We start from the raw sequence: 72,089 nt of genomic DNA, 5'->3' as shown, positions 1-72,089 counted from the left end.
TTTTCTCTGTTCATAGTAAGCCAGAGCCTATGATTATTTTATTTGTCATTTCCTCTGCTTTCTGATTTCAGCAAACTGCATATACAAAGGAAGTGCAGGCATCGGCCTCACTCATGACTTTATCCCTAGTGCCAAGCAGAATACCTGCAACATGCCTGAGTAGGCGGTCAGTTAATATTTGTGGAATTAATTACATGGAGACGGCTCTTGGGGGCGGACATCAAAAGAATGTCTCCATAATATTGTTTGTAACTCTTGAAAGAGCAGAAATGGGAACTGACCAGACAGGCTCACCAACAAAGATTCAAATTTAAGTATCACACACTTACTGCAGTTGGACTATATAGGACCTGGGAGCAGAGGGGAGGCAGAAATTCTCTTATTGTATCTTTGGGGGGGGGTGTTGCACAAGTCCATGAAGAAATGAGAGGGCTACACTTAATTCCTGTGCTGTTGGCATGGAGTCATGCTAAACAGGGTCAATGGGAATGTTTGCAATGTGGTATCTTCTCTTTGACCAAGTGCTCCTTCCAAACAAGGAAAGGAGGGGTGGTCAGTGTTGGGTGTGAGATCTAAGCTCCAATGTCAAGAAAGGAGGAGGGCTGTAAGAGATGAAGAGTTTGGAGAGACTGTGAGCGTTGTGGGAAAATAAGACACAATTTATCCACTCCAAGTGAAGGCTGCTTGGCAGGCCAGATGCTTGCAGGCACCTAGAATTCACACGCAGTTACAGGTATGCATGTAGATGGTCTCATAACTTATATGGAGGGTAGGTACACAGGGATCCAGGCAGACACATACAGGCAAGCTGGTGAAGGCAAAAGTAAAAAACAAACAAACAAACAAACAAACGAAAAAGCCTCTCGTTTCAAGGTTGTAGTCATACAGAATCATATAAAACTGGCACTCTGCCAGGAACACTAATTCAACACTACATCTCTGCTTACTTTGGGGCTCCCCATGCATTCTGTGTAGGCATTTTGTTCCGACTCATGAAACCCCAGATGTCCAAGCCTTAGCCATCTTAGTCAGTGCCAGATACTGATACTGCTGTAGCATAAACTGGACCTTATGCTCCGTTGTTCCCTACCCAGGGATTATGACCAAGGGATCTGGCATGTGTCCCTAGGATCTCTCCCCATCCTAGAGTGCAGATGAGATAAGGCCAAGCAGCTTCAATTGGGGACCTTGCCAAGGTGGCCTAAGGAAAGGTCACTTCCTGGAGGTCATAGCATAAAACAGCTACAACAAAGGCAGAAAACCTTCCTGACTCCATTGAGCAATAGCTCTGTCTCCATTTCCCAAGGGAAGGAAGTGAAGTTTGGTACCACTGTTTAAGGCTGTCAAATGTCTCATGAAGGCTCTTTGACTCCAGAACCTGCTTTTGGGATGGAGATACAGGATTGGCTAGTAAGCCTCATTTCTGGGTGTTTGGGGAGGGGATTGATATCTTAGTGATTTCCTGGTGCTGCAACGAGATACCCTGACAAAACACCTTAAAGGAGAATGGATTTATTTGGGCTCATAGTTCAAGAGTACAGTCCATCGTGGTGTGAAAGTCTGGCTGACAGGAGCTTGAGTCAGCTGGTCAAGTTGTATCGCAGTCAGGAACAGAGAACAATGAATTCCAGTGCTCAGTTAGCTACTGCTTTTTATTCAGTACAAGACTCAAACCAAAGGAATGGTGCTATCCTCTATCAGGGCAAATCTCATCTAAGCAGGTCAAACACTCCCTCAGGCTTGTCCAGAAACAGACTTAACCCAAATAGTCAGGTGTACCGGGAAGTTTTTCCCTTAGGACATTCCAGATCCCACCAGGGTGAGAAGCAACACTGAGCATCATAGGAGGCATGTTTACAGGATGGCATCCTATTGGAGCATCAAGGCAGACTGTATCTCTGGTAGCATTCCCTTTGGTTTAAGGGGTTTTAATTTTTTCAATTCTAATAGCCTGTCTTCTATCTCCCATCCTGTTCCCAGCTCCATCAGCTCAGAAGTAACTTTGAACTTGCACAATAGAGAGTAGAGGGCTTAGGGCTTTAGGAAGTTAAGTGTAGTCCTCTCATTTTTCCATGACCTTTGCAACATCCCCCCCAAAAGATACAATAAGAGAATTTCTGCCTCCCCTCTGCTCCCAGGTCCTATATAGTCCAACTGCAGTAAGTGTGTGATACTTACTTGAATCCCTCTATTTTCTAAGATGTAAAAGTGACACAGCCATTCTTAATCCCTGGTATTCTGAGGAAGCTCCCAGTAAAAGTAAGAACAGCTAAGTCTGCTGGCAGAAGCCTGTAATCTCATGTCTGCAGAAGTTGAGGCAAGAGGATCTTGAATTCAAGGCCAGCCTGGACGATGGAGTCACATCCGGTCTCAGAAACACACACACACACACACACACACACACACACACACACACACACACACGCACACGTGCACATGCACACGCGCACACACACAAAAACAAAACAGGAGCTTGATGCTTTGAAAAGATCACAACTCACCTAATGGAAGATTATTTGTTTTTCTTCCTAAGAAAGGAATAATTAAGTTTCCCTGCCTGGTTCTTGCTGGTGATCAAAGGTTGCCTTCTAGAGTTTTAAACCTGTTAAGAGCCACGTACTCTCCTGCTGCCTTTCTCTAGCTCCTCAGGTCATCTGCTCTGCCCACATCAGTCATTCTTAGCCCTGGAACTGGGTGTCCCCCTTCTCTCAGCCTCTTCCAACTAACTGGGTTTGAGGGAAGAAATCAGAAGTTTGGAAACGTTTATTAGCCAGTACTCATTCTCCTTTTGCAAGTATGGTGTTCTCTTCCTCTCTTAAAACAAAGACAAACACAACAAAACCAAAAGCCCTTCACCAGAGCCCAGTCCGTAAGCATCCAAAGCGATCCCGGCTAATGGTGTGCACTTTTTCTCAGAGTTGCCCCACACCTTAAGCACTTAACTGGAGCCCGAATTCATTGTGGGTGGGAGCCTGTGGTTTCCAGGCAGAATAAGTGCACCTGACTCCTAGTGCCCAGTCTGCCAACGATAAGGCTGTCTGGAGTCTCCGCACTCCCCTAAGTGCTGGCTGTCAGGCGGGAGCTGGGCACCTCCTACAGAACAAAGAGTGTTGTTTTTAAACGACTACTCCATGTGAAGAGGTTTCCAAGTGCACTAATGCTAGGGGTGTTTAAACACAGTAATGGGCTATCTTTCAAATGCCTTTTTAGTTGGCAACTTAATAATCTCCCTCTTGTTCAAATATTATTTACACCGCAGCACATCTGATACCTTCCAAAAGTTAAACAAGTCATTCAGGGAAATGGGATGGAGCTGTGACAAGCTGAATGGATGCTCTAAATGGTCCCACTCATTTCTTCATGTCTGGCATGGTATCCCATTTCCATGTCCTTTATCTTTCCTACTTAGGAGACATTTTGCCTATAGATAAACAGGGGGGGGGTGGGGCAAAGATATGCAATAGCATTTAGCAGGAAAGGCCTTGACTATATAAGCAGTATTTTGTACATACAACATACCTTTTTCTTTTCTAGAGGAGGCCCTGGAAATCAGAGCTAGAGGAGATTAATGTATTGTGAATATTCTATTCAAGCAAAGCACAGACGTGAAAAGTTAAAATATGGAACAGAGAAGAAGTCAGAAAGACCATTGTTCCCAAGCTCTCCAAGATATTCAGGACAGGTTGTAGCCATCTGTGTGATGCCAAAGTCACTTCAACCATCCAAGAAATAGTTTCTCTTTCTTTCTCTCGCTACAGCTTTCCTAGCATGTAAGATGAGCTAAGTCTTCATCTCCCCTGCGTTTTGAAAATCTCCTTGGCTGTGGAAATAAATGGACATGAGGTAACAGAGGGAGGAAAGTGGTAACTATGGAGAAAGCCACATGAGCCGCCTCCAGCCTGGGATTTCCTAAAACTCACCCTCAGACTGTGAACAAGCCACAGGGTCCTTTGTTCTCTTAGCTGTCACATGAAGGTGATAGACAGAATACTGAAGCGACATTGCGGTGTGGGGCATCCTTCTGTGATGACCCATTGCAGCAGTCTGTTAGTGGCATCAGCTGCAAAGATGAACAGCCACCAGACATGACCAGGTGTATTGCCTTAGGGCTGGGCCATGGTGGGCATTGCTAAAGTTAGTCATTCTGCCCTTCAGGGATGGGGCAATGCAAACATGGTATCTCACTTGTGCGCCAAAGCATGACTCTCCAGCCAAAACAAACAAAAACCCCAAGACAAAAGCAAAACAAAATGGCAACCCCAGTATTTTGATGTGCTAGAGAGGTCCAGGCGGGCCACTATCATGAGTCCTCTCCTTCATTCTCCTCTAAGGCCAGTCACAGACTGCATACGACTCCAGCTGCCCCCAAGACTCTGGCTCCCCACAAGTCCTGACAAAGTAAAAGGACACTGTCACCATCCATGGACCAGGGTCAGAGTCTAGATTTCCTTCCTTTCTCCGTGTGGTATATAAGTGCACAGGAGCCTTTGCCGTGAGGCAAGAAGTCCTTACAGACCAATTCCATCATGGGGAAGTATTAGCACTGAATTGGCACGGGGAAGAAAAGGCAGTGTTCCGTTAGGAAAGAGGGCAATTTTCTAGTCCTTGGCACCTGGAAGGGGCCTCCAGCCCTGGCTGGAAGTTCTGACACTTCTTCACAGCTGCTGGCATGAGAATTTCCCTGGCCCGTGTGGATGCCATTTGATCCCAGAGCTGGGGGGTGGGGAGCAACCTTGAATGTAGCTTCAAAAGCTCTGCAGGTGCCACATCTGGTCTCCAGCTTGTAAGTCTGGTACATACGAGCCGTGGACATTGTCCTTCTCGTCCAGGAGCTGCTACTGAGATCTCAAGATGGCAGGTGGTCTACCCCTTCCATCCTGCCTAGGCACAGTGATGGTTCTGTCAGAGGCTGCTGGCTGGCTATGGTTGGGTCTGCTTATCTACACCTGGGCTCCACACCAACGCCCGCTTTGGGAGGCAACAGGTCAGGCTGGATTCTCTGGGCTGTTGCCCATGCTGTGTCATGTTTCCCAAAGTTCAGCTAAAGTTGTTCAGGTAATAAATTCCTCAGTCCACTCTGTTTGGGGCTCCCTGGCTCTCGACAGAAAATAGTACCTTCTTTCAGTCTCTCTCAGTCACAACTTGTCCTGTCCAAGCCAGCTTAGGCCGGCTGTGGTGCAGGCCAGCCCGGGGTTCTGAGCATGCTTATGAACTGCATGCCAGACCGTTATGGAGGGACCAAGGTCAGCATTTAAAGTTAGGTGAAGTTGCTAAGTGGCTGCCTAGACTGCGGAAGCACGTTTCTATGTAGAACACTGACCGGTGGGGGAAGTGTGGAGAGAATAATTGTCAGCATTAGGATTCAATGAGCATGGCTAAAATTCTCAGCCCTATTGATTCATAGCTCTGATGATTCTTCTTGGCCCTGAAAGCTGTTTTGCCCTCATTTGGGCAAACAACTCTAAGTCAAAGTCGGATAAGCGTCACTTTCCGTTCCCTCCATTTCCTTGGTCTCAGCGCATGCAGCAGAGAGGCACAATGTCTCTTTTATAATTTTCTCCAGCAGCCCAGTACTGCCAGCAAGAAAAATTATAGCCTCCACCGTCACTAAATCCAAAAGCCCAATCCAGTGACCTTTGCTTGGAGACAGAATTTCTCACTGCTGCACCAAAAACAATCCAGCAAAGGCTTTGATACTGAAAAGTATTAAAAGAAAACAACACACAAAACAAACAAACAGTCGGCCCGGCCCAGCCTAGGTTCAAGAGAGCTTCGTTTCATGTGGTTCCCTTCGTGCCTACATGCTGTGACAGGTTCAGAATGTCTCCGGCTGGAGAACACTGCCATTTGATGTTTGAAGAGAGTAAAGCTGACCGCCCAGCACAGACCTGTATTCAGCATCCACATGGGGCCTCGCCCCTGCCTGGAAACCTGCCCACCTTTTCAGTCAGGCTCACAACTCCCATCTCTTTGAGCTCATCCTTCAAAGCAATAGGAGGGCCAGGGCTAAGACAGGGGCCTATGGCGTGGGCCTGAGGGGTGGGCACTGTGGGTGTGTAGACATGTCTATTGGTTCTACATGCAGTGGTCTTGAATGTCTTTCAAAGATGCTTTTGCTGTGGATCCTTCCTCTTTAAATGACTATTCCCTGAAGGGACTGAGGCTAGATTGATTATGAGTTGCCATGGTCTGAGGAGAGGAATGGGAAAACCAAAACCAAAACCAAACAAAAACCCCAGGGTTCCATCAAGGTTGTGGAACTGTGGGCCTTATGGCTGTTCTCCCTCAGGTGTGCACTCTGGGTCCACTATAGCTCCGGGCAAATGTCCTGTATCTTAGCTTCACACTAGCAAAGCATGGTGCCAGCAGTAGACGAAGGTCACTCATCACCTCCTATTGTCATCTTGAAGTATCTCAGCTGCCTTAGGTATTTTGGGTGTGACACATCACAATGTTAAATGCCTGGGAAGGGCAGCAGGGCAGCTGTGGTGTCTTCAGGACTAGCCTTCTTCCCCAAGTCTGATCCACTGGGAATTCTTAGATAGCGAAGGAGCCTTCAGATGGGAAGGATCCCACCTGCCCAGTTAGAGGCACGTGTGCGTCACTGAAATGGGAGGCTTTGTGAACCACAGCTCTTTACATCTGGAAATACGCTGGGAATGATCACTCCTGACAGTCTCTGTGAAGTACTAGGTCCCACAGTCATGCCAGAAGGTTGTACTCAGGCCCACAGCACAGGGTTAGAGCCAACGGTTGTCACACAAAGTCTACTCTGCAAGCACAAAGGCTGCTGACAATGGTCTCAGTGTCCTCACATTCTAGGAGACTCTGTAAGCTTATATTGGGGAAATCCAAACTCTAAGTCTAATAAGACAAGGAATTAAAGAGGGAGAAAAGAGCAGGATGCTAACAAATATTCCTCAACACAGGGAAACATGACTTCTCAAACAAAAGCCTGAGGGAGTAGGGGACCCCCTCCTAGGCTGCATGAATAGCCCTTGGACTTCGTCAACTGGAATTTGATTCTTGCCATTAGCCACGAAGGACCACAGTGCCCATCAGTACCAGGATAACAGGTATTGTTGGATGCGTGTTTACTTCCATCCCAGCATGGCACATATGGGGTCAGTAGCTATGTGGAAAGGAGCTGGCTTAAAGTCTTCTCAGGAGAAAACTGCTTCAGAGAGACTTCTGTGGAGAGTCAGGAGAGGAGAGGAAATCTGGTGGCCAGGTGCAGGCCTAAGTGACACGAGTCAAAGTAGGAGGTTCACAGCCAGAGACTAGCATGAAGCCTGAGCACTGCCCCATTCCTTGCAGAGAACAAAACATGAAAGATTGCCCAAAACCTGATCTTCTCACCACCCCTGGAAAAGACCAGAAACAGGGCCTGGTGAGTAAAGATGAGGGAGAAAAATCAACTGTTGGAGTGACAGAAAGCCAGTCACACCTCTTGCCTCACAGTCATCCTCGGAAGGGAAGTACTCCAGCCTTCACTCAAATTCAGAGTGCAGATTATTGCGCGGAGCTCTTTTAGTTACTCAGACAAGATGAAATAAAAGGCCTTGGAAGAACTACAGGAACTGCTTGAGGTTTCACTCCAGGACACTTAATATCTAGTCCGGATGACTTCAGTGAGGGAGATGGGAGAACACACACACACACACACACACACACACACACACACACACACACACACACAGAGGGCCACACTATGAAAAGAGGTTCTCATCAGTCCTCATGGAGGCCACTGTGAGTAGAGAAAGAAAAGGGAGGTGACTTGAGTTGCTTTCCAATAAAGCACTGAAGACTGGAGTTGGGGGTTCTCTCGGCAGCTGAATTCCTCATAGTTTGGGGGTCTGAGATTATCCCCACTGAAGCTTGTAGATAGCTTTCTTCTCCCAGCCTCTTCATTTAATCTTACTTCTGTGTGCAAAGCTTCTCCCCTCATGAAGGAAAACAGCAGTCATGGGAACAGCCCTGTAAGTCCTCCTTTGGCTCCAAGAGCTGAATTTGCTGTTGAAGTCCAGTCACACACAAGGCAATGTTAAGAGTCAGGGATGAAGGGGATGGTTAAGTTAGTAGGGGTTTCGGCCCTTAGAAGAGCACTTAAAGGGCTTGATTTTCCCCTTTGTCTTTTCTTCCTTGTGAGGACACAGGGTTTATCTCTATCTCTTCTGCCCACCCTCATGTGGGGCCATATATCACCTTGAAAGTTGGGGACAACAGATGGCCGAGTCATAAACTCTCTGAATTTGACCTTGGATTTCCCATTCTCAAGATCAATGAGAAGTAAGTTAATGTTATGATAAATAACCTAGTCTTGGGTACTTTTGTTTGCTCGTTTTGTTTTTGTTTTTCGAGACAGGGTTTCTCTGTGTAGCTTTGGAACCTATCCTGGCACTCGCTCTGTAGACCAAGCTGGCCTCATACTCACAGAGATCCGCCTGACTCTGCCTCCAGAGTGCTGACATTAAAGGCATGTGCCACCAATGCCCGGCCATCAGGTACTTTACTATATATAACATCACAAAGGGACTGAGACAAAGACTATCTCCAAATTCAGTCACATCATGAAGTAGTGGATATCAAGGCTTCCATATATGATTTGGGGAGGTGGCCAATTTTAAAAGGTGAAAGATTTGTACACGTTCTCTAAAAGAAGGTGTGTGTGTGTGTGTGTGTGTGTGTGTGTGTGTGTGTGTGTGTGTGTGTGTTTGGAACCCTATAGTCTAGCACCTGCGGCATATACTATGTTCCCAAACTTTTCTATGAATGGCTCCTTTATCTTCTGCTATTTCTGAAACCTATGTATACCCTAAGGACACTGCTTCCTTTTCAAATGTTTGCCTACTCCATGTGGTCTTAAGGAGAGGATAGGCATCCCTTTGCTGTCTCATTATTGCTTGTCTGTTCTTATTCATGAGTCCTTAAAGCCTTACCACTGAGTCTACCCCACAATACACACCCTTTTCCGTTCTTAGATCTCCATTCATCTAGCAACACCACTACTCACCTCTCTCTTTAAAGACTTTAGGTATTGATTCACTGGTATTTCCACAGCTACTTTCATGAAAACTGTTGATGATCTTAATAACCTCCTGTTGTGGTTTCAGTATGACATGTTCCTCAGAGGCTCATGTGTCTGAACACTTGATCCCAGGCTGGTGGCATTGTTTGACGAGGTCATGGAACCCTTGAGAGGTGAAGTCCTGCTGGAGAAAGTAGGTCACTGGGAGGAGACTTTGCAGCCACTTCCTGTTCATGCTGTGCCTCCAGAATGCAGAAGCTTCCTGTTCCTGTCACCATGCTTTCCTTGCCTGCTGCCTTGTCTTCCTGCTGTGATAGACTGTATTCATCCATTTCTGTAAGCCAAAATAAACCATTTCTCCTTGGAGCTGTTTTTTCCAGGGTATTTTTTCACAGCAACAGAAAAATTAAGTAAAACATCCTCCAGTTGAGGTTTACTCTTTCAAAAGTTAAAAACATGACTCTCACAAAACACTGAGCAAACTCATATCAAAGATTAGCAATCTAAGCAAGGACTATGGGTTTGTGGTAGATTTTATATTGATCTTGTTTGAGACTTTGAATTCAATTCTCAGTACCTTCTTGCCAAAAAAGAGTATTCACTCATTAATGAAGAAATCATTAAGATGATGATGCTTATTCAAAATATACGAAGGAACTGGCTGCTTATATATAGTTTGAAGAAGTAGCATAGGATTGCTAGGTTAGCTGTGGTACCAGCAGGCCTTGTGGCATTATAATATTTGAGGTTACTTCTCTCCTGCACAGCATCTACAGGTTAACACCTAACACGTGGACTCTACTCGAACAATAAATAGCAAAAGAATTATCAGATACCTTCTTCTAGATTACTTAATGATTCATGAAGGGGCCTTTAGGACATGCTCAGTATGACACTAAAGGCATACGTCTTCTATGTTTTAACGTTCATGTTTGAACATTCCTCAGGGATATCTCCCTGTATACTTAGGTCTTTTAGTCCCCTGTCACAAACATGATTCTCTCGTTCCTCATTGTTCTGGGCACAGCCACTTCTTCCTGATTTTCCTTATATTATGTCACAACCAGTTTCCAAAACCATGCACTACTTACTGAATTACAAGCCTCCCTCTTAAGGAGAGGGAGGCACTACCTCCCAGCTCAGTCCCTCTAAGGCCAGCAGCTGTTCACCTCAGTAGGTGCTACTTGACCACACTACCATTTCTCTTTTGCTGTCTTCTTGTTTGCATGTCTTTCCACATCCCTTTTAAGTCCCATAAGCAACCACGTAATCTCTTCTATTTACTTATTTAAATTTGTTTGGCAATACAGGAGATTGAACCCAAGTAATCTACCACTGTGCCCCGTTCTTTTTGCTATATTTCTCTTTTTTTCTTCTTTTTCCTTTTTTGTTTTGAGAAAGGATCTAGTGAAGTGGCCCAGGATGACCTTGAACTCACTCTGAACTTGTAACCCCCCCTGCCTGAGCTTCCTGAGTAGGTATAAGGTTACAAGCCTTACCTACCTGGCTGGATGTCACTCTCTTTTAGAAACCAAGTTCCTGTCCAGCTTTTACTTTGCCCTACTCCGTTGCTTTAACCACTAGCATACCTCTTTCCTACTTATGCCTATCTCTGTGAAGCTAATTGCTGTGTATTATGGACACTAACCATGAGTGTAGCTTTACTGTGGCCTGGTAATCAAACCACGTGTCCTGTACCTATTTAGTCTCCAATCATGTGTTATGGATTGTATGCTTGAATCCCCCAAATTCACATGTTGGAGCTCTAAACTCCAACATGATATTTAGGAGTGATACTTTTGGGAAGGAGAAAGATTTATATGTGATCATAGGGCAGGGTTCCTTTTATCAGATATATTATGAGGAACAGACATTAGAACTACTCTGTGGGTATAAACAGAACTATTTAGAAGTGGTTTGATATCATGTCCATTCAGTAAACCAGCAGTGGATTCCTCTACTCCCTAGGGCTTGCAACCTCCCCAGCAAGGGACTTTTGAGCAGGTTTATTGTACTAGACATGAATTCTTTCCTGTGGAGTGGGTCTCAAATCCAATCATAAAGTTATTGCTTAACTCCATACCAGTAATACCACTAATGCGTCAGTGGGCACACACGGGGTTCACGACTAGTTAAGACCTCAGCCTTCTGCTTGCAGTAGGGGATGGTTAGTGCAGAGACTCAAAACTGGTCAAAGCGCTAAAGAATTAGTGACTGTTGAGGGTTCAGCCCTAAACAGACATCTGTATCAGTCCCTCCAAGGCTCATGAAATATAGTAAAAGAGGGGCAGGAAACAATGTAAAAGTCAAAGGAGGAGGAGGACCGCTGTAAAGCAGTGTCTGTGGACATGACCTGGCTGTTGCGCTCATGAACTCACGACAGCAGAAGTAGTTATCTGCTTCAGACCTGCAAAAGATGGAGCCATCAATATTCCAGCATGGATGAGGGAGAGCGGCTCAGGAGGCTCTCACCCCTCACTGAGGAGCTATTGGCAGTTCATGGCTGCTGGTAGGAGGAGTAATTATTTCAATGGTGTAGTCTGTGCTTATGTAAATGACCCTTCATGCTAATGCAGATTACAAACAAACGAACAAAAGAAAACAAATTAAAACAGGAGGGATACTCATTGAGAAGAAGGGATTCAGTGGGAATAGGGTAATAAGAGAGGGTGATGGTGTGTGAAGATGTACAGGATATATTACTTACATGTGTGAACTTGTCAAAGAATACAAAGGTTTTATTTAGTGTTTGAAAAAAAAAAAGGGGAAAAGAAACAGTCCCTACTCCCCCCACTTTGTTTTTACCCTCTAGAAATATGAGAAACAAATTAGTTCATCAATGGGAGCTTGATGATGCTGATGATGTGTGTGTGTCTGCGTGTGTATGTGTGTGTATGTGGGGGGGGTGTTGCATGTGTATCCTCAACTCTTGGGAATTCTGCCTCAGCCTACTGAGTGCTGAGATTTTAAGCATAAGCCCCCTCACCAGGCTAAAAATTTTAGTCTGTTTTGCTGTAGCAGTCATAACTGACTACGTTATCAAAGATCATGAGCCATTTCTATAAAGGGGAATATGATCACAAGATCTATTTAATTGATGCTCAACTCCTCAGTCCCCTTGCAAAATACCTGTGACCTTATGAGTCTGGCTCACAACACCTGTGCCTTGCGGTGGCAAGTCATTTCTCTCTGAAAATCTCTAGCTCCAATTCCCAGTTCGCCCCATTTCTCCACTGAAGTTCTGTCCCCTGGGATGTCATAAATCACAAAGACATGCTCAAATTCACATTACATCTATTCACTTTCATACCAAGGCTCATTTTCTCCACTCTCAGTGACAGAGCACTATACCTTGGCTGGCCCAGAGCACTGTCCCAGCTAGTGGATGGCTTTTCTCCCAATCAGCATCTCCCTGGCTATTAGGTGTCACTGCATATGTACAGAGATTATGATATCTCTCCCATTGCAAAACAGGTAGGACTCTTGCTTTCACCCCCACTTTGGTTAGTGTCTCATTTTTCTCCCTCCCTTTGTGGCAAAAATCCCAGTGGCACGCATTTTCTCATTTCGGATGTCTGTCCTGATCTCCCACCAAGCTATCACTGTCACATTCCTGCTCTGTCTCTCCACCAAAGTGACTCTGCTCCTGATCCTTGGTGGCCTCCATTCTGCTGCACTCATGCTCAGTTCTCAGTGCTACAATCTCCTAGCCCACTGATGTCACTGAGATGGTTGACATATGCCCCTTACATAAAATGTGTCCCGTTCCCCCCAACATCCCCCACCCCCGCTTCTTGAACATGGTACTATTGGTTTTCTTGACTTTCAGACTTGTTCATCTTCTTTGGTGAACATGTCAAGCCTATGTCTACATCACATGTTACCCATATGCCACCTTCTTAGTGAGGATTTCCACAGTTTTTCTACCCCACATTGCAACCCCTCCCCCTCCCTCTTTCTACTCTCCTCTCATAATTTACTTTCTGCTTAATATTCTGATTCATCTAGGACAGTATCTATTTATGTATACGTGTTTAACTAGTTTAGTGTCTGCCTCCAAGACTTTAAGATGGTTAACTCTCTTACCTGATTGGGGTGGGGGTCAAATTAAGGAGAACTGGTGCCAGGCTCGTTGCACTGTTATAGCTGAGGAGGTATCTGGAGGGGTCTAGAGAAGACAGTCAGATGACTCATCCTGTCCCTCCTTTCCTCCATGATCAGGTGACATCACAGCTGTAGTCTATACCCTTTTGTTTCTTAAGATGCTACAAGAGCCAGGCACAGTGGTGCAAACCTTTAATACCATGCTTGGGAGACTGAGGCAGGTGGATCTCTGTGAGACCAGCCTGGTCTGTATAGTGTGCTCCAGACTAGACAGGGTGACACAATGAGATCCTGTCTCTAAACAAACAACTCCCTCCCTCTCCAAAACAAAAACAAAAAACCCAAACCCTCTCAAAAAGTTAGAAGAAAACTTTATTTTCAAAAAAGTCTTTGGGGGAGCTGCAGCGCTTTGATTACAACTTCTGATTCTCTCAGGCTTAATTCCACTAAATAGCCAACTTTCTATTGAGATAATCCAAGGCCCCAAAGCTTAGTCTATAGTCTTTTCTTTTTCGAATCATATCCCAGACAAGAATTTGACTTCCATATTATTCCATGCAATTCTGGAATCATCTGCTAATGGCTTCAAAAACCTTATTGAGTGCACAGGACTCAGTCCACCAATACAGAAACCCGACAAAGAAAATTTGATTCAGCTGACTCTTCCTGTATATGTAGCCTGCCAGCCTAGAAGAGGTCTCTCTACCATCTGGGCTATGCAGCTGAGTTTCTGGCTCAGCTCTGTACATAAAGCATATTTTCCAGCCCACTTTTACTGGCAGGGGTGTTATTATGACAATCTAAGTGAACTAATGGCATCATTTTGAAAATAATCCTTAAAGGTAACCAGTAAGACAGGTATGACTTGGGGAAGATCACTTTTTCTTTCCATTTAGCCATCCAGCCTTTCAGTCACAACTTGAAAGAAATAGATGTTTGTATGTTAATGAGACAGGAGCCTGGGAAACACACAGAGGCCATAACCAGGAGGGACAAAAGGGGGAAGAGCATCTTGATGAAAGCTGAAAGCTCACCTTAGGAGTGTGACATCATCCCTCTGGGGATCAAGCCCTCCTCCCCAACCCAGGCTGTGAGTGATGTTCTTACTTGGGGATTTGCTCCTTTGTAGTGGCTTCTCTGGCAGGACTTGCATATGAGGTGAGAGTTGCGCCAACAACACAATTGAACTAGTAGCCAGAGAAAAAAAATCACCCAGTATGGTTATGTGAAATTTTGTTTCCAAGAAACCCTTGGGATTGACTGCAATTTCCCATTTTTAACTGATTGTCACAGCAGTGATTTTCCTGAGGGATTATTTTAACAGATTTCTGACAAGTAGATTGTTCTTCAGTTAATTCCTATTAGAATCCATAGAAAAATTGATAGATTTTGTGATAGGTTTTGTTTTATCTTATTGTATTATATTTTGCTATATTTTAATATTATCTTTTAGAAGCCTGTTCTTTGCTAGTGAGGGACAGAAAGGAAGTGGATCTGGGTAAGAGGGGAGGTGGGGAAGAGTTGGGAGAGTAGAGGAAGGAGAAACTGTAATAAGGATGTAATATGTGAGAAAAGAATCTATTTTTATTTATTTTTCTGTATTTGTTTGGATTCTAGCAACATTTTCTTTTCTTTTCTTTAAAGATTATAGATGGCTATGAGCCACCATGTAGTTGCTGGGAATTGAACTCAGGACCTCTGGAAATGCAGCCAGTGCTCTTAAGCTCTGAGCCATCTCTTCAGCCCCAAGAATCTATTTTTAGTAAAAGAAGAAAAAAAGAAAAGCTGTTTGAAATCTCCAACAGCACTTTTGCAACCTGCTATCAAACACAATATCGGACACACCTGAGAGTCACATGGTCTTCCAGGGTGTTCTGAGGATTGTACACAGGGATCCCACAGAAGGCTGTAGGAAGCAAGAATGTGTAACATGAATGAAGGACATTGATTTGGAAGGTTTTGATTGCTCAGTTTGGTGGGACTGAGGGCCAAGACCTTTGCTGTTACAGAAACCAAAGGAACTACAGACAGACATGATGGGAAGCAGAGACGCCAACTAATCCCCCAGCCTATGCTCTGGAGGCTGCTTAGGTCACCACGACAATAAATGGCCTCTCACCCTCTCTTTACTGTTTGGTCATCTTGAAAGTTTAAAGTCCTATGATTCTTGTTGTTAGACACTAAATATGTATGGCATCTGGTAAGAAAAGATAGAATATTTACTTCTCAGTCAAAAAAAGAGATCTAGTTGTCACCTATCAATTTATATCTATTGATTTATTTATTTTGAACTAATTTCTTACTATGTAGCCCAGGATTCTTGTTTTAGATTATGTGTTCCAGGGTGGCCTTGAACTAGTGACCATCCAGCCTCCCCAGTGCTGGGATTGCTGAAGCTTCATCATCACTGGCTCCATCAGAGTAAAGGACAGAAGTGTTTTGCTATCAACATTTTAACCATAAAGGACAGATGGATTCCTGGGAAAGTCAGAGCAGTTAGGAACAGGAACACACACTAGTCAAACAATACCATCTGTTACAGCACACTGTGGAACCTTAGGGAAGGGCTCATATCATTGAAATTAGCAGCCCAGGGTGACAAGTTCTTGCTCATTAGCTTCTGAGTAATGGCCTACCAATAGCAAGCCTAGTTTAAGTACTTAACCACACTGGTCATCTGTGGCAGCATGGCCAAACAATCCCAAACACTGGCTGAAAGCTTTACTGTCTCAAGCTTTGTGTGGGTCAGGGGATCCCCTTTGAGATCTTGCAGGCATCACCTGACTATCCTCTCACTCGAAGGCAGAGTGGAGAGAGTGTTTCTACAGTCACTCATGGATGATGGCGGGGATTTGGGTCCTTCCATTGACTAGCGACCTTCCTCAGTCCTGTGCTGTGTGAGCCTCTCCATCAAGGCCACTGGCTTCCTGACAGTCAGCAGGAGAGACTCAACTGTAAAGAGGAACATATTAGTCTTTGTAATTTCATCATTAGAGGGATGGCCCCTTGGTGTTGCTGAGCCTATGGGTTAGAAGCAAGTGACTGGCTCACGAAGAAGGGCCTGTGAAGAGTGTAAGCACCGGAATGTAGAGACCTCAGGAGACTATCTCAGAGGCAGCTTAAACTCACACAGAGCAGAATAACCATGCTGCATTCAACTGTGGTAAGTGTATTGACTTTTAACCACACATAGGCTAGTTCTGGGTTGGTTCAGACAGCTCACAGTGCTAAACCAGGGTCATCAACACAATAAAGTGGCAGAAGCATCGGGAAACGAGAATGGGCTTCACCAGAGGAGAGGAACACCAGCCCACCCCATTTGAAGCTCCCACCCACTTTGTTGTATACATCGAACTCTTCAGCACCTGCTGTGCTGACTCCTCTACCACCCCAGATGTCCCAGACCTTTCGGGGTCCTCTCCATTCACTGACCCAACAGTAGAAACCTTCAGAAGAGAATACACAGCAGGTAGGGCAAGATGCATACACTACCAAAGCCCCTGGGCCCAGAATCCATGAATGTGTGAAGTCAGTGGACACTGCCCATAGCCACAGAAGACATCTGACTGCCCAGGTGAGGAGCCCCAGTCTATCCACCCTCAAACTTCTGTCTGCTCCCTTCTTGACCTCAACACACTTCCCTCTTTAAGAAATGCAGCCTCCTACATCTTTGATTGCTCCTGAAACGCAGTTCCTTTTTTTTTTTTTTTGGGTTTTTTTTTTTTTTGGCCCACCTAGTCCACAGTCTATCATCTACTGGGCACTCTGTAGGCAGGCAGACACTTGAATCTAGGTGACATCATTTGTAGCTGTGTGACTTAGGACAAGGCACCTAACTGCCCTGAGATTCAGATTCTTCAACTGAAGACAGGACAATAACATCTATTTCAAAGAAAGTGTTGAGGATTAAGTGAAATAATAAACACAGAGCTAAATTGTGCGACCATCAGATAGTAAGAGTGAAATAAATGAGCGTTGTTCCTGGGGTTAATAATTGTGGGCGTCAGTCTCTCATCCTCTTTTGCTCATCCTTGCTATTCCATCCCATCCTTTCTTTCAGGGTTTCACTTGCACAAATAACTCCCCTCTCAGCTGTGGGGACATTCTCCACTCCTGATGAACTCATAGCATATTCCCCTCTGACTCAGAAGGAGCAAACACCAGGGAGTATTCCTTGATTCTGTCTTATTCTTCTTATATTTCAAGGGAAACTCCTGACTCTCTTTGTCTTAATCACTCCGTGGAAACCATTCTCCAGAAATCCCTGCCTATTTCCCAGCTCTCCATGAGACATGGCTTTCCTCCATCCCAGGAGAATAGGGACATGCTCCGAACTGAGATCTACACAGAAACAAGGACTCTGGCATCATATAAATAAGTTCTCAGGCTAGGATTCAGCTTGGTGGGAGAGCATTTACCCAGCACACATGAAACCCTGGGTTTGATTCTCAGCACCAAGAAGACACAGTCTCCCTTTTCCATCCAGTTTTCTCTTTCCCCTACTTCTGTCTCTTCCTGTCTCCTTTCTTCCATTCTCTGACCCCATCCATCCCTCTTTTTCTCCCCTTCTAGAGGAACAGAGTAGCTGGGTGTGTAGCCTGTGGTCACAGCTGCTGAGGAGACTAAGGCAGAAGGATAGTTGGAACCCAGGAGTTAGAGACTAGTCTGAGCAACAGCAAGAACAAATCATCAGGAGGGAGAGAAGAGGGAGGCCAGAACCTAGGGCCCAGTCTAGAAATTAAAAGTCATCATAGGAGCTTGGAAGACGGCCTATCGGACAAAACACTTGTCATGTAAGTGTAAGGACCTGAGTGAGACCCTGAGCCCATCAAAAGTGGACTCACAGCTCGGGTCTGTAATTTCAGTGTGCCTGCACGGAAATGGAAGCTAGGGACAGAATTCCCCAGAAGCCCCAGGGGCCAGCTAGTCTGGTGTACACATCAGTAAACAACCAGAGGTCGTGCACCAAACAAGGTGGAAGGTGAGAACCCACACCCAAGTTTGTCCTCTGACCTCTCCACATACATGCTATGGTGTATGCACACAGAGGCATGCAATGTACACACACACACACCTTTAAATACCCACTTCAGCCTTTCCACAGACCCAGTGTCAATTCATGAAAGTCTAAGTGCAGTCCTTGTAAACCTATGTACCCCATAAAGGTGCAATGAGGCCCGATGAGCACAGAGCCGATGGTTCGTCGTGTGGTCCCTGTTGCGGGCCTGGTACCAAACACACTGAAGCCCCTTGCTCACATACAGATTTCCCAATTCTTTCAAGTTTTGGTGTCCTTTTCTGCCCTTTGAAGATCCTCCCAAACCTCGGGAGACCCTGTCTCACTGTCTGCTCTCAGTACCAAATTAAGCAGGCCTAGCCTCCAGCTGCCTTATTACAATCCTACCTGGTGCCCTTGAAGTCTGCCCCAGATGCCCTGACCTGCACTTATCTCGATCTTAAATCACATTCAGGGGAAGGAGGCACAAGGTCAAGAGCTGATGGTAGTGTGCTATGTGTTATTTTGTGCCCAGGTAGACAGTGGGCCCTTTCAGAAAATGATGGTGCTCTCTTAGTCTTCCATCCAAGCATCTTATACTGAACATAGTAGGAATTTAATTAAGATCTGTTGATAGATTAATTGAGTCTGCTACCTGGTCCTGCTCTGAAAGAAAAAAAAAAGCTTGTCTCTAAGCCCTTTGTCCTTGGCTATAGCAGGGACAAAGGGAAGGGAGACACAGGAGGAGCAGAAGCCAGGAATAGCGTCCTCTGAAACCCCTGCGGAATCCCACAAAGCCGATGTGTAAGAGGCAGCCCAGCACACTCTCTGAGCTCTGAGCTCACATTTGTGAAGGCCCACAGCACCCTCACTTGGCTCTTGATCTTCTCAGCCTTGGGCTACTATGGCTTCTTCATCTGGTCCCCCTGGCCAGGCTCTGCAGGTGCCCTCCCCTCCCCTGGCACATAGGAGAGGACCTTAACCAGTGATCAGTGACTGGTTCTGACTGGGTCAGAATCAAGGATCAAGGACTGGCTCCTGTCTTAGAATGGACCAGTGCTGGGTCTGCTTTGAGCATCTTAGACTGGACCCAGTGTTACCCAACCATCTTTACTGGCTGCAGGTCACACAAGATGCTGGTATAGCATTTCGGGTCCTGAGCCCCTCCTGGGAATTGAGTTCAATGGAGGAGCTGCATTTGGTTCAGGGAACGCTAGGTTATGGGACAAAACTCTGCCCTAGCTCTTGACTGGATAATGACTTAAAACTGGGCGTCTCAGCAGTCACCATTGTGGTCCCCTTCCCAATTCTCCCTGTGTACATGCCACATGCATATATCAGTATGCATGATATTCCTGCCTTAAATCTCTGTGAACTTTGAAATACAACCTATTTCTTCAACTTACGACTCATGAAGTCAAACAAACAACAAACAAAACTGTGGTGAGGTAAATTTATCTACTCTAATTTCAGATAGTCATCCTGACTCTGACAATCGTCTTCTCAAATACATTCTAACTGGACGGAGGCAGCTTCAGCTTCGGAGAGGCAACTAAAGTGACACAGCTGTGAGGGCGAAAGGGTGCCGGCACCTGAGGAATGGATGGAGTGCTGACAGGTCAAGTCAGTGGGGAAGAGCATTCCTTGGTGCTGGGGGGCTGTGAGGCAGGTGCGGCAAGGTGTCCCATGGTGGGGGAACTGGGTGGTAAGTGGAGCAGAGTGTCCCCTAGTGGGGAGAGCTATGACGGGCTAGAGCAGAGTCCTCTGGTGACGTAGATGGCACAGGCAGCCCCAGCAGCAGAAGCTGGCCATAGTCTCTCACTTCACCTTGGGAGCTACAGTATAATTATTTTTTTAGATAAACGCATTATGTCTCACACACTTTTCTCCATTTAAATTCACAGAGGAAATAAATAATTTAAACAGTAAAAAGGTGAACTCTCCAAGAACAGTTGAGTTGACTCCCCCCACGCCCTCTCCACTGGCCACCAAAGTATCCTTCTCCCCTGTGATGGCTTAGCACACTGCCCCTAGGGATGGGAATGGTGCATCCACATCTGGGCTGGTCTCCGAAGTTCTATGCTTTCTGATTTTGACCTTTATGTCTAGAGTTAAATTGTTGTATATCTTTATTCTTTCCTCTTTTCAGTCCCGGGCTCCATCTAAAAGCATAAGGGGGGGGAGCAAGGAGGAGAGGGGTTATTTTATCTTACAGCTCTCAGGTTCACCATCACTGAGGGAAGTCAAGGCCAGAATCTGGAGGCAGGAACAGAAGCATGGTAGTCCACTGCTTACTGGCTTTTTCAGCCTGCTTTATTATATACCCGGGGATCGCCTGCCTGGGGATGGCACCACCCGAGTTGGGATATGCGCTCTCACATCAATCACTAATTAAGAAAATGTGCTACAGGTCAATATCATGGAGGCATTTTCTAGAGCCTGCCCCCCACCTCCCCACCCCCGCTAAATCTGGCTTGTGTCAAGTTGACTTGTGTGGTGTGGGGATGACTCTGTTCCTGCCTCCCAGCTGAAGCCAGTCTGGGAACTGTCTGATGACCTTCTTCAGCAAAGCCCCAGGATTTGGAGTGTGCCCAGCAGTCAGGCAGGCGAAGCGCAGCTGGGGCGGGCCCAAACAACTACCGACTCCACCTGATACCTTGACAGAGACACTCTTTCACACTGGCACCTCCTCCCTTGAGGACACTGTGGTCATAAGTCTCCACGTATGTCTTCCCACTGTTTGTCCATCCCTAGGATTCAGTCTCTCTCTCTCTCTCTCTCTCTCTCTCTCTCTCTCTCTCTCTCTCTCTCTCTCTCTCTCTCTCTCACACACACACACACACACATTACACACACATACCTGTTTTCACCTTCCCTTCCTGGGTGTTCCATACAAAGCCTGTGCCCTCAGGAGTACTCACACCCCAGTGACATACCTGGCAAGGTGAACCAGGACCAGGCTGAGTCTCAGGCACTGATGGGAGTGGGCAACATGAAAGGCAGGATTCATCACCACAACGGGCCAAGGCTCTACTAAGGAGGGATGACAGTTACCTTGGCCCTCTCCCACACAGCACCCTGACTGACCTGGGTCATGCAAGTATTGCATAACAATGCTGCCCCAAGTGAACAGTTGAGGTGAGGATGGGTTGAGGGCTGGAGGAACAGGACTCTCATGCTGGCCAATTCTGTACTTTTGTTTTTAGATGTGGAACAAATCCTCCTATCATATCTAATGCTAAATTTGAATGCAGGCACTTTTAGAGTCTCTCCACAAGGCTCACGTATTGAAAACTTGGTCTTCAGCCGGTGGCGCTAATGAGAGGTGATTGACTCACAAGGGCACTGACTCCATCCACGTGTGTTTCCACCCATGAATTCATAGCTTAATGCCCTATAGGAGGTGGGCCCTCATTAGAGGAAGTCACTGTGGTCACACTCTTAAAGGCTGCATCTTAGCGTCTTGTCTCCTGACATGCTCCCTGTTCTCTCTCTCTGACACATGCTCCCTGTCATGCTCCACCTCAACACACTCGGGCCCCAAAGCATGGAGCCAATGACAGTAACCTCCAAAGAGATCAGACAAAACAAATGCTTCTCCCTTTAAGTTTAGTCCAGATATTTTGCCACAGCGATGAAAGGTCAACTAACACACAGGAAGTGGGTAGGGTGTGAAGGTGGAGCCCTCTTGAACAGGAGGCCCTAGAGTAAAGAGTCCATCCTTCCCACCGTCTGGACCAGAAGCTCCAGGCCATCTCCAGATCCTTCTCACTGTCTGGACCAGAAGCTGCAGGCCATCACCAGATCCTTCTCACCATCTGGACCAGAAGCTGCAGGCCATCACCAGATCCTTCTCACCATCTGGACCAGAAGCTGCAGGCCATCTCCAGATCCTTCCCACCATCTGGACCAGAAGCTGCAGGCCATGACCAGATGCTTGTTCTGTAAGTCCTTTCATCTTGGATTCCTTTAGAGCTGTGTGCAGTGAATTTCTGTGGTTTATAAGCTACCCAGCTTACAGTATTTTGTTTCAGCAGTCTTAATAGTGTTGACATTAATTTAGCCATTGTTGACAAGTAGAATCTCATTTTTGCAAGACTAATACAGAGTGTTTTTTTCCTACAAAGTAACTTTCAACTTATGACAGAAATGACAGCTAGACTCTTAGTTCATGGGGTTCACACTATAATGAAATACCTTACACTAATAAGAAGCATAAAAGTATTTCTCACCATGGAGAAGTATCAAACTCCAAATTAAAGTGTCTTCAATGTGTCTGTCTTAGTTAGGGTTCCTATTCCTGTGAAGGGACACCATGACCACAGCAACTCTTACAAAGGAAAACATTTAATTAAGGAGACCACTTGCAGTTCAGAGATTCAGTGTGGTGATATATTATTTATGATCTAATAAAGCTTGTCAGGGGATCAGAATGCAAAGCTAGCCACAGCCATAGAAGCTGGGTAGTGGTGGTACACACATTTAATCCCAGGACTCAAAAGACAGAGGCAGGTGGATCTCTGTGAATTCAAGGCCACTCAGGGCTATATGAGTGTGAATCAGTCTAAAAGAGAAACAGAGCTCAAGACTTTAATCCCAGTACTAGAGAGGTATATAAAAAGGAGCCTAGGATCTCAAGCAGCATTCGGTATTCAGTCTCAGGGCAATTAGTCTCCAGCCACATTGATGACAGGATCCTCCCAGCTGTGGTAGAACTAAGAGCTCTCTGGTGGCTTGGTTGCTTTGCTTCTCTGGTCTTCAGGTTTAACCCCAATATCCATCTCCGAATTTTTATTATTTATGTTATAATTCAGTCCATTATCATCATGGCTGGGAGCATGGTGAGTGGTGGGGACCATGATGGCGGGCTGGCAGACATGGTGCTGGCTACATCTTGATCACAAGGCAACAGGAAGTGACACTGAGCAAAACTTAAGCAAAAGAGACCTCAAAGCCTGCCCCACAGTGACACATTTCCTTCAACAAGGTCACATCTACTGCAACAAGGTCACACAAAATAGTTGCCACTCCTTATGATCTTATGGGACTAATTACTTTCAAGCTACCACATTCCATTTCTGGCCCTCATCAAGCTTGTAACATATCATAATGCAAAATGAATTTAGTTCAATTTCAAAAGTCCCCACAGTCTATCACTGTCTCAATGTTTAAAATGTTTGAAAGTCCAAAGCTCAATGTCTTTTCTGAAAGTCATGCAATCTCTTAACTGTAATTCTCTATGAAATCAAACCAAAAAACTTAAAAAAACAGAAAACAGATCACACACTTCCAACATACAATGGCACAAGATATACATTACCATTCCAAAACACAGGGCAGGGAGCATAGTGAGGAAATATTTAACCAAAGCAAGATGGAAGACCAGTTGGGCAAACTCCAAATTCTGCATCTCCGTGTCCGATGTCAAAATTCTTTCAGATCTCCAACTCCCTTCAGCTCTGTTGGCTACAACACACTTCTTTGTCTTGGGCTGGTTCCACTCCCTGCTAGCATCTTTCCTCAGCAGGTGTCCCAGGACTCTGACATCTCTAACATCTTGGGTCTCCAAGGTAATCCAGGCTTCAACTTCACAGCTTCATGGAATGGTCTTGCTGGGTCTCAGTTCAGAAACATCCCCAATGCATGCCTGACCTCAGCAGCTTTCCTAGGTGTAGAGGCAAATTCCATAACTCATTTCTGAAGTGTTTACCTAAATTGTTATATTATCAAAGCAAAACAAAACTTGGCAGTCAGATATTGGGGTAAAAACCTGATAGATCTTTCTTCACATTTCCTAGATAGAAAAAGCCCACACATCTTTCTAAGTCTCTCCCTGTTTTTCCTGTTCTCTCTGTTGTATCCTGGGTCCTCCAAAATCTCTGAGTCTAATTCTGGTCAGCTAGTCTTTGACTCCATCCACTGATTCAAGGTTAACTTCAATAACAGTCTCCAAGTGTCACAGTTCAATAAAATATCCCACATGACATTTCTTCTATCCTTAACTCTAAAGCCAGAACCTCGTGGCTGAATCTGCCAAGTTCTGCTTCTTGCTGGGGCTGGAACACATGCCCCACGCCCATCCCCCTTCAATGACATCTTCACCAACTTTCTGCCTTTCACTGCCTAAGCTTGGCTGTCTTGAAACCATTCTTTGTAGAATAGGCTGGCTTAAAACTCAGAGATCTGCCAGCCTCTGCCTGCCTTCCAAGTGTTGGGATTAAAGGCATGCACCACCATGCCCAGCTCTAAGCTTTTCTTCAGTTCCCTTTCTTAAATTGGAAACTTAGCTGGGTGGGATTTTGCCTTGAGGTCACCACTCCCTTGATTCCATTTCTTTATCAGTTTATCTCCTTGAACATAGGACTTAGCTCCAGTCACTTCCTGTTATACTTTTTCTCAAAATTTACACTTTGCAATTTAACCTGCTCAACTTGCTCCTTTGCATTATAAAACTTCATTAGAGTTACCACATGTATCCAAATGACCAAGTCATACTAGGCTATTTTGAGATTTTCCTCGCCAATAGAATTAATCATAAACTCTATGTTAGCCTCAGGCAAACTCTTCAGACAAAGGCAAAAGACAGCATTTTCTTCACCAAAATATCACAAAAAAATATCTCTAGGCAGCATACTAATTCTCCTCCTCTGGAACCTCTTCAGTGAGCCCTGCTCCCCACCCTTCCAGTTCAAATAACTCTTAGCATCACTGTTTTCCATGTTCCTACTAGGATAGCCCGTTAAGCAGGGTTTAAAGCTTTTCACTCCTTTTCTAACCCAAAGTACCTAAGTCCAAATTCCTCCAAACAAAAACACGATCCAACCCATTACAGCAATACCCCAGGCCCCTCACTAACTTCTGTTTCCATTAGGGTTTCTATTGCTGTGAAGAGATACCATGGCTAAGGCAACTCTTATAAAGAAAATATTTAACTGATGTGGCAGCTTATAGTTCCGTGGTTCTATTATCATGGTGGGTGACAGGGAGCACGGCAGCATGAAGGCAGACAGGGTGCTGGGTACATCTTGGTCAGAAGGCAGAGGAAGTTGACTGTGACACTGAGCGAAGCTTAAGCAAAAGAGACCTTGAAGTCTGCCCCCACAGTGACACGCTTCCTTCAACAAGGCCACTCCTACTTCAACAAGGCCACACATAATAGTTGCCACTCCTTCTGAGCTTTTGGGGGCCAATTACACGCAAACTAACATGGTGCCTGATGAGGCTCCCGTCTCTTCTTCCAAATGTTACCTTGAATGTTCTATACCTCTAAATAGAAAGACAGACACTGTGTCTGCAAGTGAGGAAAGTCAGAAGGGCCAAAAGGGTCCCAACGCTGAGAAGAGTCTCTTTTTATAAGGGCATACAGTCAAGAGGGGGCACAGAAGCTTGCCGAGCTTGCTTTTGTCAAAACTAATGACACAAATCTTTATAGGAAAAGCTGTCTGAAGCCATTGCTCTCCAGATCATAGAGACACTGGTTTTCACCGCAATGAGGTTTCCATTAGCATTTGCAAGGAATAACATAATGCTATGATTCAGTCAATATTACATGTCATCCTCAAGATTCTTCTTCAGACATCTGTGGCAGGAGCTTAACAGAGACTTATGGATTCTGAAGCTGTGTGTATTTGCCCCCTGCTAGCAGTGTTCACACCTAGGTACCATTACTCTATCTGCAAAGAAGTTGCATTAAGACCATATTTCTGATCCTGGGGAACCCAGTTGCCCCACAGTAAGAGCAGAGCTTGCTGTCAAAGCAAAGGCATGAGCCTGTTGGGAAAGAGTGGAGATCAAGCTGAAAGTCAACCTTCAGTATTCTACTGGAGACATCAGTAAAAGGAAAAGGAAAATGAGCAAAGGTTTGGAGGGGGGAGGTCCCTTTGACTCTTCAATGGCTAGGAAGCAGAGAAGATGAAAGACCAGGTTGTATGGCACTATGCATAGGGCCACAATCTCAGTGTTATGACAATACAAAAGGACAGATTCTGAGGAATTGGATTCATAGCCAGTAAGACTAGACCTTACCATGGGATAGGTGGTGGGCGTGGTGGCCCTTCTAAATCTGAGCAACCAGTGGTAAGTCTAGGTGCCCAGGCAGAGCTGCAAGCATTTTCTAATGCTTTTTGGGGATTATGAATAGACTCTATTAGGTGCGTTCATGGGATGGGCATGGTTGACTTCAGTGTTGAGTCAGAGCTTTTGCCAGTGTTGAACTCAGAGTGACCTGGGGCCCAGTGTCCATTCATGCTGAGGAACTGAATGATCAGCACTGAAGGCAACACAACACAACTGCTTTCTCCTGGACCTGTGTTTGCTGCACTGCTTCTCTGGGGCTGTGGGGTAGGGTGGGGTGGGCAACTTCCCTGGACTATGGGAAGCTATCTCTCTGTCTCCTGTTGTGCCCACCCTTGACTCTGCCTTACAATTCTTCACAATTTGGGGCATGTTCTGTAATAGTATTCCTGGCTTGAAGCAGAAATTACACAGCACAGAAGAAATATGATGTACATTTAGCAAAACATGTAAATATTTTATGGAATCCAAAGTAAATAATGTATACATTTGAAAAAGTCAGTGTAAATATTTGATAGTCCTCAGTACAACCGGCAAGCATGGAACTGAGGGTGCCTGGGGCTGGGACTAGAACCAACGGTGTGCAAGGGCACTGTCAGGGGAGGTCTGAAGATAACCTGTCTATGACACTTCCAGAAACATCCCTTTTTCTCCCTCTTGCTGGCATCTGCTTTGGGCACCAACCCTCAACATTTAATATTCTCACATGATTTATCAACAGCAACTCAGGAGCAACATGCCTGGCCCTGAGAGGTTGCCAAAGACAGCTGAGTAAGATCCTAAGTGACTGCCTAAGTTCTCTTTGTTTGCTTGTTTGTAGTCTTACTTTCAAAGCATAAACCAGGAGGCTCTGTCTTGCATATTCTCATCTCCAGTGCCTGAGACATTGCCTGGCACACACTAGGGAACACCATCAGTGTCAATCTGGATGCATGTGTACTGAGATTAGTGAACCCAGCATGTCAGTTGCAACAATTTGCAGCCCTAGTCCCACCTGGAAAACATAATATTTTTAATCTGTAAGTGGTACAAAGCTAGAGTGTGACTACTCAAGTTGGTCATAGTAAGCAGCAGAAGGTAGCTGTATGAGATGCTGTCTGACTGGATACGGCATGTTTGTAAAGTTTCAGATCCCAGAAACCATAATGCTGCTCACAATCATAGAGCTGAAGGATGAAAAGGCTCAAAGACGGTTCAACCTGCCACCTCCACCTGACATGTGTGAGGGAAGATAAATCCTAGGGAATCTCCCTTACAGGCTATGGCTATCCCTCCACTTGGCATGTCTTGTATAACCCAGGAAGATGCTGTACCCACAATCCATGTTAGTTTTCAGACATGAGAGTGGGCCTTGCTCATCGGAGGGGCATGGTGTGGAAGGCACAAGGAAAATGAAGAGAGCATAGAACCTGGTGCTTTATCTTTCTGAAGCTCTTGCAGTAGCACTACACAACCAAGTCACAAAGTACAACCGGGGTACAGTCCAACTCAATTTACAGACAACGCTGATATTCTCTGTAGGATGGTCCCAGCAGAAACCTGGGTTGCCTCATCATCATCTGCAAGGGAAAATACAGCTACCTTCCCTATTCTGACCTGCAATGGTCTGAGGGGGGTTGAAATGTCGTGTAAACCACATGGGCAATTATACCAATCAAGCTGCTATCAGGAATAGACCCCGAAGCTGAGTCATATTATGTATGACTGGGGGGGGTGTAGAACTGAGGGGTACAATAAGGATGTCAGTACCACAGGATGGGTTTTAAAGAGATACTGAGGCCTGCAAAGGTTGGACAACTCAGGATGGGTCAGGGTTACATGCCGGGTCCTTTTCCAAGGCCAGATGGAAATAAGGACATGCTGTACCTTTTCATCTATGAGCAGGTCAAGTCCTTCCCAACTCCCCTTCCTTCTTCATTCACCACATGGACTGAGCAGCAGAGCCCTCTCAGTGTACATTATAATCATTCTGGGTAAGTGTGGACTTGGGAGAACAGATGCTGCCCAGACACCCACGTATTCCTGTCACAGCCAGGGGACCTCAGACCATAGCAGGACTGAGTTGAGCTTGGGAACCTGAAGTCAAGCAACATACTGAGTAGTCAAAAAAAAAAATGCTGCCAGCTCTGTATCATGCAACTGCATTTTAGTGGCATTGTAGAGGCCATGGAAATGGACACAAAGTCTTTCTTTCTGTCCTTTTTTATGTTTTGTCTCTGTTTTAGTCAATTTTCTATTGCTATAAGGAAATACCCGAGACAACTGATATATCAAGATAAAAAGCTTGCTTTGGCTCATGATTTTCACGGTTCCCTCTGGCGGATCCTCAGTGGCAACAGTGAGGAGTGAATGACTGAAACCAACAAGGTCATGTTATGTGTCAGTGTTGTGGTGGGAGGAAGGCACAATTGCAAACGAGAGCAGGGTCCCCGGAGGTCCCTACATTCCCCCTCCAAAACCATATGCCAAAGATCTTTAGACCTCCTTCGAGGGTGTTATGCCCTAAAAGTTCCTCACCTTCTGTTAGTCTTCAACATGAGCTATGTCGCATGTTTAGCATCCAAACTATAGATGTCTTACAGTGGGGGCTGGTTATTTCTTTCTTTCTATGTGTGAAGCAGCCGACTCAAAGAAAAAAAGGGATTCCTTTCAGTTTCATTTGAATAAGCAAACATTAGATGAGCAACTATGGGTTGCTCAACTTCCATGCCCTAGAGATGAGAAACACGAGTCTAACCCTTGTGTGGTGAGTGCTAAAGAAAAAAGCGCAAGGACGGAGCAGCAGGTAAGCTAGGCAGGTTCCCAACTTAAAACAAGCAAACAACAACATCAAAGGTAAGGAAGCTACCTGGAGAAGGTGATACCCATTTGCTTTCGATCTACCTCAGCCCCCAGAAGAGACCTGCTTCTCCTCTCGTCTCGTTTACTTGCTTTCCATCTCTAAGAATAAGGCAGGTGGCCTGTTCTAGTGGCAAGGGGCCTTGGAGCACCCAAAGGGTGCTGATGACTGCTAGCCACCTGCCATACGAGGAATGCCATACCACCTAGATCACCAAACCTCCAAAGTCATCCGATTCTATTGGTGAAACACGAACGTCTGTCTTGGACCCCCTGCACATTTACTGGTTGTCTGGAAACATTGCGGTCACAAGCTGTCATGGTCAAAATGATCAGCATCCAGCAAGGACACTGAGCTGTGGCCCACAGTGTCCACCTCCTGCCTCGAGAGACTAATTAATACAGTTTGTCCTCAGAAAAGAACATAGGTAGGGCATTGCTTACTCGAAATGTTTAGACCCAAAGTGTTTGATTTAGGAGTTTTCTTCCCTTCGGATTTAGGACATCTGCATATAAATGAGTTATCGAGAGGGTGCACACCTTTAATCCCAGCACTCCAGGGGCAGAAGCAGGTGGATCTCTCTCTGTGAGTTTGAGGCCAACCTGGTCTACAGAGCGAGTTCCAGGACAGGCTCCAAAGCTACAGAGAAACCCTGTCTTGAAAAACAAAATAAAACAAAAAAACAAACCAAAAAGTTATCTCAGATCTGTGACCCATTTTTAAACAAGAAATCAATTTATTTTCACATAGGCATTGTAAACACAGCCTGAAGGTAATTTCATATTTTGACAATTTTGTGTATGAAACGACTTCATGGTGTGAGTTTTTTAATTTTACTTATTTATTGTGTGTGTGTGTGCACACGCGCGTGTGCGCGCGTGCGCGCTTGCTCTCATGCATATGCACACTCACACATGTGAAAGTCAGAAGACAGCTTGAGGAGTTAGTTCTTTCTTTCCATCATGTGGGTTCCAAGGATCAAACTCAGGTTTTCAGGCTTGATGGCAAGCTCCTTTGCCCACTGAGCCCTCTCACTGGCCATAGTGTGGGATTCTACTCGAGTCTTCACATCTCTCCTCAAAAATGTCTCTGGTTTTGGCTTTCAAATTAGGGGTGTTCAATCTGCACAATGCATTGCAGGACTTTTCCTTTTTTCTTGATGCTGAGGCTGTGAGGTCTGTGTGCAAGAGGTGGGGCATACAGCTTTGCATATGTCAGCATTCTGTCACTACATACCTGTTCCTATAGCCTCTTGCAGAATTTTCTAGTCTTTCTAACTGAGAAATCCTATAAATTCTACACATAGGAAAAAACTGTGAAGTATTTACACACCTCTTTAAGCAGATGAATGAATGGTTGCCTCTAACCGGTTGGATGTCATGTATTTTCTTGGGAATTTGACATGCCCCTGCCATGCCCATCTGGGGTTAACAAAAGACAGGTCATGGGGAATGACCTTGCCCTGCCATTTTGCTTCCAGAGAGTGAGGTGGTCCCACATAAAACACTCTGTTCCCTGGTACCACATGCCTTGAAAATTATATGCTTTCAACTCGAAGGGCGCTAGAAACGAATGCTCATGCTATTTTACAACCTGTTTCTCAGAGCCTGTGGCCTTTTAGCCCTCCTCCCTGCTTTGAGTGCACAACTGTTTCAGAAGAGAGGTTTAACCTCAAAAGAATCCGGGAGTATTCTCTGAGCATTTGGATTGGGCAGGAAAGCACTGTCTCCCACACAGGCTGGATATTGTTACCCAGCACCACATTCGTCACTGGATCCGGAGAGTGGTAGTGTTTTTACAGACAGGATTTTAAAAAAAGAAACAAAGAAAGACAGAATTTATGGGTGTCCCCATGGCCCTCGTGGTACCCAGGCAGCAGTCATCTCTGACATGCTAATCTTCAGTGTTAAGGCTATAGATGTCCCAGACTGCCCTTTTGGAAACCTAAAACGAGGCCATTTAAAAGAAATCAAAGGGCAGATATCAGACAAGCAATGCCTCTTCCATCATCTATTCTGTTGTCTATGTAATCCTTCATACTTTAGTCTGAGAGATCACTTGAAATTCTGGGGGCCTCTCAGCAGATTATCTATAGTTGTTGAGGCTTTGAAGTCGAGGCCACTGGCATCTCATTACTGACAGAGATCAAAACCAAAGCTGCAGAGTGTCGCTGCCTGGAGGGCCTCCTTCACACAGCAGAAGCACTAGATTACCAAAGTCTGGGCCAAGTCTAGGTGCTGCCTGCTCAGCAACAAATGCCCCTCCCACCTCCTGCCAATCACTGTCCTGTTTTTCCCTAAATAGAGAAAGTCAGAGTCAACCATGACCGTTTTCACCTAAAGCGAAGAACATACATGGAGTCTCTGTGAGGCTGATGCCTTAAGTGGAAAGTGTGTTTGGAAAGGAAAATGATTTAACAGCAGGGTGCAGCTAGTCCTTTCTGTGTGTTTGAACTTGTCATTGAACAGACCCAAGGATACTTGAGCCTTAATTCATGGTGTGTGTGCCTCTGCACTGTTAGTTAGCATAGGGCCTCCTATCCTAAATTCTGTCTCAGTGGGCTTTCCATTAGAAAGATCCATCAGAAAGCTATTCTGATTGCTGCTTGTATTTTCTAGAAAGCCTCTTGTTCCTGGGCAGCTGCTGTGGGAACAGGTTATGCTCTACCATAGGCTGTCGGGGGATGCTTTTCTCTTGTACTGGCCATCCTTTTAGGAAATGCCATTGCTGCTGATCTTGTATTAGGTCAGGGTCACTAATGGAACTGTGCTATGCATGCTCTCCAATCTCATTTCTGCACCATTGGGTGAGCCTGCCTCCTGCCCCATTAAGGCTGCTGGGAAGGTTGGGTGAGGAGGATGTCTCTGCGGTCTCCAATGTCAGTTCAGTCTTGTAGTTTCCCCACTTGTCCAGTTGGCTCTCTGCCAGCCCTTGCTTGCTTCCCTCTCATCTTGCTATCTGTCATCTCATAGTGAACTTGCTTCCTTGGAGTAGTGGACTTTTAAAAGCCAGTGGTTAGGGACTCCATCAAATCGGAATCCACCACTTCCCCTGGGCACTTCCCCGACTTGTCCTGCCCTCATCCCTTCTGTCAAGAGTGGATAGGTTTGAACTTCCTTCTTCTTGTTTTCAGGCAACTCTACCCCTCCTGCTCATTGGGTGCCCCACCTCTGATTTCAACCTTGCTCTTGTGTGTGTGTGTGTGTGTGTGTGTGTAGGTCTAAGTGTGTTAGCATAAGCAGGCATGCATGTACCAGCAACAATGCTAGGCTAGTCTCTGAGCAGTTTATAGTTGCCCTACCATAGTTTCTACTTATGATATGTTCAATTTATGATGAGTTTATCACAATGTAGCCCCATGGAAGCTGAGTCCCATTTCTAGGTTTTAGTTCTGGGAAGCCCTGCCATCATGGGGCTTATTCGGGTTCATCTCACTTAACCAGAGCAAGCTGGACTCTCTCATCATGGCCCTGATATCTGCATTGAAACATATTGGGCCCATCTTATTTATTCATCCAACTTTGCTTTCCCTCCCTGACCACAAAGTTCTTGGCCACTTACTATACTGAAAGCACACTAAAGACTTTTAGAGATACTGAAAGAAGTGGAAAGTGGGGTCCCCCCAGTTGTGGGCAGAGTCTGAAATCATTGAAGACCATAGGAAGAGCTGGGGGCCTGCTAGAACCCAGCAGGGTTCAAACACCCCTTGTGGCATTAAAGGCTTTTCAATTTAGCCAAGGCTTTGAGGGTATACTTCTGTATTCACAGATCTCTCTCTCTCTCTGTCTCTCTCTGCCTTTCTCTGTCTCTGTCTCTCTCTCTCTGTTTCTGTCTCTCTCTGTCTCTGTCTCTGTCTCTGTCTCTCTCTCTCTCTCTCTCTCTCTCTCTCTCTCTCTCACAGACCCCATATGCATGCATTTCACTTATAGTCCCACTGCCCTCAGAGACCCCATGTTGAGGTTTGAGTTGCTTCTTTAACTGATAATGCTTGAAGCAACTCAAATTCCATCCCAGAAACAGTCTTCCAGGCAGTCAAACAGGGTTGTTCCAGTGACTAGGGGCACTCTGGGGATCATGGTTCAGTAAGCAAAAGTGACTCGCTAACATCAATGGGATATTTGGGACCCTTCTTTATGCTTGAGCGAACACTCCGGAGGCCTGTTATCTTCCTCTTTGCTCACTTACTGTCTGATGTCTCCACAATAGACATGGCGCATACTTCAGAGCCAATCACAGTTTAATAAGCCCACCCATCCCTGTTTCCCCAAGAAAGTGTATGCACCAGGTCTTGTCTGTAACACTCATCTGTAGCTGATGCAACTGGGGAGATGCAAGCTGACTTTCTCATCATCTCGTTTTGTTCCTCTTTCCCAGAACACACAGGGCAAGCTGGCTGCAGAGATACTTAGTTCAGGGTCCATTTCCTTCTGAAGTGTTGCTGATAGTCCTGCTCCTAGGAAGCAAAGCTGGAGGTACTGTGGAATCTAGGACACAGGAGTCGAGCTTGTGTCTCTTCTCTTTTGTTGTCCTTTATGCTGAGAGGGAGGGGAAGGGGGGAATTTTAAAGAAACATTGTAAACCATTTGCTTTCATACTCCTGCCCTGTCTCTTTTCCCATGTGTCTGCTCTGGCCAGGCACAGAGCTGGGGCTATCTTCCTGTTCTACGAGGCAGACACCGTTCTCAGCTCCTCAGAACCACTGGCTTCACCCACAGAGCCCTTGAGCCTTCGCCCAGATGGGTGTCTCTTTCCTTCTTATCAGTTTGTGATTCTGGACACTCACCTGTCTTCTCTGCTACAAGGAACATTCCAGATCCATAGTGCATTAACCAATGCCAGTGACCAACTTACTGCCCTGAGGTAAAACCAGTCTGAGTTATAATCCATGGTATTCGGTTGGAACCTCCAACTCACTTCTGCAGGGTCTGAGAAGCCTCATCTCTCTCTCCAAACACCACCATCTCAGAGAATCTCCAACAAAGAAAAAGTTCCAGAAAACTTAGTTTCACATTCTTGGTGACTACAGCAGCTTCCTCCCAAAAGAAGCTACCAACAGCTCAAGTCCCTGCCTAAAGCATTCTGGTTTTGACCACACTTGGCCACAAATCCAACTTGTGGCAGACACAATTTATGGCACCCCCCATCTACAGGCTATGTAACTTCCCTGCTTTAGTTTGGGCATCTGACTTCTGTGGCCTCAACCTCTGGGACTGGAGAACTCACCTGGGAGTTGCTTTGCTCAAATAAACCTGTTCTTTTATTTTTTTAATTCAGCTTGATCTGGCTTACTGTGTCAGCAGAGAAACCTATTATCTTGCTACAGAAAACCTATCCCATGGCACATCATTCTAGAACAGAGCCCTCTCCTAGTTAGGATGGTGAAGCCAGAGGTTTCAGAGATTGCCAGGGATGTTTTGAATGAGGAAGATGAAGTGGGCTTGGTTGAATCTGCAAAGCCCCTTGCTCTTAGCAAGGAGTGTCCAAGTTTAGCCCTCACTCTATGAAGTGCTAAGACAGTACCCAGAATGTGTATGTTGAGTATGCTGTTCCTACTCCTCCTTCTTTTTCGAGACAAGGTTACTACTCAGAGTAGCCTTGGGTGTCCTGGAACTTGTAGACCAGGCTGGCCTCAGAGTATGCACTTCTAACTTTTGATCATCCCTAGGATACAAGAAAGACTCCTACTTTTATTTTTCAACCTAGTCTGAATTTTGTAAATTTTTTCCTAGAACCTAATTTCAAATTCTGGTAAGGAGTCACTGAAATACAGGGAAGGGAAACCAGCTATTATTCCCATACAATGCAATCCAAGGCAGGGCCTGAATAAACTGTAATTTTCTTTCTCTTCCTATTCCTCCTTCTACTTCTTCTTCTCCAAAGGCAGTGGGAATTATCACTGAGAGATTTACCAAATTGAAGAGTATTATTTTATAAGTCAGTTTCATACCCCTTTCATTCTTCTGTTCTTTTTCTTTCTTCCTGTGCCTCTGTTGGGGATGATTTTCCTTCTCACTCTCAGGTCCCCCAGCCTTTTGAGTCTATGTTCTTAGATTTCCACTTCACCAACACGTTCTTCCTCTGTGTCTATCCCGTTCTGATAATGTTATTCGATCTTGGTTCTGTGCTTTTCAGTTCTAGAACTTTCACTTGGGTCATTTCATCTCTATCATTTTCTGCATTTTTTAGTTTTAGTCCCAAATGTTGAAACTTATTTTTGTTTTACTCCAGCGATCATAGTAAGTGTGGCCATGTTGTCAATGTGTCTGGTAATTCTAACATCTGGAGTTCCTGCATGGTGACTGCTTCTTCCATTTATGTTATCTAGTTTCTCTTTTTTTCAACTGGAACATCTTCTAATTTTACCTTGGTCATTGGACCTGGAAAAATATAAGAATGACACACTTTTCCCCCAGAAGTTGATTTTGTTTTTGTTATTTTCTTTTTCCAATAATCTGGACACAATAATGATGTTGGGTTACCTTAATCCTAATTCAGGGATTATAATCTTCCGTGTCACCCAGAGTGGCCACACACATAGGGCCTGGTGTGCTTTTGTTCTGGTGTCCAGCTTTTTCGAGCTTGGTTGAGGATCAGAGGATTTGCCAGGGTTCTGTTCACACTTAGTGAGCTTTCCATACCTAAGGGATCACATTAGCCCCCACCTGGGGGGGGCGGGGAGGGGAGGTTAACCAGCAGGGTGAATACAGGTGGTACTTAGCTTCCCAGGGTCCCATCTCTTTTTTGTTTCAGGAAACTTAATTATAATACATTCAGAGTTTCTTAAATCTTCAAAATTATGATTTCTTGGTTCAGGTTTCTTCAGTGAGAAAAGCATAACAAATTGAGAATAGAATTCCTTAGGTTATGGAAATTAAAAAAGACTAAAATTGCCCTACATTTTGTGTTAAGCCTTCTTCTAATTTCCATATGTTTATTAGGGGAAAACTTCTCAAGGTTCAAGTCAGTGGCATATCTCCACAGTCTTATTTAAGAAGAGAGAGACAGAGTGACAGAGACAAGAGATAGAGAGAGGGAAGAAGAAGAAGAAAAAGAAGAAGGAGGAGGAGGAAGAGGAGGAGGAGAAGGAGGAAGAGACTAAAGCCCATCTGTGCCATCAAATATACTAAGGAAAGAGGAACTCTACTAGCTTTTTAGAAAAGATAATTTAGTTTAAGGTGTTATTACTTATCTTAAATATGGACATTTTATATCTACATGCAGAAATTGTGATAGGGCATAAAAATACTTGCCATGTATACATGCATGTGCGTGTGCGTATGCGTGTGCATCAACAATAATAGCGGGCTAGTCTCTGAGCTGTTTACATAAATGCTCCTGTGTGTCTTAATTTTTGAAGAGTAAAATGCGATGCAAAGGTGTTGAGCACTTTGTGGCAGTTGCCAGCTCTAGAGCTGGAAGATGGCAGAGAAGAAGATAGAATTGCCAAAGCTTAGAAGCTTGCAGAAATGATCATGCAGCTAGTATGAATCTGTGGAGGGGAGCCCACTGGCATCATGGGGACTTGGGAAAGAGTCCCAGGCTACCATGCATCTTCTGAGGAGTCTTTGTTAGTGCATTGGGGATAAGGATGCACAAGCTTGTTCTGGAAAAGCTGCCCTAGAACCAGGGGCTCCTGTTGCCCTGACAATGAAGATCAGACTGGTCCTCTGCCCTCCTTAAGTCTCTGTCTACTGCCCTATACTGGCAAAGCCTCACAATGAGATATCTGGGAAAAGAGATGCCAGTATAGCCACTCACAAACAGTATAGACTGTTTGTGAAAGGTGGATTTAGACCGGATATGCTTTATTTTTAGACCCAGAATACCATGTTTGCCACACCAAGTCTGCTTTATTTCAGGAAGTGGTCACTGTGGAGTTCTGGAGTTTCAGGTAGAAGATGTGCTTCTACCCCAGTTTTTTATATTAATTTTATCTAGATGCATTATGTCTGGATAAGAAATGCGGTAGGTACATTGATGCACAATGAAGGAAAACAAGCCTTCAGAATATTAACTGAATATGAAAGCTGCTTTAAGAAGGAAAGCCTACTTTGTCCTCTTTCCATTTTCCACCCATGTATATTTTCCCTGTAGATGAATCAGCCTTCACTTAGCTTGTTCAACAATGCATATGCCATTATCTTGTAATATACAATCAGACAGCAATTCTTTCTCCTATGTTCCAACGCCAGCAACAGTTGAACCATCAGCTCATTGTCTGTAGGCTGAGGTAGTCAGTGATTCATGTACTCTAAGCAAGCCTGTATCTGAATACAGACAGTGTGCAGTGCCAAGACTAGGACACCACCCTCAATTAATCTGGACACTCATAACCAAACAAGGGTCCTTAAACCTTAGCTCATTACTTTCTCTGTTCTTTTCTTTCTTTGTCATAATGTAAAGACAGGCTTGAATTTTATAAAACAAAATCAAATTTCATTATAGTATGTGGTACAGTGGTATCTAAATTGTCACAGTCACTCATTCTGGGGGAATGTTTGTTGTTAATCAAACATTTAATTGGACTTGGAAATCTTATGTCACATGGAATCACACAGTAAAGGTGATGTTTATTTCACAATGGAATGAATCATTCTTATGTGGTACAAGACCCAAGGCTATTGAAAGCCTGCTGAAGAGACAACAGCCCTGTATTTCAGAAATTCACACCTAAAACCAGCACAGGGCATAACATCCCTGCAGCTAAACCCACTTTCACTGTAATCATCATAGAACATACCCAAATAAACATTTCAAAATAAATGAGTCTGTTGAATATGACACACATTTTATTTCTTTCTGTTGTTCCAACACATGGTTAGCGACAAGACTGTTGACATGTTAGTAGAAGCTCTAAAATTTATGGAAGACAAAACGTTCTTGGGCATCATGGAGAGAGGAGACAATAAGCAGGATGAGGGGCTGTAGCAATGGATCTTCTGAAGGCCACATTTATGTGTGTCACTATGGCCCACCCTATGCTCTGGGACGGGGATGAAAACCTAGCACACAGAGCCTCCCTATGGCCATTTTATCTCAGAGTAGTCAGCATCTTCTGCTACAGAAAATTTGTCCTGATACCTAGTAGTTAATCACTTCTTACCCCACACATCATTCTCTGGGTCTGGGATTAAGGATGGGCATACCACTCTTGGTGGTTTGGGTTCAAAGTTTTGTAAAAGATGCAGTTGAGTGGTTGGTTGGAGTTGCAATCTCAGCTGAAGGACTGGTGGGGGAAATCTTCCACTAATGTTACTCACGTGACTGGATGCAGGAGGTCTGAGTTCCTCACTGGTTGTTAGATCAAAGCTTCAGTTCCTCACCAAACAGTCCTGGGACCTTGCGGAGTGGAACTACACAGGGCTCCTGTTACATCCACAGGGTCATGTGTGCAAGGTCCTTTTCTCCATATTTCTTTCAATTCTTCCTTTTACATCTATAACAAAGTACTGGAGATGAAATGGGATGCTGGAAGATTGGGATTTTGTTACACACAAAGTCATGGCAACAGTGTCTGTCTAGCAACTGCTACATGTGTGGCCCTGCGCTGGTGCCAGGTGGACTATGGAGGTCATGGCTGAAGGGTTTAAACACAAGGAGCTGGCATTGTGATGGGGCAATGAGTCACAATCACTCAAAAGTACAAAAATGCAAGACGCAATGCACGTGAGTTTGCACTGGGCCAGGTGCAACCCATGGATGTCATTCAGTATTTAAACATTTCTAACTGATAAATTGAATGATGAGTTTAGGCTACATTGAAATCTAGGGGATCCTACAAAACCTTACATTTTCTAAGGATTGTGTGTCTACTATGGACCACAACACATAGCAAAGGAAACCAGTGGGACCTCATGATTGAGATGTTTTCTGAACTGATAAACTCCCTAGGAGCTATGAGTTATTTGTGCTAAGAGAAATGGGTAGGAAGGACATATAGTATAGTTCATTTAAGTCCAGGGGGGCAGGACCGTCAGACTCACTGTGCTTCAGTGAGTAATGACCTATGTGGGTTTTGAACTTCAAGTGCCTTCTTCTGTGTCCATGTCAAGGTACAGATGTGGCTTTCTTTGCTGCTCTTGTCCTGAGATTATGTCCATCTGGCCCTGCCTATTTTCCCATGAGATGTGTGCTACCAATTACCCTGAAGTTCCACACAATTTAAGATATTCTACTGTGCTTGAGTCAGTGGGGAGTGACAACAGGCACTTGAACAATTGCCTCACAATTCACTATGAACTTCAACTTGCATCACAATAGAAGGGATCTAGCTTGAACATAGGAATGTTGGTTGAGTGAAAACCATGATGAATTTGTTCAGGTTTCCCCCTCCCCCATGGAATTTCTAAGCTTCTTTTTAAAAATGTTATATCTTAAAAAGCACTTCTTTCTCATTTTGTTATTTCCTGTGTGCAGTGTTATTTCTTCCTTTACCCTTTTATAGGGATAGCTGTGAGGCAGGTAGCCATATGCAAGTTGAGATCTGTTGAGTTCATTCCCTCTGCAGGAAGCCAGTGCACTCTAGAATATTTCCAGAGAACAACAGCACCATGCAGTCTTGGCATGAATGCAGAACTTCCATGTTTTCCTCAGAGCACTGAATCAGAATTTACGTTTTGGGACAAGATTCCCAGGCATATTCTACCAACCTCAGGATCAGTAAGGGTAGAACCCGTATTGAGAACTGAATATAGCTGTCCTTCTGAACAGTAAGTGTATCCAGATGAGTCTCCATCTTCCTGCCAATCACCATCTTCCTTCGCTCCTCTCTCCCTCATCCCCTTCCCTCCTCTCTCCCTCATCCCCTTCCCTCCTCTCTCCCTCATCCCCTTCCCTCCTCTCTCCCTCATCCCCTTCCCTCCTCTCTCCCTCTCCCCCTTTCCCTCCTCTCTCCCTCATCCCCTTCCCTCCTCTCTCCCCCTTTCCCTCCTCTCTCCCTCATCCCCTTCCCTCCTCTCTCCCTCTCCCCCTTTCCCTCCTCTCTCCCTCATCCCCTTCCCTCCTCTCTCCCTCATCCCCTTCCCTCCTCTCTCCCTCTTCCCCTTCCCTCCTCTCTCCCTCATCCCCTTCCCTCCTCTCTCCCTCATCCCCTTCCCTCCTCTCTCCCTCATCTTCTTCCCTCCTCTCTCCCTCATACCCTTCCCTTCTCTCTCCCTCTTTCCCTTCCCTCCTCTCCTCTCTCCCCCTTCCCTCCTCTCTCCCTCATCCCCTTCCCTCCTCTCTCCCTCTTCCCCTTCCCTCCTCTCTCCCTCATCCCCTTCCCTCCTCTCCTCTCTCCCCCTGTCAGTCTTTCTTCTTTCTAACCCTGGCTCCTTCTCTTCTCATCTCCCTCCCCTCTCCTTCTTTGTCTCCCTCTCACCTACATTTTTTGATCATTTTTATTTCTCTATGGAAATACTGAAGCAATTGTGACTTGTTTTTGTTTTTCCCCATCTCTTGGAACTGAATCCTTTCATCTTTGATTCAGCCAATTTCCTTCAAAGCTAAATATTAAGCAGATCTGTGTTCTGACAGCTGACCCCAAATAGGGACAGGCAATGCTCCTCACCCTGGGGGTGTAGAGCAAGCCGACAAAGGTAGAGGAGAGACAGAATGGAGCCAGTTCCTATCCCCCGGGGAAGCCTGGGAGTTCTGTCTAAGCCTTCACACAGTCTAACAGTCAAGAGTCAAACAACCCATGGCTTCTGGAAGGCAGGCTTGCAGAAACGCCTTTTTTTTTTTTTTTTTTTTTTTTTTTTTTTTAGCCAGAGGGTAAAAGGGTTGCTAATTGATTTTGTCTGCCTTTCAGATGGACTTAGAAAGACACAAGAGTCTAAATTCTAACAGAAAGGTAACATTTCTGGATATGTGAGCAAACTTCTCTGGGTTTCACGTGACCTAGCAGTCCCCGTCCCAATGGCTGTGTGGGCTTCTGTGAGTGAGTGTGTGTGTGCGTGCGTGCGTGCGTGCGTGCGTGCGTGCGTGCGTGCGTGTGTGTGTGTGTGTGTGTGTGTGTGTGTGTCGCTTGGTGAGCAGGGACACATTCTCATTATGGCATGACGTGGGAGTTGGAGAACAATCTCCTTCCTGTATTCTCACTTTCTCCTTTGTTCAAAAGATCTATTGTTCACTACTGTGGATGCCGGGCTAGCTGGTCTGCCAGCTTCCATGGATTCTCTTGCCTCCAGCTTTCGTCTTACTACAGGAGCACTGAGACTACCAATGTGTTCCACCATACCTGCTTTGACATGGGTTCTAGCAATCTTAACTTGGATCCTTATCCTTGGCAAGTACTTTACCCACTGAGCCATCACCTCAGTCTAATATTAGTGTTTCTTTAGTCATCCTGTTAAAACAGTCATTAAATTAGTTCTGAGATGGACCATCTCAGAAAATAAACATATCTGTGCATCCAAACAGTCATTTATTGACATCTGCGAGTAAGAACAGGCTAGGGTGCTGGAGAGATACTCAGTGGTTTGAGAGCACTTGCTGTTCTTGCTGAGGACCTGAGTCTGGTTCCCAGCACCCACATCAGGCAGCTCACAGCCACCTGTAAATCCATCTCCAAGAGCTCCAATGCCCTCTTCTGGCCTCCATGGGCACCTGAACACTGGGACAAACCCACACACAGACATATATGCATACACATTTTTTAAAAATTAAGAACAGGATAGATCTTCTTAAATACGGAGATTCTGATGGCCTCAATTGGAACTGGGAAAGGAGCTACTGGAGGTCTCTGGTCAAAGAGAGGTCTTTTCTGCCCTCTAGGATTTGAGCCGAAGCAATGGGTGCTATTAGTCTAAAATCTGGGTGCTCTTAAGTCAACATAGAACACCAGAGGAGTAAGGAGGAATGTAAAGAAAGAAGGAGCCTTTCAGCCCCAAAACTTTTAAGTTTGTCATTGGATGTCAACACAAGAGATCTGTGTGATGTACAAATGAGCAAAAATGCCCATTTCCGAAAAGATGACAATGGTTTTAGCAGGCACAGGAAAGTAAACAAGTTTTGTAGTCATTGTGAATGATCAAAGTTTTTCAGAGAAAAAGGAAAAAAATCACAGGATTCGCAAGGACTGACCATTACCGGAATAAAGAGCTGGGGTCAGACTCCAAGTTGGGAGAGATGTTTTTGCTTGATTAAAAGAAAAACCAGGGAGAGTGTAGGCATCTGCATGGACTAAGTCTCCCTAAGCCTCCGAGTTTACTTTCATCCTTTCTTTCTTGTTATCCTGGATTTGAATGTTGTTCTTGCGATTTTTCAAAAAATGAAAACTATGGGCTTACAACCCCACCCAATCAATACATGGCTGAAAATGAGAGGTAGAAGCCCAAGTTCATTTCCTTTTCTGCTTATCATCAACCAATCAGGAGCTCTGGGGTTCTTACTGTTTTTGTCAAAAGACAAAATCTCCACAAATTTAGTTAGAGATCTAGCTGGATTTTAGTTGCAATTCATGCAATGTAGGGCAGCCTGCATGCCTCCAAATGGAACCAGTATCGGCTCCCTCTGGGCAGGAGCAGAGCAGTGTGCTCTGTAAGACAGGAACAGAGAGAAGCAGGAGGCAGGTGGGTGATGGCCAGGTTTGCACTTCTTCAGGCCACGTCCGTGTAAAGCAGAAGGGATGTTCTCTTTATATTGACTATGGTAGAGTCTCCTGTTCAGGAAAATCTCCTCTGGTGGGGATCTATTTGTTTACCCAAGCAGATGATAGAATAGGGCAGGACAGGATAAGGGCTGAAGGTGTAGCATTTCGTCAGAGTGATGTCATCTTAGTTTATCTAGTCTCTTGGTATCCAAGGTGGCAACTCAATATAAAGTAATGAACTAGTACTATCTTGTTTGACTTTTGTGACATGAAGAAGGTACTTAGGCTGTATTGGTTTTTGTTGATATATACATTTAGAATATAAGTTAAACTGTATTTCTGTACAGATATTAAGTATTCTGTAGGGTAAGTGTTCAAAATAGAGAGTAGAGAACAATTTATTTGTGGAAGTCATTCTTGAGGCAAATCTACTGATTCCCAATAAACTTGTGAAGTTGCTAGTGAACTTATAACACTAGAAGAAAACATCTAAACAGGAAGCCATACTTTACATTCATTTTACTTACATCTATTTATAAAGAGAAGAGGAAGCTTATGGGAGCTCCAATTTACTTCTTGTTTTCCCACTATGCCTGGACTATATATTATAATAACAGCCCTATAAAATTTGTCTAGAACAAGATAAATTTATCATTTTGGTAGTTGTCTATTCAAAATTAGGTCATAGATACACAGACATGTATACATACATACATGCATATGTATATACCCGAAGTTATTCTTGATTTCAAACACTCTAGTTTTAGATGTTAGTAAAAACAAGGATATGTGCCGTGTGGGTGAGCCCCGTAGGGCCTGGGAGGCACCAGCTGCCGCGCAGGGAGGAGGCCGAGGCCAGCTCGAGGGAGGCCCCAGCCCCTCTGCGCCTGTGTCTGGCAGAGCCAGTGTGAGAAGAAGAGATGATCCTTCCTCGCCGCCGGGATAGTGAGGAGCCTGCCGAAAGAACAGGCTATGGCGCTGAAACGGATTAATAAGGAACTTAGTGATTTGGCCTGTTACCCTCCAGCACAATGTTCTGCAGGTCCATTGGAGATGACATGTTTCATTGGCAAGCCACAATTATAGGACCTAATGACAGCCCATATCAAGGTGGTGTATTCTTTTTGACAATTCATTTTCCTACAGACTACCCTTCAAACCACCTAAGGTTGCATTTACAACAAGAATTTATCATCCAAATATTAACAGTAATGGCAGCATTTGTCTTGATATTTTAAGATCACAGTGGTCTCCTGCTTTAACTATTTCTGAAGTTCTTTTATCCATTTGTTCACTGCTATGTGATCCAAACCCAGATGACACCCTAGTGCCAGAGGCTGCATGGATCTATAAAACAGACAGAGATAAGTACAACAGAATATCTCGGGAATGGACTCAGAAGTATGCCATGTGATGCCACCTTAAAGTCAGAATAACCTGCATTATAGCTGGAATAAACTTTAAATTACTGTTCCTTTTTGGATTTTCTTATCCGGCTGCTCCCCTATCAGACCTCATCTTTTTAATTTTATTTTTTGTTTACCTCCCTCCATTCATTCACATGCTCATCTGAGAAGACTTAAGTTCTTCCAGCTTTGGACAATAACTGCTTTTAGTAAAGTAGTTAACAAGAGAACAGTTGCCCAAGATTCAGAATTTTTTTAAAAAACTGGAGCATGTGTATTATGTGGCCAATGTCTTCACTCTAACTTGGTTATGAGACTAAACCAATCCTCACTGCTCTAACATGCTGAAGAAGCCATCTGAGGGGGAGGGAGATGGATGCTCACTGTCACATCAAAGGAAACAGCATTATTCTAGCGCATCCATTCTTGTTTAAGCCTTCCACTGTTAGAGATTTGAGGATACATGATATACTTTATGCTCATAACTGATGTGGCTGGAGAATTGGTATTGAATTATAGCATCAGCAGAACAGAAAATGTGATGTACTTTATGCATGTCAATAAAGGAATGACCTGTTCTTGTTCTACAGAGAATGGAAATTGGAAATCAAACACTCTTTCCAAAATAAGGGTCTCAAAACATTTTGTAATTCTCATTTAAATTGTTAGGAGGCTTGGAGCTATTAGTTAATCTATCTTCTAATACTGTTTAATATAGCACTGAATAAATGATGCAAGTTGTCAATGGATGAGTGATCAACTAATAGCTCTCCTAGTAATTGATCTATTTTTCTTCAATAAAGTTGCATAAACCAAAAAAAAAAAAAAGCAAGGACAACTCCTAGTGAGCCAGCAAATCAACGTAGCACACTAACTTCAGGTGTGATTACTTCCTTTGCTGTCCAGCAAGTTCATTATCCCTACGACATTATCCTAGGAATCTACTAACTTCAGGAGCAGAGGCAACCAAGTCCATTTTAGGGAACCTGCAGTAACTCCTTCATAGCACTAGAGTCCATGTAAGTAAACTCTAAACTCTCTTCCAGGAGGAAGCTCCCTGGTGACTGCTTAGAGCACAAAGCACTGCTCTCAATCCCAGATGAGGCAGCCCTAGGGCAGAGTCATGCTCTTCATAGCCAGGATTTCACTACTTTAACTATTCAAAGCCTCTTTAAAAGGAAACCATAATGTGCAGTCTCCCAGCATTGACACTGGAGTGACTGCATGGCAGTACTGTGTACACCAAGAGTCTGCACTGAGTAACTCACAGTTGTGAAAATAGTAAACCTGGCATCCTCTTTACTAGATATTGTCAACTTTTAAGGTCAGTGAAGTGGCCTAGATGGTAAAAGCACCTGCTGTTGAGCCTGATAGCCTGAGTCCAGTCCCATTGTCAAGGAGAAAACTGAGTCCCATAAGTCATTCTCTGACTTCTACTCTTGCCATAGTATATACACACAGACACACACAGACACACACTAAATCAAGTATAATAAAGAATTGTAATTTTTTAAAAAGAAATGTAGCTAAAATCACTGGCCCACCTCCTCTCCCTCAGATCCCTCCATCCAATATCCAGCTTGCCCTCTTGACAGCAGGTTTGAGGCTCAGCTGACCACAAGAAGGCTTTTCCATTCTTTTGATGAGGTTACAAGATGGCTCATTTGCTACCTTGTGAAAATGGCTTTGAAGGAGATCGCTGGATTCTGGGTGATTGTAACTGGATTTAACTAATGTTGAATATTGTGTAAGACTGATGCATCTTCATAATAATTAAAGTTGTCGTCTCTGGGTTTTATTCAACAATGTAATCATGCTCTGGCTTCCAGAGTTGCCTGTAGCCTCAAAGCTTCATCTCCAAAGGCTCAATGGCACCAGGAATTCTACAGCAAACTGGAGTTCTCTGGAGAAATTGACATGTTCTTGAAATACAATCTCAGCCATCTGGACAGTCAGCTTTGCCACCCAGGGTGACGGCTACAGAAACGATTCCTGGACCAGGAGCTATGGCTCCTTGTGTATACTGTGTCAGGGTGTTGGGGTGAGGTCGGAATTCTCTGCTGGACTCTTTCCAAGATAAACTTACTTATCTTTCCAAGGAGTCTTTCCAAGATAAGCCTGCTGATCCCAGTATGTGGAGCAGAGAGGAACCAAGGTGGAGTGTTAGGCTGTGGGCAGAGGCAGGGGTTTTACCTCTAAATCACAGCAGAGTCGAAGATCAAGAACCTGCTAAGACGACAAAGTGTTTGCCCTGCACCTGGGCTCCAAGCCAGGGCTCGACAGAGCCAGTGCCAAGCGGAGCTTCTTCCCTGAGCCACCAAGCTCAACCAGTGCATAGACAGTAAGACAGGTTCTTTGCAGCCTCCCTTGAGTTATAAAAGCATACAGTAGGGCAGGGAGGATGAAACAAAGGTGAGGAGTGCTTTTATGGGGGGGTGAGGGAAAGAGGCCCAATTTTGTCTTGTCCATTTCTCTGTCTTCTTCCTACAGGTACAAGACCAGGATGCCAAACCTGCAGAGGACCTCTGGAGGCAGAAATGGAGTGAGAAGATGCCGTCAGAGGAGCATCTCTGGGCACATTCAGGCTTTGGAACCGGAGCCTGACTGAGGGATTGCTCATCCAGCCCAGGGCAGTTTGTGCTTTCTGTCCCCCATGATATTCCTGGAGCTGCCAGAGTGAGAAAACAACCCTGGGTGACCAGGTTAGCTGCCCCTCCACCCCTCCCCTCCCCACTCCCCCACTTCGATTGTTAGATTATTCAAGACCTCTTCTAGCTCACTGTAAGCTGCCCAAGCTGCTGGTGGCATCAGCATGCATGTGACTCAGTCCCTTTGTCTCTGTCATCTGGTTCGGAAGTCATCACCAGAGACTCCAGTTTCACAATCCACAGTAGGTTTAAAAACAGATGGGAGCTTGTCCCAAGATGATTTGGCCTTAGGATAGTAAGATCTGCCAAAGACACCTTTGGGGAACTTAACTCGCACTGATACAAGGCTGCTTCTTGGTGCCGGGGAATGGCTGTCACTCTAACCCTGCTTTCTTCCTGACTCCCACAATGGTGATATGGGCATGCAGCATCAACTAGCCTCTGAGCCAGTCACTAAGATCTCGCAGCATTGTTTTATGAATTAGCTCTGAGCAAGATAAGGCCCACAGTTGAATTGTTTAGAAGCTACTTAAGAGCCCTGGAAGGCTGCTTATGAGCCCGCTCTCCTACATTTTTAAACCCCTGAAAAATCCCTTAAAGTATAATCTGGGTGTTTCTAACTCATGTATATTTCTTGTTGTTACTGGGGTATCCTCTGACAAGACAGCAATACTCGTGGGTCGGTAAAGGGTGTGGAGATAAACCACACTGGAGACATTGCCAGGAAAGAGCGTCTGCTTTATTGTACACATGCAACCTCTTGTATAGTGAAAGCTTATTGACTGTGATTGGCTAGCACATTACCTCACATTGGACAGTGAGCAACCATACCACCAGGGTCTCTTTGTGGAAATAGCACATTAAAGAAGACAGGAGGGGGCAGACTCATCTGCAGGCCAGCTGCTGGCTACTCACCCTACTTCAGAGTTCATTGCTGTGGCTTCTGGAGCATGGAGTGTCATGCTTCTTATTTAGAAGTGCAGTGTGTCAAGTAGGCTGGCTCCCAGGTCACACCTGCACCCTCTCCTACCGTTTTCTCTTGCTGTTTTCAAATGGCATTCAGGGTGGACCCTTGGTCTTTATCTAGTTAAGGACTCCCAGCAATTAGGTTCACAGAGTTAACGTGGGATGAGATAATGTCTAACTAGTTCTTTCTTGTATTTGACACATTCTTTCTTCCTGGCCTTAATCTCCTAAGAAGCTTGAGAAAGAATTCATGGACCATGTACTATCCCATACTAAAGTGACAACACTCCCTTCTGTGAGCCACCCAACTACTATTCCATCAAGATACAGGGAAACACTAAGTCGGTTAAGTAAACAAGAGAATAAATCAAAACCAGCTGCTAACTGGCAGATTCTTGTTGGAGGTGCTTTCTATTCCTGCTGGTAGAATCAAAGCTTGGCAAAACACAGCAAATCCCAAAACAGAGCCCAAAGTCAAGCACTCCTGTGGTTTAAGTCATAGAGACCTGGCTTTGAATCTAAGTCCTGTCCTTATTCCCCCATTCCCAGCTAGGGGTGTGACATAAATGACTTTTTCAAGTTCAGGTAATAATGCCTAATTTGTATTTGTATTTGCAGCTAACATTTATACTGTGTGTTAAGAACTTCACTCATGTTTCTTCATTTTATCTCTATGATGTCTTCATTTTACAGGTGAGAGAATGGAAACTTCCAGCATTTCCAAAATATTAAAGGTGGCAAATGTGGTTCACCAACATGACTCTTCGTGCCTCAGACATTCTTTGCCTGTCACTGTGAATATGAAATGATATGGAAGACAGCAGGCTTATGGGAAGTGGGGAAGAGAACCTGGATTGAGTGAGAAACTACCACTGTGTTAGTATTTCTGGGGCTGCCATTTGACTCAGGCATTTGTGGATTTGAACATTCTCACAGAGGATCCTGGGTGCTGAAGAGAAGTCCTCTATATCCCTGGAGAGTATTGCTGTCTTCCACCATGTGTCAAGTATCCTAAGGATGCTTCTAGAAGAGCAAGTAAGGAATCAGGTCACCATGTTACCGATCAGATGGTTTCCAACTCAAGTACTGAACTAGATGGGGCAAAGCATGTACCACATTGACCCCAAACTCATTCCTAAATGCAGGGACATGCATTGGGGCCTAATCACAGGCCTGGAGAAGGAAGAACAGTTTTATTTGTGACAGCAACAAACTTCCTTAAGCTTTCAGGAAGCAGCAGGTGGTTGTATTCCAAGGGCTGACTGTGGGTTTCATTCCTTCTGAAAGATTTTACAGAGTCTGCACTTGTCATTCTGATTTGGCTCCTGTTTTCCTGTGGAGAGAAAAATGGCACTCTGTTGTTGAGACCAAGTTGTCATGATTTCTGAACTACATTGGTTAAGAAAAGCAATGGGTTTTGCAGGTCTGTGCTGGACGCTGAGATAACTGTGGTTACCACAGACAACAACAGAAGGAAGAAGAACAAGGGAAACAAGAAGATTGCTGTCTGTCCTCTTCTGAGTGGACTCCTGAGGGCTCAGTGCTGGCTTTGACCTCCTTGAGAAGTGGTGTTTCTACACGGTTGAGTCTACCGGCACCCATAGGAATCTTTTCGTGTTTTAGGGAAAAAAGAAACACATCCTAGAAAGCACAGCATATGGTTTCTATGTCTTTTTCTTTTCCCTCAAGGCATCATTAGACAAATGCTTCACCTCATAATATAATATTATATTTGAGCTTGACATGAATCATGATCATAATGAAGACAGTAACCGCTAAAGAACACTTACGCTGCCTCAGGAATGGAGTTCCATACTTGTAAATCATTTCAATTAATCTTCTAGATTTTGCTTAGAAAATTGGGACTCATAAAGATTCATCTCTCTCTCTCTCTGTGTCTTTTAAAATGAGGTCTCATGTAGTTCAGGCTAACCCAGAACTACATGTAGCTGGAGTAGCCCTGAATTTCTAATAAACCTTTGGAGTAATAAACCTGGGATTAAAGGCCCGCACCACCATGCGTATTTATGCCATGCTGGGGGATGGAACCAGCCTTCCTGTATGCTAGGCAAACACTGCCAATGAGCTATGTCCTGTAGCCCTTAAGGATTTTTCTAAGATCACATACACAGCACACACATTTGAACTGCACAGTTTTAATTTTTGACTTTTTTTTCTTGTCGTTCTGGTGCAGGGGGTGAGCTCAGGACTGCCCACAGGTGCTGAGTACACACTTTAATCCTGAGACACACCTCTGCTCTCCAGTGTCTCTTTGACTGTAACTCCATGATAGTCTGCACCCCTGCCTCTAAAACAGCAGTGACATACAAAGAGAAGGGGATGCGGGAGGCAGCGGGGTGGAAGCTGGCCCCTGCTCAGTCCCTCTTGTACCTCAGACCCTTTACACATGCGCCTTCACACTTGCGTTTGTAAACTTAACAACTGAGCTGGTGTTTGACACCAAATGCACCTTCTTTCACGTGTTTCTCCTTTCCCCTCAAATGGATCTCTGTCTGATTATGTGAGTTTTAAAAATAAATTAATGCTAAAGTTATATTCATACAACCTAGTCTTGAAACTATCAAACAACAAATTTGAAAATCAAAGCTTTTAAATATGATGATATAGTTATGTGTTGCTATATAGAAAATTACCTCAAAGTGTAGTGGCTTAAAATAGAAAATTATTTCATTATTTCATTATTATTGCCATGATTTCATTGGTAGAAAATTCAGGTAGAATCATTTGCTTTCCAGAAAAGTCAAATATCCCAATGTATGCACGTGTGTCTGGGTATGTGTGCACCCACGCACATGGGTGGGTATAACAGCATGCATGCAGAGGTCAGGCAACAGCTTATGAAACCCAGTTATCTCCTTCTGTCACATATGTTCCAAAGACTGAACTCAGGTAATAGGCAGCAAGTGTCTTTATCCATTAAACAGGTTCACTGACACTGAATTTCTTTCTTTTTGTTTGTTTTTTACTTTTGGGGTGTGTGTGTGTGTGTGTGTGTGTGTGTGTGTGTGTGTGTGTGTGTGTGTGTTTGAGACAGGGTTTCTCTGTGTAATAGCCCTGGCTGTCCTGGAACTCACTATGTAGACCATGCTGGCCTTAAACTCACAGAGATCCACCTGCCTCTGCCTCCTGAGTGCTGGGATTAAAGGTGTGTGCCACCGCCACACCAGCTTGACATTGAATTTCTTACCAGACAAAGTGATAAGGAGCTAGGAATGAAATCTTCCAGTATCTTAAGACCTAGCCCAAGAAACTGATACTGCATGTCTATCGAAGCAGAAAAGACCTAGGTCAATCCACACTTTAACAGAGGCCTGCCCACCTCTCAGTGAGAGTATCAGGAAACTTGGGAGCATTATCAATTTGCAACTGTTAAATCCCAAAGTTGCCTAGTGGTGTTACTGTGAGTTGAATCACTACAGCAGTGTGAGAGGCTGCCCACTGATGTGAGGTTATTTTTCTGGCATACCCACAGCCACTGGTAAGTATTAATAGCTTACTTGTTTACCAGAGGAACAGCGGCTGCAGCCCCTCGTTCTCCTTGTGGTATCCTTCCCACTTTACAGTTAACAGCCACGGCCTGATGAGGCCCAGGCTGCTTTCTGAACAGCCAGATCCTCCTGCTCTGAAACCCCTTTAAATTCTGGGTCAGCTTGACTGTATGTAAGAGGAACCCACCATATTCGGACTCTTTTTTTTTTTTTTTTTTTTTTTTTTTGGTTTTACGAGACAGGGTTTCTCCGTATTGTTTTGGAGGCTGTCGGTCCAGCCTGGCCTTGAACTCACAGAGATCTGCCTGCCTCTGCCTCCCGAGTGCTGGGATTAAAGGCGTGCGCCACCACTGCCCGGCCATATTCGGACTGTTGAAGTCTTGACTTTCCCTAGTTGTCAGTTGTGACTTCCCGTGTCTGATCAAGGCCTATTGCTCCCCCAGATCCTCTGCTTCTGTTCACCCCTCCCCTCTCTACCCCACACCCAATGTGACTCCCAATGCCAAACACATCTTCCCCCACACACCGCTGTGTTTCTGTTGTCCTGAGGGCTGACAGCTAATGAACATATTATATCTTACCAGAAGAGAAACATTTGACTTCAGTTTGGATTTAAGACAATGATGTTTGGAAAAGAAATACAAACTCATTTCTGTCCCTTAATAATATTCATTGGCCATATGCTGTCTCCATGAAACCCTATGCTCCTGCAAATGTCCCCTAGCCTCTTACCTTTGGAAATTCTTCCTCTATTATTTTAAAAATGTATTTGTGGTGTGTGTGTGGAGGGGTGGAGGTCAGAAGAATTTTTGTGGGCTTAGTCCTCTCCAACTATCTTTAAGTGGGTCCCAGGGATCGAACGCAGGTCACCAAGCTTGTATGGCAAGTCCCTTTACCCAATGAATCATCTTACTATTCCTCCTGGAATTCTGTATAGCTTTTACTTTACTCCCTTCTTTCTGCTACTAGAAACCAATACTCCACAAAGTAGCTGGCTTTATGCCCAGCAGCTAGCATTCCTGTTGTCTTCAGAGAGAACTTACCTGCTGCTGCCTCCATCAGCTTCCAGACAGGCCACCAGACAGGCCACCAGACAGGCCACCAGACAGGCCACCAAAATACTTTATGCACCACTATTTTCTCATACAATTCTGGTGCTTCTTTCCACAAAGAAAATTATCTTCCTCCTTTTCTATTGCACTGAAATGAAACTCAAACTCAATCCCCCCCCCCCCCCCGTTTGTGTTAAGTTGGAGGGCAGAGGGCAGAGGGCAGAGGGCAATCCTGGGCATCAGTCCTTGCCTTCTACCTTGCTTGAGACAGAATCTCTTGTTCATTGCTGCCTGCAGTAGGCTAGCAGCCCACGATCTCCCAGGGATTCGTCCCCCTGTGTTTGTCTCCCATATTGCTTTGGGAGCACTGGAATTATGGTGGCTTGTATGGGCTCCGGGGGACTCAAGTTTTCACACTCATGCTGCAGGTACTTAGCCCTCGAAGCCGTCTCCTTAGTCCTAAGGAAATATTGGAATAAGACTCCTCTGAATAAAAACAGAGAAACTATGTGAGAAACAAGGGAAGCATTTAAAGGCATCAGAATAAGAAGAGCACAACCCACTTTCACGGTTTTTTGTTTTCTCTAGCATTTAGCCTTGGCAAATCTGCCATGGTACCTTTTGCTAAATGACTTTTTGATGCAGACTGTAGACTTGGAAACCATAGTCCAAATCCATGCTTGTCTTCTGCTGTCTCTGCTGTAGTCCTTGCTTTATACAGGGTACACATTTGTAGAAAAGTTTCCCACACAGCAGGTAAGTTAAATTTGGGGGAAGTCTAGTCACTGTTTTTCTAAGGACTCAAGCTTGAGCCCCTGGGAATTGGGTTAGTCCCTGGACATCATGCATTCCTATCACACAGAAATCCCAATCGGTTCTCCTGGAGATGTCATATTTTAGAGAGTATTGGCCTGCTATAGGCTCTATGGGCATCCAGACAGGTCCCCAAATGTTTCTCTGCATCATGATTCTAATCTGACCACTGTAAACTCAGCACTGCCCTTTTCTGATTCAGTGAATCCTGGACAATGATGTTCTTTACTTTATTACATTTTCAAAAACAAAGACCAGACAAGACTTGGTTCCAGCCACGAACCACAATAATAAAAAAGAGAATTATTTCCACATTAACTCAAGCACATCCAGGGACTTGTAATTTAGAATAACCCTATGCATGAGTGTTTTTATGTGTGTGTGTGTGTGTGTGAGAGAGAGAGAGAATGTGTATGTGAGAGTGTATGTGTGTGAGATAGTGTATGTGTATATCTGAACGTGTGCATGTGTTTGAGAGTATGTTGAGTGTGAAAGTGTATGAGTGTGTGAGAGGCAGTCTGTGTGCCTGAGTGTATTTGTGTGAGTGTGAGAGGCAGTGTGTGTGAGAGAGATTGTGTATATGAGAGTGTATGTATGTGAGTGTGTGTGTGAGTGTGTGCATGTGTTTGAGAGTATATTGAGTGTGAAAGGGTATGTGTGTGTGAGAGTGTGGGAGTGTGTGACAGTGTGTGTCTAACCTCAGGTGTCAGTCATCAGTGTCCTTTTTGTTTGAGACAATCTCTTTGTTGTTTTGTCTGCTGTATTCACCAAGTTGGTGGGCCATGGTAATTCTGGGAATTCTTTTGTTTCTGCCTCTCATCTCTGCGTAGGAGAGCTGACATTACAGAGGCTCATGTGACACATCTAGCTTTTACTTGGTGTTTGAGTACTCAAACCCAGGTCTTCAAACTTACAAGGCAAGTACTTTATGCACTGAGACATTTCTCTGGTCCTATATGGCTTATGCATACTTTCATTTTATAATTTTTCAGTCTTCTCAGAAATTCTAAAGTACATCACTCAGAAAGTGAAAGCTATTATTGTTTGTCTTTTTTAATTCAAAGGAAATGAAAGCCTGCACTTGCATGCATTTAAGAAGTGACATTAAAGATGCTTTATCTGAAGGAAATCCACATCATATGCTTCCTGGTGCCTGGAGATCGTCTTTGCAGAATATGCTCTACCGTTTTCCTCACCCCTGTGGTTTCCCTGCCGTTATGCAGGGGATTTGTTTGCTTGTTTGTTGTTTTCTTTTTCTTGGGCTTCTAGATTTTACTTCCCTATGGACGATGCCCCATGAAGTCGCTCTCTACCTTCTCTATAAAGCGCATACAGGTTCACAGGACATGACACATTAAACATAAAACGAAGGAGAAAATGGGCTTCTCTGGCAGCAGTGTGTCCTTTCTTCCGCACTGCAAACAATATAACCCATTGTTTTTTCTCTTTCTCCGCACAGCCAGGAAGTTCAGAATTACAGTTAATGTGCAGTTACAGTAGCTATTTAAAAACTCCTCTTAGATATGCTGTTTGATTTTCTATTTTAACAGCCTTATTGTTTATGAATGCTTTATTGAAACCTATCTAAAATATTTTCTGGAAGAAAAAACAGCATAGGTTGTTCTGTAAAGGAGGGGGCTGAGAGCACTGCCTCTAATTGCATTGGACTGTGTAGGTGATTTTCAGATGAAAACCTTTGAGACAATCATGAGTCCTTATGTTATTTGGAAGGATTATCTCTATGTATTCACTTGTGCCTAGAAACAGCTGAGCAAGAGGGAAATCATTTAGAAGTTGTCTGCTGGAGGAAGATTTAAAGTTTTCTTTGACTCTACTCCGAACTTACTCCCTGCGTGCAGATACCAGAGCAGGAAAGCCACACCCCATCCTTGCCCTTTCCTGAATCTTAAGAGTTTCGTGAATGAGTCTGAGAGCATTCCTTGGCCCTGGGTAGCAGGCAGTATGAGTCCTGGTCTTGATATGAGTACTTCTAGGAATGAGAACTAAGTAAAGAGGTGACTTAAATACTTCTATCAAGAGATGCAGGCTCTCGCTGGCTTCTAACGAAGTATATAAAAAACATGGGGTTGGACTTTGTAATATTCTTACTAGTACTAGTAGTCTCTTATCTGATGCTGCAATTTCAGAAGTAGGGGAAAGTACTGTTAAAGAAAGCCAACTAAATCATTCCAAGGCTTTAAAAATAAACATTTGTATTTCCACCATTGTTAGAGGCCTGGGAACCAGGAAGGACAAGTTGAAGACAAATTTAAATTAGCCTAGTTTGCCCAAGTCAACCATACTCCTGGGTTAGTGGCATATACTGGTGGGCTTCTTAAACCCTCAAAATCATCCAATATTTTGTGTTAAAATAAGTAATCATTTTATAAGAGATCTTAAGAATGATGACTTGGAGCTAAGGCTGAACCCCAAAACTTGCTGTAAAAATATAGGCAGTATTTTTTTTAATAAAAAAGACTGAGCCTGGGAAACAATTAAGAAAGGTCACAGGGGAATTTGTGGAATGGGTAACAATCAGAAAGCTTCAAGGGAAAAAGAAATAGCTCACATTTAGTATGACTGAAGAGAACATTCTGGAAATTTAATAAACTGAAACCCCAGTAATAAATACAATGGTTGAATTCCACTCATTCCTGCTCCATGGCAGTGTCCCTTATCTCTGAACATACACCAAAACACACAGAGTCCCCGATGCCTATCTGCCAGCCCTGCGGCGGCCAGGGAGTGGGGGAAGGAAGACGGCTCTCAAGAGGTTTATCTCTTACTTTGTACTTTCTACCAAAACCTGTCTTCTTTTGCTTCTGTCTAAACAGTACACTAGAGAGCCGGGCTTGTCAGACTCAGAAGCTGCTGATGCTGACCATGAACATGTCAGTGAAATAAAACGTGAAGCAAGCCATTTAAAAACGAGCTTCCGAATGTACCCCTCAGCTCAGCCCTCCTAAAGTAACAGACTCAGTAATCCAAAGTAACTCACCAGAAGCCAAAGGGTTGTTTTTGAGAAGTTAATTACACACTATCACTTACACGTGCGAATGCATGTGTGGTGTATATGAACATGTCTCTGCATATGTGGTATATGCATGCATGCATGTGTATCATGTATGTGCTGTGATGTACATATGAGTATATATAGAGAGACATGTGCCCATGTTTATTTGTATATGGACATATGTGTATGATGTGCACATGTGTATTGCATGTGTGTTAATGTATGTGTTATGGTATATATTCATGTGTGGCATACGTGTGTGTAATATTATCCATATGTGTGTATATCTTTATGTGAATGTGTATATGTGTATTTGTATATGGTATGTGCATATGTATACATGTGTGTATAGTGTGCACATGTATGTGTGTATGCTGTATGCACATGTGTGTTTGTGTGTATAGTGTGTACACGTGTGCATGCAGAGAAGGGCATAAGCTCTCCTACTTTATCACTACCTTATTCCCTTGAGAGAGGGTCTGTCACTGAGGCTGGTGCTAAGTTGGCAATCAGCAAATGCCAGTGATCATCCTGTCTTCAGACTCTGCCTCCAGCACTGGAGTTACAGGAGCGTGCAGCATCACACTAGCTTTTTAAATGGATTCTGGTCATTTGAACCCAGGACTGCATGATGTGTAACAAGCATTCTTTTCCACTGAGCTATCTTTTGGTCCTGTATACTTTTTTCTAAAGCAAGATCATTTGGTCCATAGTAAGAAATTATTTAAATATGTAAGCAAAAGAACTTTCAAACATTACTATATATTCTTAGTTGAAGAATAATTGCAGGGCAATAGGAAATCTACTACTTGAAAGTTGGGCATGGTGGCACACATCTGTCATCCCAGCACTATAGAGGCTGAAGTATTCAAGGTTTCTCTCACCTACTTTGTGAGTCCGATCAGCCTGAAATACTTGAGACCCTTCCCGAAAACAACCCCTCAAACAATAACAAAGAAACAGTTAAGTGTGCGTTTCTTCTCCAGAAGTTACTGGAATGGCACTCCTTTTAAAAACGATTCCTCTGAAACTGCCTGTGGAGATTAGAGAGCTCAACTCTGTGCCACACTTCCTGAAGAAGATGGAGTCCAGTATGTGAAGCACTTTTAAAACATGAATCACCAGTTTATACAATTCTAAACAATTCTTATTTTATAACGACAATGATCATAATTTGTGATTAATGTCTAAAATCCTGACTAGGAACTCAATTTATTGGAGTATATGAAGAGACGGAGGCAGGAGGAGCCAGAGGTAGGTAACAGAGCTTGATTCATTGAGCTCTAGACTAATGCAGGCACTGGTGAAACTCTGTGTAGACACAGGGGACATAGCCAGAGACCGGGGCTGTCTAGAATGTTATGAAATGCAAAGAAATGCAACAGAAAACTGTCAATCTTGTCCTGAGCGAAGAACACTCTTTCTGCTTCCTCCTCCTTAGATACTAGTACAATGATGTAAGACCCTGGCCAGGGGCAAACGGGCAGAACCACACTGAGGTAAGCACTATGCTAGGGTTTCATTTAAATAAATGTAACTTGGTCAATTAGATTGTAAAGTTCCCTGAGGGCAGAGATAATTTCTTAAATTATAATTTGCTTAAATATATTATATGCCTGTACAAAAACTCATCTACTTAAAAAATACATCTGAATATAGTATGTCATATTGGAATGGAGGTTCCTTTTCAGCACACAAGTTTTCCTAATGGCTTCTTTTGAGTGTTTGCTATCCAAGTTACAAAGTAGGTTTTGAAATTTGAAAAAAAGAAAACAAATGTATAGGAAAAATATTTCAAAAAATAGTAAAATATTTTTTCTTATATTTAGCATTTAAAAACTCTGGATAGGCTGACTACTTATTAGGACACGTGAACGTAATTATCCAAATGTTAGAAGGCTCAAGTGTTGCAGGCTTGGTCCCCCGAGTCCTCCATCTCATCACTGAATGATGATTGAATCATGAGGGCTCTAACTTCGAGGTTTTGGATGGGGCTGATGGTTCAAAGAGACACTGAGTCAGACTACAGGTTACTGATGCCATGGGCAGACAGACAGAGGAGCGTTAGTATGCTGGGGATTCCCAGGAAGGTTAAAATCCCAGAACCAGGGCCAGGCAACAAACAGACAGCAAGAATAACAGTGTGGTGGGGTCTCTGAAGAGAATCAGAGCCCACATCCTGGAGGAGATCCATAGCCAGAGCCCACAGCCAGGTTCTCTGATTCCCAGGTAAAAAGCAAGGAAGGATGGAAGGCAGGATGTGACATAGGCCATTTGATGTTAACTCAGTTCCCAGGTAAGGTTGGTGTGTGTGTGTGTGTGTGTGTGTGTGTGTGTGTGTGTGTGTGTGTGTGTGTTAGCTAGAGACTCCCAGACTGTCTCAGTAGGGTGCCCGTCTGTATCTGTGAAAGGGTAAGATTGCTGCAGATGTTGTGGCCTGAGCAGAGGCCAGATTCTAGCATTACATTCTTACATGAATGGATCAGTTCATTCAAGCAATCATTGCTTAGTGGGCTATTACGAGAAGGGATCTAACTGAAGGAAGTAACTCACCAGGGGCATGCTTTTGAAGGTCACGACTGTCCCAGGCTCTTCCTTTAACTCAGGAAGATCTGTTTCCTGGCTGCCACATCCTCCCAAGAAGTGGCTTCCACTGTGAGATGAACAGCTCACTCTCTTCTATGATGCTCTGCCTTGTCTCAGATCAAAGCAATGGTGCTAGCTGCCCTTAGATTGAAATCATTAGCCCCTGTGTCCCTCCCTGAAGTTCTGCATATTACAGTCAGTGATGCAAAGCTGAATGTCTCCAGGCTCTCACACACATTCCTTTTCTGGTGAGATTGTCTTAGAGACACCATGCTTCATCCTATGCACCAGGAAAACAGGCACAAGGCAAAGTCGTTCTTTCAAGGGGCTCATAAGTTAGTAGCTGTGGGAGTTCTCACTGACAACTGGAGGCCTTCCTTCCTGATAGGTCAGTGTGTGCTAATGCCACGACACGAGCTTGTCTTTGTGTAACAGCTCAACTCAGATGGTCACTTGATGGCAGAAGTTTACAGTGGTTCATCCTGAATTCCAGACTCACATATCCAGGCAGCTGCTTGACTTCTCCTCCTGATTTCAGTGCCTGGAACTCAACTCCCTAGTATATCCTTCCCAAGACTCTACTTCCCATTTGCCCTTCTCTTAAATAGCAACAAATTTTCTAACAGTCCAGGCCTTTAACACATGTACCCTCCATTTGTCTTCCTTTACAACCGTCCCCAAATGTGACAGCTTTGGTTTCCTCTGCAGTCAAACACGCTTCTTCCTGGACTCCCCAGAAGACCCCCTGTCCCTTGTGTCACTCTCACCATCCCCCGTCCCCAGTCTTCACATCTTCAGATACAACAACTGGAGTGATGTCTTGAAACCCAGGTCTTCCCAGCTATGTTGTTAGACGTGACAGTTCATTCTTGTTTGTAGCTGACTAACAGTCCATTGTGTTCATATGGATACTATATTTTCTTATTCATTTCTCTAGTGGCAGATGCTTTCAGGCACAGGGAGAACAAGAAAACTGATCTCATGGAAGAAAGAAATAGCTTCAGCGACTGGGAAGGACAGAGATGGGGAAGTGGAGAATAATGTGGAGAGATGGAGGCAGTAGATCTGGCTAACCTCAACACCCTCGTTTAACTACCATTTGTAGTAATTTATGTTATAGTTCAGGATCACTAGACAGGATGGAAGTTCCCAGTACAGAAATGATCACCATAGAGAGATGGCAATCCTTATAGTTCTCATGTGATGCTTACACATTGTATATATGTACTGACTACACTGCACATACAACTGTGCCACAGTAAAAAAAATAGTGAATGAATTAATCATTTAATGAGTATTTCAGGTTGTGACCCATCCACTCCAGTGGCTTCAGATTTAAAACAAGAGCTAGCATTCTTTCAATAACTTCAAAGTACCTGTGTTTCTTGTCACTTCTTTTCTCCGGGTGTATAACACATCCCTATTTTTCCGCTTTTTGGGGGGGTCCTCAGAAACAGGAAGCCCAAGCCAACCTTAGAGGTCATTACTTTGGTTGTTCCTGTCTCAGAATTTGCACATGGCGTGCTTCTTCTCTTCCCTCCAATTCTGCTGAACTGTCACCCCACCAGTCCCAACCCAGCCTGAGCAACTTGTGTAACCAGTATCCACTACCTCTTGCCATCTACGCCCAATCGCCCCCTTCTAGCTATTCTCTGCCATTGAACCTATAGACTAACATACAGTTTGTTTACTTATTTGCCTGCATATTGTCTGACTTCCCCATTCCCTTTCAGCTTCAACAGCTGAGTGACGCAGGGTCCCTGTCTGTACAGTGCTATGTTCTCTCCTCTAAGCAGTAGCTAAAATATTCTTCACCCAAGTACTGTTCCAGTATGAAGTCTAAACAAATGTCTCATTTGGGCTGATCATAAGTTTTTGGTTTTGTTTTGCGTTGTCTTGAGACACAGTCTCACTGCGTAGTTCAGGCTGGCCTCAAACTCTTGTTCATCCTCCCTCTACCTCCCCCATGCTGGGACTACAGGTGTACACCCGCTACCACATGATGCAGACATTCTTTTATTATTTATTATTACGTTCATGAAGTGAGTTTGGTTTCTTTTGTATCAAAATGGAATTTTGCATTATGGTCATTTGAGGGAGTCAATTTCCAAAACTTTATTGAGATGAAATCTCAGGCCAGGGAGATGGCTCCATGCCTAGAATACTTCCCACAAAAGCACGAGGACCTGGGTTCCCATCCCTAGAACTCGTGTAAAGCCAAGTTTGGATGCCTAAATTTGTAATCCCAGCACACCTACAGCAAGACGGGAGATGGAGACCATGCTGCTTCTGATCAGAATTCTATGGAGAAATGACTAGGTTCTGAGACAAAAGACTGAAGGAGAGAAGCCAATATTAGTTTTACTAGGAATTTACATAATATTAGGGAATGCAGTTTTTACTTGCACATGAGTTAGCTTCCAAGTACTGACCTCCAGGCCCTGAGAATGTAAGCTACCCTATCATAGGCAATGCTAGCAGTGGTGGATCTCCACATTTGGGACCTGCCCTTGTCAGGGCAGTGTATAATTCTTACTTTCTTCAGACATCTCCACTTCTAAGGGAAAACCCTGGGCTATGTATTATACCCACTTATTATCACACACTCAGCAATAAAGCCTGCTACAGCTCCATCCACGCAGAGATGGATGCAGGGTAGTAGGAGGCAGCTCCTCAAGACTGCTTGTACTCCCAAAGGAGCAGAACATTAGACTGCAAGACCAGTCTCAGGCAATTTGACTCGGTCCAGACAGAACTTTGACATCTAAGAATAGGCAACCAAGGAATCTTCCTTCCTTTCCCACCCACTCACCGAGTGTATTTTCTAAAGCAGGCAAATGAGTGCAGGGAGTACAACAACCCCACCTTGTGTGCACAAGCATATAATTACAAAACTCAGTAAATGCCACCCGGAAAGATACAGGGGACACCAGCGGTGTTCAGCAGGAAACTTGCTCCAGGCAAAAATTCTAGGAATTCTTTCCTGAGAACTTTCTCCACAAGCTTAACTATAAAGGCTCCTTAAGCAACAGAATAGCAACAAAGCTGAAGGAACGGTGCCAGTGTGCAGAGGCCTAGAGAGCAGTGCGGGGTGGTGGGGAGTGTTACGAGGGGTAAAGGCAGGGGGAAGAGGTGGGCAGAGGGAGCTTTGCGCAAGGCTCTGCAGGGAGTGTGGAAGGCTTTGATCTCCATCCTCAGAGCGGAGACAAGTGAAGCAGAGTGACACGTGCGGAGTCCCACCCTCAGTGACCGTGGTGCGTGTCCAACCTACACCTTCAAGAGGTCTGCCAACGAGCAGTTGCAGTTTCAGGTTCCACTTACACAAAGGAAGGATGGCAGACAGGAGTACTTCTGGATATATTTAGCCAGCATCAGCTTTTTAAGACTATTTTTAAGACTCTATATTGGCATTGGATGATTTTTTAAAAGCCTCACTTGGGTGCCAAACTCAACTAGGGGAGCTATCCCTGAAATATGTCACAGAAGACAACCTTGCAGAACTCTCAGAACTTTAAAAAAAATGTTCCCTTAAAATTGATGCATGTTTTAGGTTTTGAAACACTAAGTTTAGACGTGAAGACGTGAATTAAAAAAACATTATCTTTAGAAAAATTTAATATAGTGTGATGGTTGATTCTAATTGTAAGGATGACACAATTTAGAATCACCTAGAAAGAGAGTCTCAATGAGGGGTTGTCTCCATTGGGTTGGCCTATAGGCATGCCTGTGGGGGACTGTCTTGATGAATTGAACACTCATCCACTGTGGGCAGCTCTATCCCCTAGGTTTGCATCCTGGACTGTATAAGAGTGTTTAAAGAGGATTGATCACCAATAAGCATGCATGCATTCATTCATTTTTCTCTGCTCTTGACTATGGACGTGAGGTACTACTTTGGGTTTCTGTCTTGACTTTTCCATTATGATGGGCTGTAACCTGGAACAGTAAGTCTCGCTTTTCTGGATTAATTTTTGGAAGAATATTTTATCACAGTAACACAGATAAAAGTAAGATGGATGGCTTACACACATTGTAGAATTGAAGCGTCAGACACAAGCATGTGCCAAGAGAAGACAAAGGAGAAGATTGAGTGCTGCTAGCGGACTCAACACCCAGCCAGTAGCCAGTGCCAGCCCTGGTGTTACATGGGTGGGACATAGATAGCTCCTTGCCAAGGTCTGATTCTGAGCCATGACCTTCTACAGGGATCCCTGGAGCCTTTGACTACAAAGTTTTACCACTGGCTATGGAAAGTGCTGAAGTGATGATATTTGGAAAACACATGGAAAGAATACTGATTTCAACCTGTCAAAATTAACAGTGGTCATATTTCATGCAATAATTGAATTGAAGACCACTCTAAGCTCAATATCATAAATGTATTACCAACACATTCTTGTTTCTTTGCTAGGTGGCCTTGCATGCAGGTAAGCATTTCAAATGATGCAGGTGAGGATAGCAAGGAATCAGAATGTAAGCCTCTTGCACTCACTGGCAGTGTCTTTTCTGTCTGTGGAGTTACTGAAAACTTTGAGGAGTCTCATTTGTGGTACCACATGTTACAGGGGAAGTTGGGGACCTCTTTCAGGATTTCTAGTCTTATTAATAGAATAATTTAAGAACAGACTTAGAAGGAAGCTTGAGGACAATTTTGTTAGAGATTAAGGGAAAACCCTGAACAGGAAAGCTGTAAATTATTTAATTAAAGGGATAATTATTCGTCTTATCTCTTTAGCATGGACTGAGGAGAATAGCCTTCCTTACTGGTGGTCCTTTGGCTAGGTGATTGACAGGGCTTAGAACCTTGTTAGAATCACACAATCACAGCCAGGCAACAAAAGAGTGGAGAAAGACCAGGGCTTGCAATAGGTAAGGGTGGCACTGACGTCACTGAGTAAGAATTTTAAAGCAGTGTTCTTCTTAAGGTAAGCATGGAGATTTTATTTGGGGAACCCGTCTGCATCCACACAAGGAAGCACTTCTGAACTGTGTGTGTTCCCAAGCATGCTCAGTTCAAGACACAACTTACTAAGTATGCTAGGTTTGAAGTCATAGTTCAAGAAGAAAAGATGGCACGTAGAACACTTGGAACAAATTTAGCTTGCATTATAAACATGATGGGCAGAATCGTGTAATCTCAGGGTTTGGGAGGCTAAGGAGGAGAATGGCAAGTTTGAGGCTAGTCTGATAATCACAGAAAGCTGCTGTCTAAAGAAACTAAGGGCTGGGATATAGAATGGTTGTAGCACTCCTGTTTCTAGTACACGCAGACCCTGGCACTTGCTCACCAAAAAGGGTTTACGTACAATCAGGGCAGCAGTTGGATTGAAGATGTGTTAATCTAAGTTAATCCATAAGGTACCTGCCTCACTTAGCTACTAACAGTTTAATCCAACTGATCTTGATCCTTAAGGTAGAACATAAGTCTACCAAGAACTTGTATCTTGTATTCAAAGAACTACACACAAACTCATAGAATCTCCAGGAATAAAAGGCTAGCTAATGGTAAAGGAGAAGCACAAACGATCTCAATTTGAGGACATATTCATTCATGAAAACATGATTAAATGGTTCTTCATACATTTTTAATGCTTTCTGAGTAAGGATTTCACTCAGCTTTGTAGAAATAACAATGAAACAATGTAATTGTAAAAAAAGTGGGACAAAGAGTCAACAATTTGTACTCATGTTAATCATTCACCCTCCTTCCCATCCTTCCCCCTGTAGTGGTGTGAGAATGTCTGTACATATTTCCCCAAACCACTGGTTGAACAGATAGGCTGAGCCCTAGAGCTAAGAACATGTCAGAAGACACTATCCTAAAAGGAGACATCAGTGGGCATCTCGGTGTCTTCTGTTCTCCACTAGCTACTAAATTTATATATCAGATAGAATATGAGTCACAGTCATCCATAGGCTTTTATGGTTTTCTCACCTGTGTTATGACAAAGGCATGAATACACACAGACTCTTGGGTAAGTACACAAAGCTCGACCCTGTGTACGAGAGAGCTTTTTATTTCATTTTCCCTATTTGGTCTTGGAGCTCTGGGCTACTCAAATTTTACTGAATCATCTTATTGTCCCAAGTAAGGGATTTTCTATTCACATAAAATTGCTCAGCATGGTGCCAATCAAAACTTATCTGCTTTATTTATTTATTTATTTTGTGGGCCAGCTCTTAATTTCTTTTCCCTATGAATTAAAAAGTATTTTCTTAGATGGGGATTCTATTGCTGTGATAAAACCCTTGACTAAAAGCAACTTGGGGGGAAAAGGAGGGTTATTTCAGCTTATGTGTCTCAATCACTACCCATCAAGAAGAGAAGTCAGGACATAAACTCAAGGCAGGAACCCGAGGCAGAGGCCATGAGGGATGCTGATTCCTGGCTTGCTCTCTGGTGCTTACTCATCTTGCTTTCTTACAGCATCCAGTACTACCAGCCCAGGGGGATCTGGAGTCAGAAATAGCCCTCCTCCTCCTGGCCCTCTTCCTGACCCTCCTTCTGGTCCTCCTCTTCCTGGCCCTCCTCCTCCTGGCCCTCCTCCTCATCTCCCACAGGGAACTGAGCCCTCCTGTCTCAATCAAGAAAATACTGGTTTGCCCACAGGAGGAGGCATTTTCTCAATTGAGGTTCCTTCTTTGAAAATGACTCTAGCTTATGTCAAGCTGACATAAAACTAGCCAGCATAAATACTATCATTTTGTTTGTTTATTTTCATTGTAAAAGTCTTGTTTTCTTCAAAATCATTTCTGAAAATAGATGTGGGTTTTGGTTGAGCCTATATTCTGAGTGGTTCACTGTTGCCTGATTCTTTTCATGTTCTTTATTATTTTACGAATTTCCGTGGACTAAGGTGTTCATTTGTAGAGTTCTGCACGTCTTTTGACCATCAGTGTTAATCACTGCAATAACCAATACCTAAGGGTCAATGTGGCACCGACTCCTGACAGTGCATAATGAATAAGCTTAGTGGAGTAAGACACAGATAACCACAGAGGTACCTCTGTGCAGATGTGAGCAGAGTGAGTGGGAGGACCCAGCCCCTTGCCGTGGAGCTGGTCCATCCTGTAGTGAAGGCAGCTCTCTCTTCACCTAGTACTCATTTGTTTTGCTTTGTGGTTCTGATGTTGAGTCAACTTCTGGGGGCACAATGCCAAGGTTGGAGAGCAGGATAGTAGTGAATTCCAAGGAAACACTGGGGTTATCACAAGCTACAGCAGCCTACATCGCATTGCCAACTTCAATAGAATTTGACCTCAGGCTGAACTTACTATTGCCAGGCTGCTGAGAACTGAGCCAACAGCTGTTATGAGCACGGCATTCAAAGCCCAGATCCAGCACTCTGCAAAAAGCCTTTCTCCTTTCTTGCTTGTGTGTGGACAGAACCCTTGAGTTCACCAGAGAGGCCGGCTTGTGTTATTATACATCAGGGAACCCCAGGACCTCCTGAACTCTAGGTCTATACAAAAATTGATCCCTTTTCTTTGTGGGTGGTGTTCCAAGACCACAAGACTTAGGGCAGAGAGGGGAATAGATCCAATTTCTTAGTGACTAGGGAAAATCTAATGCTTTCTTTTCCCATATGTGGAAAAAAAAGGCACACATTTAAGTCTGAGATCTGATACTATAAAAATGATACTACCCTAATTAAGTGTGTGCCAGGTACTGCCCTAAGCACATTACACATAATAATACACGCAGAGTCATTAACTCATTGCTATGGCTTGAATCTAAAATGCTCCCCACGGGCTCATGTTTTAAATGCTTGGTCCTCAGTTAGGGGTACTGTTTTAAGAGTCCGTAAAACATTTAGGAGGGGGCCTGGCTGATGGAAGCCAATCAAGATTACATTCTCCCTGTTACTCCAATTGTTCTTTCCCTATTGATCTATTACCACATGAAGAAATATCAGCCACATATTCATTCCACCATGATGGTAACCAAGTCTTCTCCACTGTGGTGGGCTGCAATCCTATGACACCATGCACTACAGTTCTTCTTCCCCCAAAGATAGCTCTCTTAGATGATGGGGGAAGTTCTGTGTATATGTCAATAAAGCACTGTTGGCCAATAGGGAAGCAAGATAGGTGGGACTAGGAGTCAAGGAGGACTCTGGGTAGGAGAAACACAGGGAGTCAAGATGTAGCTGTGATAGGGATAAGAAGCCCGGAAACTTTGCTCCGGTAATAGAAATACTTAGATTAACAATTATGGGGTAAATACTTAAGTCAGAGCTAGCCAGTAAGAAACAAGCAAGGCCAACAGCTTCATAATTAATATAGCCTCCTGTGTGTTTATTTGGGACTGATGAGGCTTTGGAACCAGGCTGGCGGGAAGGCTTCCCTTTACACTTAGGCAAAAAGAATATGCACCAGCACGCATGCACAGTTAATTTACAATAATCTGGTAGGACCATTCCACAAGGATACGCCATGGGATGCTCCTTTCACAGGTGAGAAAACCCATTCACAACTAAGGTGAGCTATGTTCTTGCCTTCCAAGCAGTAGAAACAGGAACTGATTCCAGGGGACTGAACTTGCATAGCTTTGATGTCATCCTTTACACCAGCGGTTCTCAACCTTCCTAGGGCTGCGACACTTTTAATACAGTTCCTCATGTTGTGGTGGCCTCCAATCATATAGTTATTTTTGCTGTTCTTTCATAACTGTAATTTTGCTACTGTTAAGAACTATAATGTAAATATGTTGAGATATAATTTGCCAAAGGGGTCATGAACCACAGGCTGAGATCTGATGCTTTATACACATGGTGCACAGAACAGAGGGGAACTGAGGTCAAAGTACTGGAGAGAACAGGAGTAAGTGTGCTGGAGGGACCTGGGGTCAGGGTGCTGGAGGGACCTGGGGTCAGGGTGCTGAGGGGACCTGGGGTCAGGGTGCTGGAGGGACCTGGGGTCAGGGTGCTGGAGGGACCTGGGGTCAGGGTGCTGAGGGGACCTGGGGTCAGGGTACTGGAGGGAACTGGAGTCGGGGTACTGGAGGGAACCGGAGTTGGGGTACAGGATGAACCTAGGGTCGGCGTCCTGGAAGGACCTGGGGCTAGAGTACTGGAAGGAACTGGAGTCAGGGTACTGGAGGGAACTGGGACTGGAACAATGAGTTAAGCATGGAGTTCACAGATGTGAAGAAAATATCAGAAGGTATCACAAGGTGAGGGGTTCTTCTAGAATTCAAAGGAGAGAGTTTGAAAATTGGGATACCTCCTATAACTTCACCCAATTTTCATCCCCAGCCTCAGGATGAATCAGATTGTAAGGAATGTCTGTTTAGAGAAGCTTTTTCCTTGAGAAGGAGCCTTCCCGCCCGCCTGGTTCCAGATCCGCATCAGTCCCAAATAAACACACAGGAGGCTATATTAATTATGAAGCTGTTGGCCTTGCTTTTTTCTTACTGGCTAGCTCTGACTTAAGTATTTACCCCATAATTGTTAATCTAAGTATGTCTCTTACCGGAGAGGTTTCCGAGCTTCCTACCCCAATGGCGGTTACATCTCGACTCTCTTGTGTTTCTCCTTCCCAGAATCCTCCTGGATTCCTAGCCCCACCTATCTAGATTCCTATTGGCCAGACAGTGCTTTATTAGCATAAGACTTCCCCAACAAATGTCCATTCAGTCTTGAATGTAATTATATTGATCTCTTCCTGATCGTTGGTCCCAATCACCTAGCCAGAGAAGACAGCCATTTCAATGGGACAAGCACCTCACTCTATCTTGTGGTCTCTTGGACAGACAAGGACCTCCAGCTTCTCTATGGTCACCTGGCCTCCTGGCCACAATGGTGCCCTCCTGAGATGTCTCAAAGCTGGGATGTTCGACTGGTTGACATCTCTAACACTTGCACAGGAAAAGCTAATTCGATGACTTTGACCCACTCGTGGGTGCAGTTAGCTCCCAATATCTATCGTGAATTCAATTTTCACTGAAGTTTTTGTTTGGAAGAACATGTATTCTAAGTCTTTGAAAGTTGCAATCATGCATGATAGGCACAAATATAATACCCGTGTTTTAAGAAACCAACCCCTCACCAAATAGCTCACCAGAGGGGAAAGAGTAGGGCATGCTAGGAAAATGAGCCCAAGCATCACTGGGCTACACAGCTTTAGGTATCTCCATTTGAACTCTCCACTCCAAAGAAGTATGCAAGAAACCTTGTGGAGATGTCAATGCAGACTCCGAAGGTTTGAGGCAGGGCCTGAAGACCTGCATCCCTAACAAGCAGTGGGGAAGACTGTAGTTTTAAGTTTCTTCCCAGAGAGCTTTTTCATTACTTGGTTTTCTGTCTGAATATAAGTACCTCTACCTCAAAAAAATCTCCTGCCTTTGAGCGTAAACTCAATAAAATCTTGTCCAGGGTCTTATGGTGTAGTCACCTCATGTGTGTGCATGTAGGCTACAGAATCATCCCAAAGGAGGGAGAAACAGACATCAGTTCTATTAAAATAGAGACAATGGTTAGAACAAATATCTCAAGCTTTTTAAGGAGCATCACTTCCCTTGATCCCAGCTGGGCAGAAAATGAGAGTGCAACCTAGCAGGGAGGCTGGGCTCAGGCTTTGTAGACCCCAACCTCCATGGTATCTTCTCTAGGGCCAGAGGGGTTGCCATGATGGTGAGTTACCTTAGTTTTTTTCACCATAATCAAATGGGAACATCATTAGTGAAAGAACATGGGTGGGAGACAGGACAGGACACAGAGATGAGACGGTCACATGGGCTGTGTTACCTGTTGCAAGTCCTGGAGAGACACAATGCTTCCTGCTAAGATGTACATTCTAAGTCAATAGTGCTAAAGCAGGCTCTGAGAGTCTAAATTCTCACCAACTCCTTGGTGACATTGCCGCCACTACCCTATTGCCGTCATACATTAAGTGGAATTAGTAATGGTTCTCTATAGGAACAGAACTACTTTTGTGGCCACTGTAGCAAGAAGAAACAGGAATGTCTGGCTTTAGTATGGCCCCCGGGACTGTGTTGTTTGAACTGTGGAGGAAGATTTCTGCATTCATTATTCCTTCCCAAAGACTGTTGAATTTTAAAAATGGGAAGATACTTGGCAATTACATCCTCAGAGATAAAACCCTCATACAAATCCATCATGAAATAGATGAATACTAAGAATAAAGAACTCTTGGTGAACATTTACCAAGGGCTCTTCTATTTTTACAATGGCCCCATCCAGTAGGGAGAACAAAGGGCCCGTTTTACAGATGATAAAACTGAGACTTGGAGGGAAGGGGTTAAGTACTTGCCCAAGATACCACAGTTGACAAAAAATGTGGATCCACATTTGTTTCATTCCATAGTGTGTTCTTACAATCAGGCAAGGAATTTCACGAACCATACTGAGCCAGGTCTTGGACACCTAGTTTAGAATCCTATCCTTTGAGGCTGAATCTTCCCTTTGGTGATAGAAAGGGTCCATGTCAAAGTCGTGTGGTTCTGCTCTTGAGTCTTGAATTTGAACAACTTTGCAATAGTAAAGAATACATGAGCTCACGGGGCATTCATGACTGAATACACAGGCTGCATCACCCCATATCACTGTTCTATCTGCTCACTTTGAAAGGTCAACCAAAACTGGCCAATCAAATCCTTTCATAACTGAAATTTTCGTATGTAGAGCCTGGTAATGGTTATACAATGTGCCAATGACACAGCAATTTTGACAGCACTTCCCGTAGGCAGAATGTGTCTTCAAAAGGGTTGATTAAAATTCTTTAAGCCAATGAATCAGTTGTTTGATGTTTTATATGACAAAGGGCTTCCTGAATCTAATCTTTTCATAAAATGGCTTTATGAATCACAAATATCATTGCAGTGTCATCTTGTGAGGTTTGAGGCATTGAGTGAACTGTTGATTTTTCCAGGTTAGTGAGGAGATAACTTAGTGGGCTGGGGTATGGTAGCTGAGGGAGAAAGTTTAGAGACTTTCTCAGCTCACCACACAATCCAGGGCAGAACTCTCTGGACCAACACCCAGGGTTGCATTTCTCCTGATGGACATGTCAAACCAACCAGGACATTCTAGCTACTTCCTTAGTAGATCTAGGGAGCTGTAGAGGTGTGAAGACCTAAAAAGGCCTCCATGTCTTCCATCTTGGATCTGAACAAGGTGATGGATGGTGTCTAATCAAATTTCTCTCTTTCTGAACAATTCTTTTAGTCTGATGCTATCTGCTTCCAACCTTACAGTGGCATCTTGTTCCACTAATAGACTTGAGGCAATGACCTTAGGGTGTGGCTTCGGTGTGTGGACGTGACCCCTTATAAGAAGATGAGGAACTCACTCAGGCTCTCTTGGAGCATTCTGCATGGCAGATGCTGCGCCTCCAGGGAGAGGAAACTTCAGCAGTTATTTACCATCTTTATATGAGTGTTCCCCAAATAAATATCTGTTATTCCTTATTAGGGCTTTCTTGGACTTCCTTTAACCCGCCTTCACATGCCACTACACACCTCTGCCTGGCCTGAGGTTTTCACAAGTCACTGGATTCTGTCACAGCCATGAGATGTGTTCCCCTGACTCTTAAGAGCTATGGGCTCTTAAGATCCTTCTGTCCCTCTCTTACAGTGTTCCATAAACTTTGGTTGTTCCATAACAACTGTTCCATAAGTGCTGTTTTGTTGATCTATCAAATGAGTTGATTACCCCATGTTCAGATGTTCTCTTTATTTTGACCAGTTGTGGATTTCTGAAACGATGTCCATCTGCAGCGAAAAGAAGCTTCTTAGATGAAGGGTGAGAACTGTGGGCATCTGTGAAGATAAGGGTAAGTAGAATAGGAAGTACACTGGTTTACAAAAGTAGCAGCAGTGGAGCATCTCTCGGGTCCATGACTTCATCAGCCACAGGTAGATTGCTAAGTTTGCAGTATGGGGTCTAAATTCCCTCCTATTGAGCAAGCCCTAAGTCAAATAGACAGCTTTTGGTTACCCCCAAGACATAAGTGACATTACTACCCCTTGGGATATCTTGCCATGCCGGTCATTGTTACAGTTTGTAGGTTTTACAGCTAGGTTGGACTGCTGGTTGCTTTTCTCCAGGGCAGTTTGCATAACACCTTGAGATATTATGAGAGCTAATCCTCTGGGAGGCGGCTTCTGGGTCAGTGCCAGCTCAATTCCTGTGAGTCCTATGTCCAAAGTGTGTGGTGACTTCAACAATAGGGTCTTAACCTTCAAGTGGTGTAATTTCATTTAAATTATGTATGTATATACATTTGCTTAAAATACTATTTGTGTACTTGAAAGTAAACATAAAACATTTCTCCATAGCCTTTTCAAAAATCCTTAGTGTTATTTGTCTATCCCCCTTTCTTTCCCTCTATTTTGTGTTCCCTCCCATTTCCCAGTTCAACACTCCTCCCCCATTTTCACATCTCCCTTCTTCATAGTGTCTGGGATCTTAAAAACAAAGTACTCTATGTCACATTGTATCGTTTCTAATAACTTAACTTTTAA

General features: G+C 44.2%; 1 long non-coding RNA gene and 1 pseudogene across 1 annotated transcript; both read left to right on the top strand.

Annotated features, from left to right (window-relative positions):
* Positions 1–21,005: 21,005 nt before the first annotated feature.
* On the top strand, positions 21,006–50,591 carry LOC121143490. Its single transcript, XR_005880696.1, has 3 exons — positions 21,006–22,072; positions 46,507–46,718; positions 48,324–50,591. It is a non-coding gene; the product is annotated as an uncharacterized LOC121143490 (long non-coding RNA).
* LOC121143489 lies at positions 43,583–44,083 on the top strand (annotated as a pseudogene).
* Positions 50,592–72,089: the final 21,498 nt, after the last annotated feature.

The sequence above is a fragment of the Mesocricetus auratus genome, unplaced genomic scaffold, assembly GCF_017639785.1.
Source record: "Mesocricetus auratus isolate SY011 unplaced genomic scaffold, BCM_Maur_2.0 Super-Scaffold_100013, whole genome shotgun sequence".
Lineage (NCBI taxonomy): Eukaryota > Metazoa > Chordata > Mammalia > Rodentia > Cricetidae > Mesocricetus > Mesocricetus auratus.
Note: the sequence above shows the minus strand (reverse complement) of the source record. Positions and strands in the feature narration are given on the sequence as shown.